The 72,089-nt window shown below is 46.7% G+C and overlaps 2 protein-coding genes across 5 annotated transcripts; one reads left to right on the top strand and one right to left on the bottom strand.

Moving 5' to 3' along the window:
• Positions 1–15,106: 15,106 nt before the first annotated feature.
• On the bottom strand, positions 15,107–36,220 carry TINF2 (TERF1 interacting nuclear factor 2). 2 transcript variants are annotated; one of them, XM_073605885.1, is made up of 7 exons: positions 36,070–36,220; positions 31,594–31,769; positions 28,662–28,760; positions 23,590–23,691; positions 22,371–22,469; positions 20,019–20,094; positions 15,107–16,088 (listed from the first exon to the last, which is right to left on the bottom strand). In XM_073605885.1, the coding sequence occupies exons 1-7, from the start codon at positions 36,074–36,076 to the stop codon at positions 15,289–15,291; spliced, it is 1,359 nt and encodes a 452-aa protein (XP_073461986.1). In that variant the 5' UTR covers positions 36,077–36,220; the 3' UTR covers positions 15,107–15,288. The 2 variants fall into 2 exon arrangements, with proteins under 2 accessions (XP_073461986.1, XP_073461987.1); XM_073605886.1 differs by lacking the exon at positions 23,590–23,691.
• A 7-nt stretch (positions 36,221–36,227) lies between these two features.
• MARVELD3 (MARVEL domain containing 3) lies at positions 36,228–63,946 on the top strand. Of its 3 annotated transcripts, none has more exons than XM_073605888.1 (4): positions 36,228–36,406; positions 44,226–44,820; positions 46,745–46,851; positions 53,075–56,632. In XM_073605888.1, exons 2-4 carry the CDS (start codon positions 44,234–44,236, stop codon positions 53,683–53,685), a joined length of 1,305 nt encoding a protein of 434 aa, XP_073461989.1. In that variant the 5' UTR covers positions 36,228–36,406; positions 44,226–44,233; the 3' UTR covers positions 53,686–56,632. The 3 variants fall into 3 exon arrangements, with proteins under 3 accessions (XP_073461989.1, XP_073461991.1, XP_073461990.1); XM_073605890.1 differs by lacking the exon at positions 53,075–56,632 and adding an exon at positions 61,760–63,946 and having other exon boundaries at positions 36,229–36,406; XM_073605889.1 differs by lacking the exon at positions 36,228–36,406 and adding an exon at positions 43,975–44,065.
• Positions 63,947–72,089: the final 8,143 nt, after the last annotated feature.

Genomic DNA, 72,089 nt, shown 5'->3' with positions numbered 1-72,089 from the left:
AAGAATCCAGCGATCCTCTTTTTGGTCAGCTCCCACCACTCAGCCTTGCTGCTACAAAAGTCTAGGATGGTCACCTGTGCCTGAAAGAATTCCTCAAAGGATTGTCTAACATGTTCTTCCTTGAGTAGAGTCGAATTCAATCTCCAGATGCCCTTGCCCCTCTGAGGGGCGTCTGAAGCATTCAGGACCACAGATAGCATACAGTGATCAGAGAACTCTACTGCCTGCACCACTGGGGGTGAGAAAGCAGAGGTCTCCTTCAAAAAAAACCTATCTATTCTACTCTATTACCTCGATGAAAGGTGAACCCAGTGTCATCCGGGAGGTGCTTAATGTGCACATCCACAAGACCAGCATCCCTAACCATACTATTTAAAAAAACGCTATCATATCCCAGCCTGTCCTTGAAGTCCTTCCTGTCCTTGGGCCTAGTTACTGTATTAAAGTCACCTCCAAAGACCACTTGCCGGGATGTAAAAAGAAATGGCTTGATCCTTGTAAAAAGGCATTTCCTGTCCCACTTTGTGTGCGGTCCATAAACATTAATTAGGCGCAGGTCCTGCCCTCCCACAAGGACGTCTAAGACCATACATCTCCCAATCTCCACCTCAATAACCCGCCGGACAGTTACCATGCCGGTTTTAAACAACACCGCCACACCGCCGTAAGGCTCGGCCGCAAGAGACCAGTAAGATGGACCATACCTCCACTCTCTCTTGGCCATATGAATATCTGCCAAGGAGGTGAGCCTAGTCTCTTGCAAAAATAAAATTTCAGCATCTAATTGGCTGAACAAAAAGAAGGCCATAGAACGAGCTCTTACTGACTTAATGCTGGCGACATTTATTGTCACCACTTTTAACGGAGGGGGAACCGCCATTTGGGTTATTGGGTGGTTTGCTTGTTAGGTCCCCTCTGCTGCTCATCACCAGAAGCCTCTCTCTTTCTTGAGGCCGCCTCAAACTCCATTTCGGAATCAGAACTTCGCTCCGAAGAAGCTCCAGATGAAGAGACATCCCAATTAGAGGACCTATACCGGTTGGAGACAGGCACTGGAGCCTGTTCTGTCCTCACCACCTGCTTCTTCCGCTTCCCAACCTTCCTTCTCTCCTCCAGGTACTGCAGGTCAGCTTCAGAGATGCCCTCATCTCTTACTTTTTTCTGTGAAGTCTTTACAGAAGACTTCTTTACAGAGGAAGAAGCAACCTTTTTAGTACCCACTACCACTGCTGGTGGGGGGGGGTGCTCCCTTTGAATCAGACTTAGGAGGGGTAGACTCCTGGGGGGTAACTGACTCAGGGGGCACAGACTTGGAAGGTTCTGACACAAGAGGAGAGGGTACAGTAGGCTGGGGGGACACAGAGACAGATACAGAAGGAATACTTACAGACACATGAGGGGTGGCCACAGGAACTGGAGAGGGATCCTGAGCAGGACCAGGGGAGTCAGTCACCGCAGAGGAGGATGGTACACCAGGGGCCTCACCCTCCATCCTGTCCAGCCTTGACATGTCATCAATTACCTCCTTCTCCATATTGTGCCAGGCTTCAGGACATCTGCTATAGGGGTGGCCAAGGCGCAGGCACAGGTTGCACCTGATCATTTCGGTGCAGTCCTTAGCCATATGACCCTGACCTCGACACACCGAACATATCAAGGCTGAACAGGAGGAACTCAAATGCCCCTTTTCTCCACAGCGGTGACACAGCTTCGGCTGACCAGGGTAAAAAACAGTCATCCTATCCCTCCCTATAAAAGCTGAGGAGGGCAGGTGACGGACAACATTCCCATCCCTGGCCAACCTGACTGTAACTGACCAACCCCCAGTCCAGATGTTACGCTCATCAAGGATTTTATTGGGCTTGGTCAAAACCTCCCCATAGTTCCTTAACCAAACCTCTAGATCCCGGGCAGGGACACTCTCATTAGTGAGGATAATTGTGATTTTTTTAACTGTAGACCTCTGAGAAACTGCAACTGGGGCCAGACCTTCCCATTCAGGTCTTGACCTGCAACGAGCCTCATATCTCTCCCAGAACAGGTCAAGACCCTCTGGCCTGGTGAAGCTAACTGTATAATCCCGGCTCCCAGCTACATGTATAAAGGCATACAGATCATTTGCCCCAAAACCCATCTCTAAAATCATGTCCACCACTGCACGCCGTGCTGGAGGGATCGCACCACCTTCCCATTTCAGAATAACAACATTACGTCTGGGACCCCCAGCAGAAGCCAGAGACCCAAGACCAGATCCTGGGGTGCTCAAAGTGGTAGCCTGTAGGGGAAAATCCCGCTTGGGGGCAGAGCTACCAGGAGCAGAGCGTACCACCTGAGCAAAGGTAAGTTTTTCAGGGCCAAGGCCCCACACTGAAGTCATAGCAGTCTGTACATTACTATTATTATTCACTGCTTGAACGGAGTTGGTAGGACTGTCCATCACACTGGTACTGGGATGATTTTTATCAGTCACACAAACATTCACATTCCCATCAGGAATAATCACAGTTTCTGCTGCAATATCAGCTGTCTCCTGAAACTGTGCTGTAGAGTCCTCAGCAGCTGTGGGGCAAACAGCTTCAGCCAAAGGGGGGTTAATTGGCTCTGCTGAATCTTGTAGTTCATCTGCAGGAATGTCATTTTTTAAAAGCAAACTTTGCTGTACTGCAGCATCAGCAGGCACAGCATTACTACAGATAGGACTAGCAGCCTGACTCTCACTGGGCACATTGTCTGTATCAGTCACAGTGTTGAATGCCACAAAAATTGTTTTATCCACAATATGGGACTTGACAGGCTTTACCTTGTCAGGCACATTGTCTGTAATGTCCTCATCATTAAATGCCAGCTGATCCCCCCGCATAGGAGACTCCATTACCTGGATGGCCCTGAGCATGCCTCCTGAGTCCTGGGAAGGCATGGGGCTGCTTACCTCTCCCTGAGGGGGCAGGGGGTCAGAACTGGGGGTCTCCTCCTCCACCTTTGTCATCCTCGCAAATCTTTTATCGTTACAAAACTTTTCTTTAAATGGCCCATCTCTGCCTTCCATCATGGCCACAATGGTCTCCTGGTGTTCCACCCGAACCTTGGCCAGTTGGATCTCCGGATCCATGGATCCACGTTTCTGGCTGTGTAAGCCCTCACGCTGCCTTCTCAGGCGCTTCAGCTCCGCTCTGAGCTTGTAGAGCTTGTCTCTTTCCCTATTCAGGACCTTAATCCCGGCCACCACTCGCTCCCGGATGGCCCCGGAACCTTCATCTTCACCAGGGGCAGAGAGATCACCAACCATGGGTTGTATAGGGGCAGGTATGTTACCTGATGGCCCAGGAGATGGCTGTGAGCTTCCAGCAGGAGAGGCCCTGCTGGCCTCCATGGCTTCCCCAGAAAGGGGCCAGGAGAGCTGGGATAGATTTCCTCACCAGTCCCCTCTCACACGGATCTGCAGCAGCTCCAGAGAGACAGCCTCCTCCTGACACACCTGTGCTCCAATGATGGGTGGGGCACTATTCCTCCCACTGACACCAATGATGAGACACTATTCCTCCCACTGATACCAATGATGAGACACTATTCCTCCCACTGATACCAATGATGGGACACTATTCCTCCCACTGACACCAATGATGGGACACTATTCCTCCCACTGACACCAATGATGAGACACTATTCCTCCCACTGACACCAGTGACTGGGCACTATTCCTCCCAATGATGGGACACTATTGATCTTTTATTAAAAGAATCAAGCAACCAATTTTATACAAAAGTAAAAAACAAAACCAAAGTACAAAACTTCAACAGAAATCCAAGGAATACACATTCATGTTCAGAATATATACAATATATACATAATCCACTACCAAAATTATTTACATAAAGCAGCAGAGAGGGCCTAAGAGGCACAACCCATCACCTATGTACGCAGCCATTTATCAAAAATTAATCCAAAAAAATAATAATCTAGGGTGATAAGAGACAGACAGCCACACCCGGGAAAGAGACTCCTGGCAGTCAGGGAGGCTTGAAACCCCTCCACGCCTTCAACCAAGCCCCCTGACTCCGCTTGTCTCTCTCAAGTACCCGAATCTTCTCCACCTCATGCAGAATGTCATACACCACCACCTGAACAGGAAGGATTTTACGCCGAATGCAGACCTGACACCGTGCGTTCCAAGTGAAATAACGGACTACTAGGCTAACTAGAAAAAGTGTATCTAAACAAAAAACCCCACCAGTATTGAATGCTCCGTACACCCACTCAGCATAACCCAGCCTGGAGAGGAAAGGGACACCGAGGGCCCGCCCCACCTGTTTGTACACCTCTATGTTAAAAGGGCAATGAAGCAGAAAATGGTCCATAGTCTCCTCCTCACCTGCACACTCCTCCCGAGGACAGCTACGATCCACCCCACTGCGGAATTTCAAATTGCCCCTAACATAGAGTCTCCCATGGAAGCACAACCAGGCCAGATCCCTGAATTTAGGGGGTACTCTGTCCAAATTAATAAGTCTCAACCCTGCCCTCAAAACTGGGCCTGGGCAATCCCTTAAGGCCAGTGGGTCATGAAAGACTTCGCTCAAGACTCGACTCATAAGGACTTTCCTCGGAACCGATCTGAGATCTTCAGCCGACAATCGCCACTGCCGTAGTAACTTCAGGCACGGAGCGACATAGGCTGGTAGCTGACCACGATGACCCCTGAGATTCTTCACTTGGCCACCTTCTTCCCAAAGTCGTAGAAAAGGCCTAAACCAAGATCTAAATATGCCTGCCCATCCAGGAGGTTCCACTGCAAGCATATTACCAATATTAAACTTGAGAAAAAGCAGTGAAAAGAAAAGAACTGGGTTGACCATACCTAAGCCACCCTCCCTCCTGGATAGATAGGTGACATTCCTCTTGATGGGGTTCAGTCTGTTCCCCCACAACATCTGGAAGAACACACTACTGACCCTAGCATAGAGAGACACTGGCAAGATGCAGACAAAGCTGACATACAAGAAGATCGGAATCAGGTAAGTCTTAATCAGATCAACCCTTTCCCTCATAGATAACTTCCATCTCTTCCAGCTGACCACCTTAGTATTGGCAATTTCCAGTCTGCCTTCCCAGTTTTTGAGGCCATAATCGCCAGGTCCAAATTCAATGCCTAAAATCTTAATTCTTTCCTGGGGCACTGGAAAGGTGTCCGGGAGATCAAACCCCTCACCTTCCTTTCCCATCCAGAAAACTTCACTCTTTTCCTGATTGATCTTGGAGCCTGATGCTTCAGAATACCGTGATGTCAGAGAGACCACCTCCTCTGCTTCATCCGCCCCAGTGACAATCACCGACACATCGTCCGCATAGGCAACAACCCTCAAAGGCGGCTCACCCGGAAGCCCCACTGGCACCCCACACAACATGCCGCTCTCTAGCCTCCTGATGAAGGGGTCGATTGCAAACACATAGAGCAGGGGACTCAGGGGACAACCCTGGCGCACCCCGGAGCCAACCTCAAAGGACTGCCCAACCCAACCATTAACAAGAGGAAAGCTCTCTGCCCCCTCATACAAGACTTTTAACCAATCGACAAAACCACCCGGCAGACCGTACTTACTAAGGAGCAACCACAGGTACTCATGGTTAACACGATCAAAAGCCTTTGCCTGATCCAATGTCAGCAAATACTTTCCCCAGCCTGCAGCCCTGCACCGCTCCAAGGCCTCCCGGACAGCTAAAACTGCTGTGAAGGTGCACCTACCCTGGACCGAACAGTGCTGATGGCGAGAAAGCAAAGACTCTGCTACTGACGATAGGCGCCAGAAAATGATCTTTGCCAGTATCTTTCTATCGACATTAAGAAGGCTGATGGGGCGCCAATTCTCAATCATCGAAGGATCTTTACCCTTTGAAAGAAGAATCACAGCTGAGTGCCTCATGGAAGAGGGAAGTACCCCCTCAGCAAGGCAACTGTTAAAAACCTCTACCAAATGTGGGGCCAGAATAGACTTAAAAGCTTTGTAAAACTCAGCCGTCAAGCCATCCGGTCCAGGTGACTTTTTGATGGCAAGCTGTTCAATTGCCCTTATCACCTCTTCAACTGTGATCTCCTCTGTCAAATTCATCAATGGGACATCTTCATCATTTAGACCTGGAGTAGAGTCCAAAAAGCTTTCCATCTTGTCACGGTCAAGCTCTTTCCTCCCAAGAAGGTCAGCATAAAAGGACCTCACGACCTCCAGAATCCCTGACCTGGACTTTGTCAAGGAACCTGTACTGTCCTTAAGGCCAACGACCGTTTTAACAGCTACACCTTGTTTGCAGTTCTGGTAAGGGTCAGGCGAGTGGTACTTCCCATAGTCCCTCTCCAGAACCAAAGAGGCATGCCGGTCATATTGACACTTCCTGAGAAGGAGTTTCACTTCGGAGATTGCCCCAGGATCTCCTCCTCTCGAGACAAGAATATCCAGCTTCCTCCGTAAACGTTGGTAGGTCATGTATTTATTAAACTGCTTTCTATTGGCTAGGCCCCTGAAGAATCCAGCAATCCTCTTTTTGGTCAGCTCCCACCACTCAGCCTTGCTGCTACAAAAGTCCAGGATGGTCACCTGTGCCTGAAAGAATTCCTCAAAGGATTGTCTAACATGTTCTTCCTTGAGTAGAGTCGAATTCAATCTCCAGATGCCCTTGCCCCTCTGAGGGGCGTCTGAAGCATTCAGGACCACAGATAGCATACAGTGATCAGAGAACTCTACTGCCTGCACCACTGGGGGTGAGAAAGCAGAGGTCTCCTTCAAAAAAAACCTATCTATTCTACTCTGACTATTACCTCGATGAAAGGTGAACCCAGTGTCATCCGGGAGGTGCTTAATGTGCACATCCACAAGACCAGCATCCCTAACCATACTATTTAAAAAAACGCTATCATATCCCAGCCTGTCCTTGAAGTCCTTCCTGTCCTTGGGCCTAGTTACTGTATTAAAGTCACCTCCAAAGACCACTTGCCGGGATGTAAAAAGAAATGGCTTGATCCTTGTAAAAAGGCATTTCCTGTCCCACTTTGTGTGCGGTCCATAAACATTAATTAGGCGCAGGTCCTGCCCTCCCACAAGGACGTCTAAGACCATACATCTCCCAATCTCCACCTCAATAACCCGCCGGACAGTTACCATGCCGGTTTTAAACAACACCGCCACACCGCCGTAAGGCTCGGCCGCAAGAGACCAGTAAGATGGACCATACCTCCACTCTCTCTTGGCCATATGAATATCTGCCAAGGAGGTGAGCCTAGTCTCTTGCAAAAATAAAATTTCAGCATCTAATTGGCTGAACAAAAAGAAGGCCATAGAACGAGCTCTTACTGACTTAATGCTGGCGACATTTATTGTCACCACTTTTAACGGAGGGGGAACCGCCATTTGGGTTATTGGGTGGATTGCTTCTTAGCTCCCCTCTGCTGCTCATCACCAGAAGCCTCTCTCTTTCTTGAGGCCGCCTCAAACTCCATTTCGGAATCAGAACTTCGCTCCGAAGAAGCTCCAGATGAAGAGATATCCCAATTAGAGGACCTATAACGGTTGGAGACAGGCACTGGAGCCTGTTCTGTCCTCACCACCTGCTTCTTCCGCTTCCCAACCTTCCTTCTCTGTTCCAGGTACTGCAGGTCAGCTTCAGAGATGCCCTCATCTCCTGTTTTTTTCTTTGGAGTCTCTACAGAAGACTCCTTTACAGAGGAAGAAGCGACCTTTTTAGTACCCACTACCACTCCTGGTGGGGGGGGGGGTGCTCCCTTTGAGTCAGACTTAGGAGGGGTAGACTCCTGGGGGGGAACTGACTCAGGGGGCACAGACTTGGAAGGTTCTGACACAAGAGGAGGGGATACAGTAGGCTGGGGGGACACAGAGACAGATACAGAAGGAATACTTACAGACACAGGAGGGGTGGCCACAGGAACTGGGGAGGGATCCTGAGCAGGACCAGGGGAGACGGTCACCCCAGAGGAGGATGGTACACCAGGGGCCTCACCCTCCATCCTGTCCAGCCTTGACATGTCATCAATTACCTCCTTCTCCATATTGTGCCAGGCTTCAGGACACCTGCTGTAGGGGTGGCCAAGGCGCAGGCACAGGTTGCACCTGATCATCTCGGTGCAGTCCCTAGCCATATGACCCTGACCCCGACACACTGAACATATCAAGGCTGAACAGGAAGAGCTCAAATGCCCCTTTTCTCCACAGCGGTGACACAGCTTCGGCTGACCAGGGTAGAAAATAGTCATCCTATCCCTCCCTATAAAAGCTGAGGAGGGCAGGTGACGGACAACATTCCCATCCCTGGCCAACCTGACTGTAACCGACCAACCCCCAGTCCAGATGTTACGCTCATCAAGGATTTTGCTGGGCTTAGTCAAAACCTCACCATAGTTCCTTAACCAGACCTCTAGGTCCCGAGCAGGAACACTCTCATTAGTGAGTATGATGGTTATCTTTTTCACCGTTGACCTTTGCGAAACCGCAACTGGGGCCAGACCTTCCCATTCAGGTCTTGACCTGCACCGAGCCTCATATCGCTCCCAGAACAGGTCAAGACCCTCTGGCCTGGTGAAACTAATGGTATAATCCCGTGTCCCAGCTACATGTATTAGAGCATACAGATCATTTGCCCCAAAACCCATCTCTAAAATCAAATCCACCACTGCACGCCGTGCTGGAGGGATCGCACCACCTTCCCATTTGAGAATTACCACATTTCTTCTCGGAGCCCCAGCAGAAGCCAGAGACCCAAGACCAGATCCCGGGGTGCCCAAAGTGGTAGGCTGCAGGGGGAAACCCCGCTTGGGGGCGGAGCTACCAGGAGCAGAGCGTACCACCTGAGCAAACGTGGGTTTATCAGGGCCAAGGCCCCACACTGAAGTTACAGCAGTCTGTACATTACTATTATTATTCACTACTTGAACGGAGTTGGTAGGACTGTCCATCACACTTGTACTGGGACCATTGTTCATCACACTTGTACTGGGATGATTTTTATCAGTCACACAAATATCCACATTCTTATCAGGAATAGTCACAGTTTCTGCTGCAATGCCAGCTGTCTCCTGAAGCTGTGCTGTAGAGTCTTCAGCAGGTTTGGGGCAAACAGCTTCAGATTCAGCTAAATGGGGGTTAATAGGCTCTGCTGAATGTTGCAGTTCATCTGCAGGAATGTCATTTTTTAAATGCAAACTTTGCTGTACTGCAGCATCAGCAGGCACAGCATTGCTACACATAGGACTAGCAGCCTGATTGTCACTGGGCACATTGTCAGTATCAGTCACAAAAACTGTTTTATGCACCACATGGGGCTTGACGGGCTTTACCTTGTCAGGCACATTATCTGTTATGTCCTCCTCATGGAACACCAGCTGATCACCCCGCAAAGGAGACTCCATTGCCTGGATTACCTTGAGCATGCCTCCTGAGTCCTGGGAAGGCATGGGGCTGCTTACCTCTCCCTGAGGGGACAGGGGGTCTGAACTGGGGGTCTCCTCCTCCACCTCCATCTTTGTCATCCTGGCAAACCTTCTGTCATTACAGAATTTTTCTTTGAAGGGCCCATCTCTGCCTTCCATCATGGCCACAATGGTCTCCTGGTGTTCCACCCGGACCTTGGCCAGTTGGATCTCCGGATCCATGGATCCACGTTTCTGGCTATGTAAGCCCTCACGCTGCCTTCTCAAGCGCTTCACCTCGGCTCTGAGCTTGTACAGCTTGTCTCTTTCTCTATTCAGGACTTTAATCCCGGCCACCACTCGCTCCCGGATGGCCTCTGAGCCTTCATCTTCACCAGGGGTAGAGAGATCCCCAGCCATGGCTTGTGCAGGAGCAGGCATGTTACCTGATGGCCCAGGAGATGGCTGGGAGCTTCCAGCAGGAGAGGCCCTGCTGGCCTCCATGGCTTCCCCAGAAAGGGGCCAGGAGAGCTGGGATAGATTTCCTCACCAGTCCCCTCTCACACAGATCAGCAGCAGCTCCAGAGACAGCCTCCTCCTGACACACCTGTGCTCCAATGATGGGTGGGGCACTATTCCTCCCACTGACACCAATGATGGGACACTATTCCTCCCACTGACACCAATGATGGGACACTATTCCTCCCACTGACACCAATGATGGGACACTATTCCTCCCACTGACACCAATGATGGGACACTATTCCTCCCACTGACACCAATGATGGGACACTATTCCTCCCACTCACAACAATGACGGGGCACTATTCCTCCCACTGACACCAATGACGGGGCACTATTCCTCCCACTGACACCAATGACGGGGCACTATTCCTCCCACTCACAACAATGACGGGGCACTATTCCTCCCACTGACATCAATGACGGGGCACTATTCCTCCCACTGACACCAATGATGGGACACTATTCCTCCCACTGACACCAATGATGGGACACTATTCCTCCCACTGACACCAATGATGGGACACTATTCCTCCCACTGATACCAATGATGGGGCACTATTCCTCCCACTGACACCAATGATGGGGCACTATTCTTCCCACTGACACCAATGATGGGGCACTATTCCTCCCACTGACACCAATGACGGGACACTATTCCTCCCACTCACAACAATGACGGGGCACTATTCCTCCCACTGACACCAATGATGGGACACTATTCCTCCCACTGACACCAATGATGGGACACTATTCCTCCCACTGACACCAATGATGGGGCACTATTCCTCCCACTGACACCAATGATGGGACACTATTCCTCCCACTGACACCAATGATGGGACACTATTCCTCCCACTGACACCAATGATGGGGCACTATTCCTCCCACTCACAACAATGACGGGGCACTATTCCTCCCACTGACACCAATGATGGGGCACTATTCCTCCCACTGACACCAAAGATTGGGCACTATTCCTCCCACTGACACCAATGATGGGACACTATTCCTCCTGCTGATACCAATGATGAGACACTATTTTGACCTGAAACGATGAATGGGGGCACACCGGACCCCTGCTGGGAGCCGCTCTGCGCGGCAGTGTGAACCAAACCTAAAACGGACCCTTCATTTGGAAAATTTGGAGACCCCTGTTTTAAATTATCTCACAAAGTTTAATTTCTGCTTGTTGGCCCTGAGAAACTATAAGACACAGCAGAGTAAAAAAAAAAAAATAAAAAAGACATAACTTCCATAGGGGGATGATTTATTAAAGTGGAACTGTACCCATTAACAACGTGATAAAAATAATGTTCTTTAGCAAGGAACGCACATTCCACATTAATAATTATGGGACATGCCCGTTGTGTGTGTGATCCATCATCCAGGTGAGTCTGTATTGATGATGGGGCACAGTAAAGCTGCATTTGATGGGGCATAGTGAGGCTGCATTCACGGGCACAGTGAGGCTGCAATGATGGGCACAGTGAGGCTGCATTCATGGGCACCATAAGGCTGCATTTGATAGGCACAGTGAGGCTGTAATGATGGGCACAGTGAGGCTGCATTGACGGGCACCGTAAAGCTGCATTTGATGGGCACTGATATGCTTTATGTTAATATTGTTAAAGTTGTTGTTAATATTTATTTTTGGTACTTAAGTCTGCTTAAAACATTTAACAGTGTAATTTCATGAGATAATTTACAAGGGCGTGTTTAGGGGCAGACTTATGGGCGGGGCAACTGTTGGCGAGTAACTCTTAAGGCCTGGCTAGTGGCTCAGGACTTGAAATTTTGAGCCCTGGTATTATATTCAACTTTTTAATTAATATCATCAATTTAATAGGACAATAAATTAATTTATTGTCGGCCATTATCAGCACCTTTTGAAGCGGTGTTAAAAATCCTGCTTGCTGCATTTTTTGGTCAGTAAAAAAAAAAAATAACTGCACCAAAACCCACCTCCCCATTAAAATGCATTGAAAACACGGCAAGAAGGCATTAAAAATGTACCAGTGTTGTGTTTGATGCATTTTTTGTGTCACATGACCAATGAAAAACATACCATAAGCAGGGTAAAATCATGGTAAAATTGCGTGCGTGTTTGGCAGCCATTATCTGCACCCCCCCCCCCCCCCCTTTCAGCGCAAAGCTAAAAAAACCTGATTTTCAACCGATAATTTTGGTGCATCACCACCTTTAACCCCTTCAATACTGGGCACTTTCACCCCCTTCCTGCCCAGGCAAAATTTTCAGCTTTCAGCGCTGTCGTACTTTGAATGACAATTGCGCGGTCATGCTACACTGTACTCATATAATATATTTTTTTTTTTTGAGACAGAGCTTTCTTTTGGTGGTATGTAATCACCACTGGGGTTTTTATTTTTTGCTAAACAAAAAAAAGACCAAAAATTTGGAAAAAAAAAAAAAGACCCCCATTTTTTTCTAGTTTCTGTTATAAAATTTAGCAAATAAGTATCCCCCTCCCCCCCCACCGATGAGGCTGCACCGATGATCAGTGTTCAGTCTAAACGTCCCTCCCTTTCACACTTGCCGGTTACTGACTCTCCCCTCCTCACACTGCAACAGCGAGACTGCTGATAACCAGCAAGTCTGTTTACATTGTGATCAGCTGTGATTGGACACAGCTGATCACATGGTAAAGGGCAGCTGTGGTTGGCCCTTTACTGTGATCAGCCGTGTCTGAAAGACAGAGCGATCACAGAGCGCGCCAGAGGTGCGCCCCCAGGGGGGGACGTGGTTCTGGAAGGACGTCCATGGATGCCTTCCCAGAACGAGAGCGCCGCCCTGTTGTCGTCTTTCGGCTACAGCACGGGTCTGAAGTGGTTAAGCACTCTAAAATCCCTAAACTGTTGGTTGAAAACGAATGCTGATAATAGCGGTGTGCACACGTTTATTGCCAAATATAAGCGATATAAACTTTCCCACACAGGAAAAGTTCTCTGTTATTCTTTGCATGGACATGGGCGTGTAATAGGGCAGTTCGCCGCCCCACCCTGATCCTCCCTCTCTTCTGCTTTTATCAGCCACTTAATAATTCTTTCTAAATGTAGCTACCAAATGAGAAGGCAGAACATACTTGCAGGCAACCCGTGGTGATATCTGAATGATGCCTGCAGCTACAGGCATCATGCAGAAATTTTTTTTTTTTCAGCCATCGATTCCCTAGATTGTAAAAGCCATTAAAGCGGCTATTTAGCCGCGTGATTGCTTTTACAGGAGGCGGGAGGGGACGGCTCCACCCTCTGGTCCTTCTCAGGTCTCTCCGGTGCGATCGGGGAGCCGGAGAATGAATCCGGCGGCGGTTTACCATAGAGCTAGCTGTGAACCATAAGGTCCCCGGCCATCTCTATGACCCTCGGAAGATGAAAACGACATCATGACGTCACTTCAGGTGCCGGCAGATGTAGACACTTGGCTTTTTTTTATTTTTGCTGGAAAACCCGAGATCGATTTTTGTTTTTGATCTCAGGCTTTCCAGCATAGGAGGAGAGATCTTGGGACCTCAGATCTCTCTATAAAGAGGACCTGTCATGCCTTAATCCTATTACAAGGGTTTACATTAGGATTAAAAGTGGAATAAATGGTGGAGTTGTAAGTGGAATACAAGTGACCAAAAAATAAAAAATTTAAAAAGGGAAAAGGATAAAAAAAAAAATCAAATTTTTAAAGCGCCTCCATCCCCTCGTGCTCGCACGCAGAAGTGAACGCATACGTAGGTCACGCCTGCATACGTAAACGGCGTTCAAACCACACACGTGAGGTATCGCCACTAACAGAGCGAAAGCAATAATTCTAGTACAAGACTACTTCTGTAACTCTAAAACTGGTAACCTGTAAAACATTTTTAAAGCATAGACCATGGAGATTTTTAGGTAGCGAAGTTTGGCGCCACTCCACGAGCGTGCGCAATTTTAAAGCGTGACATGTTAGGTATCTATTTACACGGCGTAACATCATCTGTCACATCATGCAAAACAATTGTGGCGAATATTCGGTTTTGTTTTTTTTTTACCGCTTGCCGACCAGCCGCCGTCATTATATTGCAACAGGTCGGCACGATCCCGGGAGCCATAGTAATTGTACGTTGGCTCCTTTAAGTGGGATAGCAGGCGCGCACACACGCCTGCTGCACTGCGGGGGTGCCGATGCTTGTGGCACGAGAGGCAGAACAGGCACGTGTGTGTGTGCAAACACACAAATCACTGTTCTGTGAGGAGAGACAGATCGTGAGTTCCTAATAGCTAGGAATCACGATCTTTCACCGACCCTAGGTCAGTCCTCTCCCCCTACAGTTAGAACACACACTAGGGAACACAGTTAACCCCTTGATCGCCCCCTAGTGTTAACCCCTTCCATGCCAGTGACATTTTTACAGTAATCAGTGCATTTTTATAGCATGATCGCTGTATAATTGTCAATGGTCCCAAAAATGTGTCAAAAGTGTCCGATGTGTCCGCCATAATGTCGCAGTCCTGATAAAAATCGCAGATCGCCACCATTACTAGTAGTGGTAAAAAAAAAAAAAAAAAATGAATAAAAATGTTATAAATCTATCCCCTAACTTTTGCGCAAACCAATCAATAAACGCTTATTGCAATTTTTTTTACCAAAAATATGTAGAAGAATACATATCGGCCTAAACTAAGGAAAAATTAGCTTTTTTTAAAAAAAAAAAAAAGGGGATATTTATTATTGCAAAAATTACAAAATATTGTGTCTTTTTCAAAATTGTTGCTGTTTTTTGGTTTATAGCGCAAAAAATAAAAACCGTAGAGGGTGATAAAATACCACCAAAAGAAAGCTCTATTTGTGGGAAAAAAAGGACGTCAATTTGGTTTGGGTGCAACGTCGCACGACCGCGCAATTGTCAGTTAAAGTGATGCAGTTCCGAATCGCAAAAAATGGCCTGGTCATTCAACAGCCAAATCCCCCGAGGCTGAAGTGGTTACACCAAGAAAGTGTTTCTTTTCCCAAAAGAAAAAAAAAAAATCACATCTGAAAAATTGCTGCGCAAATACCGTGTGGCATAAATTAATAAATAAATTATTGCAACGACCGCCATTTTATTCCCTAGGGTCTCTGATAAGAAAAAAAAAAAAAAAAAAAAAAAAAAAAAAAAAAAATAATTATATATATATATATATTTGGGGGTTGTGAGTAATTTTCTAGCAAAAAAATATGATTTTTACATGTAGGAGAAGAATGTCAGTATTGGTTTGGGCTGGCAGGGGTTAGGAAACAGTTTCTCCAGCTGCGCAAAGCAATAATCTTTTAGGTTGGTTAAAATTTTCCCCAGGAAATAAAAACGCCCCTTACTTATATCCAGTGTGTCAAATATCACAGCCTGGAGAATAGTCCGGATCATTACTGTAATCATCAGGGGTAACAGAAGATTCCACCAGAACACTATATGTACACGATGAGTTCTGGCTCAGCCCAGAACACACAGATGAGGGAGTAGAGTCACTATCAGGATGCCGATAAATGTACTTCCTCACCAGATCCAGAGGCAGCGGGCTCAGGTGGACCTTTGGCTGAAACCTCCAAGACGTCAAACCTTGAGGCAAGTGCCCACGCGTTTCGTCCTGTACTCCAGAAACACAAGGCGCAGAGTTCTGCTGCTCATGGGCGGGTGGGGCGTGTCTTTTAGGCGGGGCTCCTCCCCTGCTGCTCCTCTTAGCTAATGACGCCTTGGTCTCGACCCTACCGCGTGCGCCATCTAATTCTAAAGACACATCGCGACCTGTGTCCTCCTGAGATTGTAGGGGGTTTGGAGGAGAAAGAAGCTCAACACGATTTACTTTAGAACTTTCACTGCAGTCAAAGCCAAAAATGTCAAAAACGTGCGCCCGGCCTTTCTCCGCGGCTATGCTTTGATTTGAAGCTGTTCTGCTACAAGTGGGGTCTGATGGAATTGGGGTGAGATTGGTCTCCTGTGAACCCTCAGACTCAATTATGGTTTGGTCAGAGTCGTAGCTGTCTCCCTTGCTGGCAGAATCCGGTTCCGGAAAATTTTGGTGCGCCTTGCCCCAGGCTGGTAAGCCATTGTGGGGCTCCTCTGTCGACGAATCGGTGCGAAAGAGATAACTCCGGTCCTGCTGCATCATCGTCACACTCCTATCTGAATTACCTGAGCAGAAAATAAAAAAGATAACCTAGATGTAAACCCAGCCGCACAAATTTCATCATGATGTCATTGAAAAAATATATATATTTTTTTTTTTTAATTAAAGATTTTTAAATCTGCAGCTTTTATTAAACCACTTCAATACCGGGAACTTTCACCCCCTTCCTGCCCAGGATCATTTTCGGCTTTCAGCGCTCTCACACTTTGAATGACAATTGCGCGGTCATGCAACAGATAGAGCTTTTTAGGTAGTATTTAAGCACTACTGTTTTTTTTTTTTTTTTTTAACTTTTGCTAAATAAAAAAGCTACCAAATTTTTTTTAAAAAAAAGGACGCGTTTTCTTCATTTCTGTTACAAGACTTTGCAAATAAATAATCTTTCTTCACAGATTTAGGCCAAACTGTATTCTGTTCCATTTCTTTGGCGAAAAGAACTCAAATCAGTGTATATTAATTTAGTCTGTAGGAAAGTTATAGAGTCCGCAAACTATGGGATAGATATCTGAGAATCGATCAATCTTGATGTACTGACGATCTGATCTCATTTCTTGAGGCCAGAGAACGCCAGGACTGTACAAATACCCCCCTCCCAAAAAAATGACCCCTTTTTGGAAAGTAGGACAGTCCAAAGTATATATTAAGAGGCATGGTGAGTTCTTAGAAGTTGTAATTTTAATCACAATTTTTGGGGAAAAAGAGAAAGAAAGAAAGAAAGAAAGAAAGAAAGAAAGAAAGAAAGAAAGAAAGAAAGAAAGAAAGAAAGAAAGAAAGAAAGAAAGAAAGAAAGAAAGAAAGAAAGAAAGAAAGAAAGAAAGAAAGAAAGAAAGAAAGAAAGAAAGAAAAGGAAACTTTTTCCCATTACGATCACAATTTTTTATTTTTTTTTTATATACTGTGACCAGTGCAGTACAGCGACATCATATAACTGGTGTGGCGGTGATCAGGGACACCGATTGGTGACAGTGTAATAAAACAAAAAAAAAAAAAAAAAAAAAAAGTTTTTTTCCACTTTTTTATTACATTTCTTTTAACAATTTTTTTTTGTGACCAGAGCAATACCGTGTTACCATAGTAACACTGTACCACTCTGGGGGACTGATCAGAATTTTTTTTTTTTTTACACACACACACACACACACACACACACACACACACACACACACACACACACACGGTTATAGCAGTGAATTTCATTAAAATCAATTCATTCTGTGTTTACTATTGTGGCTAGCTGTGATTGGTCACAGCTAACCACATGGTACAGATGGGCTGCGATTGGCCCTGTCTGTACCATGTGATCACTGTGAGCAATCAGAGATCAACACAACAGTACACAATGGATGGCAAGAAAAAAAAGCCATTCGTTGTGTACAAATGGTCATGTGATCTGCTGTGATTGGACACAGCGATCACATGGTACCGGCAGCAGGCCGGTACACTGATCAGTCATTCCGGTGGACACAGCAGATGACAGACCGTGGCGCAATGTGGCCTGTGGGGCGTATGCGAGGCACGTTTCGGGAGGACGTCATATGACGTCCACCTGGATTGGTGAATGTCCCACCTGGCTATCATTATACTATAGGCTGAGCAGGAACTGGTTAAAATGATAACTGGTGATCCTGCCATCAAGGGGCTGGTTAGGTAACCTCTTGTTATGGTGTGACAACTCGCTCTGTCTTCCAATTTTGTTCATACGGCGTCACCCTGTCACACAGGCTTCCAATGGAGACTGGGGTTCATCACATATGAGAAATGCCATGCAGCCAAGCGATGGAGCGCACGTGAAAAGGAACTGGCTGCAAAGAGGCCACAGGAGACGAGCAGCACTAAGATGTGAGAAAAGGGAGGAGAAACGTTGTGGTGATGAGAGCCATGCATACAGGCTTTGCGTCACAATATACACACTTGGGGGTCTTCGGGGATGCGTGGTTTTATTCCATTTTAATGGCTTTTAAACCACAGAATAAAGTTTATGGTCATAAGTCAGGAGTTGTTTCTATGTAGGTTACTGATCTATTGAGGGTAGAGCCACAAATGATGGGTCTTTCATCGGGTTTACATCTACTTTAAGAAACAAGATTGAAACAAAATGAAAAAACAAGAATATAACTTTTGCTCAACAAAAACTGTCCCGATATTTTGTATTTTCATGTGCAGCCTGCAGGTGGAGCTCTAGGCTCCCATTTCACATCCAAGCATTGCTTATCCTTATGGGCAAAAAAAACCCCAAAACCCTGTGTATAAGGTTCACACACAAACACGTGTAAGTAAGTCACTGCAGACCCCCCCCACTGCTCCATTGGCGGTTCAATCACAGTAAAGTCGCTGCAGGTGCTACACCCGCCCCTCCCCTCCTCCTGTCCAGTCACAGGAACCTTACTAACACATTCACAAAATACAAAGGCTTCTGTGAACGGGCAGAAAGGTGGGTGTGCTCTTCTCCTCTCAGATCCCTCTTCCACAGAGCAATAAACCTGCCAGATCTAAATAATAGAGGAGTCCAGGAGAGGTCATACACCTCGTTGGACTTAACTCATAGTGTGCCTTCACTTTTTTTTTTTTTTTTACAAAATTGCTGAATTGAAAATGTAAAGATTGACATGTTGGGTATCTACTTACTTGGTGCAACAACACCTTTTTTTATTTTACCAAAAAAATAAAATAAAATGACAAAAGGGTTAATATAGTGTACCTCTGTACTGACACAATGTAGTAGGAAGATGGTGGAAAAAGTACAAGATCAATTTTTTTTTTTTTTAACCTGTTCCCATCCGCACTACAGCTGAATGACCCGGCCCCTTACCACGTGATCAGCTGTCAGCCAATGACAGCTGATCACGTGATGTAAACAGAAGATTGGTAATCTTTTTTTTTTTTTTTCTCACACCGACGGCGTGAGGAGAAAAAAAGGGCACATCGGTCCCGAAGAGGAAGAGGCACAGCCACCTCCTCTGTGCCCACCAGTGCCACCTGCCAGTGCCCACCAGTGCAACCAATCAGTGCCCACCAGTGCCACCCATCAATGCCCCCCAGTGACACCTATCAGAGCCCACCAGAGGTGCCCATCAGTGCCACCTAGCAGTTCTGCCTATCAGTGCCCATCACTGCCACCCATCAGTGCCCATCACTGCCAGCTATCAGTGCCACCTATAAGTACCCACCAGTGGTGCCACCTATCAATGCCCACCAGTGGTGCCACCTATCAGTGCCATGTAGCAGTGCTGCCCATCACTGCCACCCATCAGTGCCCTTCAGTGCCACCTCTTAGTGCCCACCAGTGCCACCTCTCAGTGCTGCCTTATCAGTGCACATTAATGAAGGAGAAAAATTACCCGTTTGCAAAATATTATAACAAAATATAAAACGGTTTCGTTTTTTAAACAGTTTCTGCCTTTTATTTTTCTTTTTTTTAACAAAAAATAAAAAACCCCAGGAGGTGATCAAACACCATCAAAAGAAAGCTCTATTTTTGGGGAGGAAAAAATACTAAAAATGTCCTATGTGTACAGTGTTGTATGACCGCGCAATTGTCATTCAAAGTGTGACAGCGCTGAAAGCTAAAAATTGGCCTGGGCAGGAAGGGGGTAAAAGTGCCCGGTAGGCAAGTGGTTAAATAACATTTCTTTGAAGAAAAAATAAAAAAAAATCACAATGTTTTAGAAAACAAGTGACATTTTATTAGAGGGTGAGCCGCACATCATCTCATAGAACACACAAGGAGTGCAGCAGCTGCACAGAACGAATAGACAGTTCTTCCAAAGAACAATAAACAACTCACAAAGTAAGTGAACAGAAATATGCGGCTCCTCGGAGGTGACGGAACACTCGGGGGGCTCCCGGAACACTCGGGGGGCTCCCGGCCGATAACATATTATAACCCGGACATTAGTGGACCGGGTCCCATCTTCACAAGGTGCTTTGTAACTTACTCTGTGAGATGGGAAGTACGGGGGTGCATACGCTGTCTTCTCTGTGCAGGCGAGGCGGCTCTCCGATTCTAGGGACCTTAGGAAAAAAAAAAATAAGGAAAAATATTAAAAAACAAAAACAAAAAAAAAAAAACAAAAAAAAAAACACAGTCATACAAATAATTTAAAGCTGAACTACAGAAATATGAAAAAAAAGACACCTTTTCAGTTGGGCCCCCCTTAAAATGTTCACTTTAAAGCTGAACTGCGGGGAAATGGAAAGTGAATATTTTAAGGGGGGGGGCTCCACTGAAAAGGTGTGTTTTTTTTTCATATTTCTGTAGTTCAGCTTTAAAGTGATTGTAAAGTCCTGTTTTTTTTTTTTTTAAATAAACAACATGTTATACTTACCTCCTCTGTGCAGTTGGATTTGTACAGAGCAGCCCCGATCCTCCTCTCCTGGGGTCCCTCTTCTGTGATCCTGGCCCCTCCCTCCTGTTGAGTGCCCCCACAGTCAGCAGCTTGCTATGGTGGCACTGGAGCCGAGTCAAAGCTCCCCGTGTCCATTCAGACACAAAGCCCTGACCCGGCCACACCCCCTCTCTCCACTGATTGGTTGACAGCTGTGGGAGCCAATGGCACCGCTGCTGTGCCTCAGCTACTAGCAAGGTGTAATTAATAAAGGGGGTCCAACCCGCTACTAGCAAGGTGTAACTAATAAAGGGGGTCCAACCTGCTACTAGCAAGGTGTAACTAATAAAGGGGGTCCAACCTGCTACTAGCAAGGTGTAACTAATAAAGGGGGTCCAACCTGCTACTAGCAAGGTGTAACTAATAAAGGGGGTCCAACCTGCTACTAGCAAGGTGTAACTAATAAAGGGGGTCCAACCTGCTACTAGCAAGGTGTAACTAATAAAGGGGGTCCAACCCGCTACTAGCAGGGTGTACCTAATACAGTGGCCGGTGAGTGTATGTTGACTATACAGTAGTGTAAAAAAAAAAAAAATAGGCCATGGGGGAGTTCCAATATCCCAACGCGTTTCGCAGAGCAGAGGAGAAGGGTGTTCAATGAGAGACACCAAGATGATAAATCCGTAGGGACCACAAGGAACCCAAAAGGCAGTATATCCAGGGTACACGGGGGAGGGGTAAGGGGAGCAAAAACAAGAGTAGGCAAACAGCGCCACAAATGGTGGAAAGCTGCGGGAAGACACAGCCTTCATGGGATGAACCCCAAGTAATTCTTCAAACCCATCCGGATATAACAGAGGTCCTGTGTGTTCCCACCAAGCAGTACATCCAAAACACTTCCTTAGGCAGGTACACTTTGCTTCACAAGGTTCAAAAAAAAAAAAACAATACATTTTAAACAAAAAGGGATCTGCAGGCTGGATTAGATGGGGTGGGAAGTGGTTAATATTTTGTCTGGAGTTGGCCTTTACTGTTGGATTCTAGATCTGCCGGAAAATCCACACTAAATTTACATGTGAATATTATTTGTATTCTAAAAACAAAAAAAAAAACGCGCTATAGAAAATGTTGAAAACAATGATGAGAGTGTAAAGTCCAATACAAAAAAAAAAAAAGTCCAAATAATCATGAGTGACGTGAAAATTCCTCAGTGTTGTACTGTTGAAAGATGATAGTTCAAATATAACATATCTACGTGGTGAAATGCTTACCAGAACGTAAGCCAAAATCAAACGAGTGGCTTAAAACCCGGCCCGGGCCTTTAGAGAGCGATTCCAATGGGACAGGATAGGTCACACTCGTGGTGTAGATTCAGGTCCGCATGGGGTTACCCAAAAAATATATGGCAAAAAACATAGCGTAATACTGATACAATAACAAAACTCAAAAAGAAAAAGAAAAAAAAGGGGTTTTTTTGCCATATATTTTTTGGGTAACCCCATGCGGACCTGAATCTACACCACGAGTGTGACCTATCCTGTCCCATTGGAATCGCTCTCTAAAGGCCCGGGCCGGGTTTTAAGCCACTCGTTTGATTTTGGCTTACGTTCTGGTAAGCATTTCACCACGTAGATATGTTATATTTGAATTATCATCTTTCAACAGTACAACACTGAGGAATTTTCACGTCACTCATGATTATTTGGACTTTTTTTTCGTATTGGACTTTACACTCTCATCATTGTTTTCAACATTTTCTAGCGCGTTTTTTTTTTTGTTTTTATATTTGTACTGGTGTGCCTCACTTATAACCGCAGCTCTTTATTTATTATTATTATCATTATTATTATTTTTATTTTAGTTTCATTCTCACCATTGTATTTAATTTAATTTCTTCCAAGCGCAGTTTTCTATTTTTATTATTTTGTATTCCGTCTCCACACCACCCGTTCCATTTCATACCTCCTGCTGAAGAACCGTCTGAAGCCGATAGAGGAATTCCCAAAGCAGCTTGTCCAGAGCCTCCAGGAACATCTCCCCGTATTCTGCCTGCAGTGTCGTCTGTGGGGGGGGGGGAACAAAAATAAAACATTTTCTAAGCCGGTGACCCAGAATACGTTTACAGATCCTCCAGACAGCCAGGAAATGAGGATTTTAACCGAGGGAGGGGCTGCTGGAAATCGCTGTAGTAGCTGGCGCTACTACGGGATTAGTCGCGGTCTTGCGAGGTCCTGTGCAGGTGGCTTTTGCTTGGCACATGGACCACATCAGGTCACTCCGCGCAGTGCCGCCATTTATAGAACACTCCACCCAATGAATATAAAAGGCGTTCTCTGATTGGACAAGCTTTGTAGTCATTAAAGCTAAACCCTTCCAGGAATTCAGCCGGATTGAGTCCAACAAGGTACACAGTGCATGCCACCTGATGGACCGATCTCTTCCATACCGTGCCAATTCCAGCACTCCTCTCCTACATGGAAAAAATCATCATTTGTTTGCTAGAAAATTACTCAGAACCCCCCAAACATATATATATATTTTAAGCAGACACCCTAGGGAATAAAATGGCGGTCACACAGTATTTGCGCAGTAACTTTTCAAAGGTAAAAAAGTCACCTCAGTTGTTTTAGTCGTATTTTAGTCATCTCAGTTTTAGTCGTATTTTAGTCATCTCAGTTGTTTTAGTTTTAGTCATATTTTGCGCTGCGTAAACTGTCGGCGCTATATAAATCCTGTATAATAATAATAATAATATTTTAGTCGCCTAAATTAACACTGACCGAACGGGATGAGAGAGCAGAGCGACAAGGGCAAGCTCATCAGTTCTCCTTTCATCGTCCAGTCACAGGGTTGGGGGGGGGGGGGTGGAGAAGATACCTGTAAGTGAAAGTGAAACCGCAGCAGAGAATGATCCCCCCCCCCTCTCCTCGCTAGCCAGGTTGGTAACAAACTATGAACCTCAATAAAATGTCTATTGGAGGAGAGCAGGAAAATGAGCTGTTCGAGGTGGTGATAAAAATAAAGCTTTGTGAGATAGAAGAAGAAGAATTCATGGAGTAGAATTCCCGGACCTGAGCCGCACCGAGACGAGAGATAAATAAAAAGTGAAAAGAACCAATCAGCATCCAGCCTTATAGGTCGTTATCTGCAAAGGTGGAAGCATTGACGTTCTCAATCATACCGCCAAGTAATTTTGCCGAAACTTCTCATCGCGGATCATCCGAAGGACCAACTTTCGGAAGTGCGTCTTACTTTGCTTGACTTTGGCTGCATCGCGGGGGGGCTGCAATGTAAAAACAGACAGTGAACGCCACGCACCCAACCTGGAGGCCCAGGGGCTCAAACACGCGTCCAAGTGCACGCAATACATTTTTTTTTTTTTTTTTGTCCGATGGACGCACATTGAATCGCAGTACAAACACACTAAGGCTTCATTTACCACCACTGCGACTCCAAAGTTGCGTGATTTAGAGTGCGCCGCCTTTGATCCGAATTTACGCACTCTGGATCAAAGTCACATCAAAAAGTAGAGCAAGCACCTTTTCAAAGTCGCTGCGACTTTAACCGGTTTCGGGTCCGCCCCACGTATTTTATTTACTGCGGCAGGGCGGCCGCTCTGCGCAGGATCACGTACCTAGCACACGATCCTGCACTCCCAGGTCTCCCGCACACGCGAGTGCCGCCAGTGACCCACTCCTGCTGCGATTGGACACAGCGGGAGCCAATCAGCGGGTCCAGTGGACTCAATGTCCGCCAAGACCCGCCGATTGGGTCAGAAGCAGAACGTCAGACTTCCTATGTGAAGCAAGGCAGGTCGCTGTTCTGTCGGTAGGGAAGGTAGGGATCCTGTGTTTCTGCCTTCCCCTAGTAAAAGCACCTCCCCCACAGTAACCAAGCAACCCCCCCATGGCACACATTTAACCCTTTGATCGCCCTGATGTTAACCCCCTCACAGCCAGTGTCATTAATACAGTGACAGTGCATATGTATAGCACTGATCACTGTATTAGTGTCATTGGTTTCCAAAAAGTGTCACTTAGTGTCCAATTTATCTGCCGTAATCCCGCTACAAGTCGCTGATCGCCACCATTACTAGTAAAATAGATAAAAATTTCATAAATATATCTCATAGTTTGTAGACACGGTAACTTTTGTGCAAACCAATCAATATACACTTATTGGGATTTTTTTTAACCAAAAATATGTAGAGGAATACAAATTGTCCTAAATTAATAAAGAAAGACAGGGGTTTGGTCGGCTAATTATCTGCAGATTGTGCCACATCCTAAATTTAAGAATTTGAACAGAGATAATTCCTCTAGTGGACTTTAAAGGCACATATAAAAGGATATGTAGGAGAGTATATTTAAGTAAACAACAATTTATAATTTATAAATTGTTGTTTACTTAAATATACTCTCCTACATATCCTTTTATTGTTGTTTACTTAAATATACTCTCCTACATATCCTTTTATATGTGCCTTTAAAGTCCACTAGAGGAATTATCTCTGTTCAAATTAATAAAGAAAGTTGATTTTTTTACATTTTTTATCAGATATGTTTTATGTCAGAAAGTAAAAAAAAAAAAATATATTTTTTTTTTCAAAGTTGTCGCTCTTTTTTTCTTTATAGCGCAAAAAATAAAAACCGCAGAGATGATCCAAAGGAAAGCTCTATTTGTGGGGGGAAAAGGGACATATTTTTATTTGTGCACAGCGTCACACGACCGCGCAATTGTGAGTAAGGCTACTTTCACACTGAGGCACTTTGCAGGGACTAAAGTGCTAAAAATAGCGCCTGCAAAGCGCCCTGAAAGAGCCGCTCAATTCTCTCCAATGTGAAAGCCCCGAGGGCTTTCACACTGGGGCGGTGCGCTTGCAGGGCGGTCAAAAAAGTCCTGCAAGCCGCATCTTTGCAGCGCTATAGGAGCGGTGTATTTACCGCTCCTAAAGCGCCCCTTCCCATTGATAACAATGGGGCAGCGCTGCAAACCTGCCGGCAGAGCGGCGCTGCAGCGGGCGGTTTAAACCCTTTTTCGGCCACCAGCGGGGCGGTAGAACTGCTAAAATAAAGGTAAAGCGGCACTAAATATAGCGCCGCTTTATCGCCAGCGCCCGCCTCACTGTGAAAGTAGCCTTAAAGTAACGCAATGCCGTATCACAAAAAATGGCCTGGTCATGAAGGGGGGAGGTTAAATCTTCCGGAGCTCAAGTGGTTTCAAGTTTTAAGTCGCACGGATTTGAACAGGTGCCAGTAAAATCAAAGGGCTCTGACTTGTCATACGACTTTATGGGCTCAAAGTTACATGACAAGTCGCACTGGTGGAACAGGAGCCTTACATGCGTCGCACTGCCATCACCCCGCAGTGTAATGTAATGTATGTCTCTCAGAAACAAGCAACTTACACAGGGTCATATTCAATAACAGGGGCGCCCCCTGCTGGTGAATCTAAAGACTATAAACATCTATTTATCAAGCAGTGGATGCGATTTTTACCAATATTCTCTGGTGGAGAATCAATCATTTAAAACCTACAGACCTGAAAGCTTCTCCTGCAGAGAATGCCAGGTTCAATGCTTTATAAATATGCCCCTTTGCTCCATACCACGTGGCTTTGTATTATGTGCTTTATGTATGGGTGATTGCACCAAATACTGAATTTTTAGTTCTGCTTGGGGAGGGGGTAAATAATTTGCCAGAGACCCCAACCTAAACATGTGAGGTCATAGTATAATTGCCATAGTTGTATTGTAATGCCATAGAAGGATTGTAATGTCATAGTAGTACTGTAGTCATAGTAGTAATGTAATACCATAGTAGAATTGTAATGCCATAGTAGTATAGTGTAATGTCATAGTAGTACTGTAGTCATAGTAGTAATGTAATACCATAGTGGAATTGTAATGCCATAGTAGTATAGTGTACTGCCATAGTAGTACTGTAATGTCATAGTAGTTTTGTAACATCTGTAATACTATAGTAGTAGTATAGTGTAATGCCATAATAGTAGTGTACTGTACTGCCATAGTAGTATTGTGATGCTATAGTAGTACTGTAATGTCATAGTAGTATTGTGATGCTATAGTAGTGTAATGTCATAGTAGTTTTGTAATACCATAGCAATAATATAGTGTAATGTTATAGTAGTAGTGTACTGTAATGCCATAGTAGTATTGGAATGTCATAGTAGTACTGTAGTGTAGTGTAATGTCATAGTAGTATTGTAATGTCGTAGTAGTGTAACGTAATGTAGGTACTCCATAGAGCGGAACTTCACTCTCTCAATCAACATTGATTATTTTTAATCCTTATGCTACTAACATTAGTAAATAGATAGGAAGGTACTGTATATATCCACTTGCTAACCGCATAAATTAGTTACACGGCGGCAGAGCGGCTCTCTTGTACTGGATCATGTACCTAGTATGTGATCCGGCACTTCCAGGTACGGGGGGCACACACTCGCCGCTTTTGCTGTAGTTAGTCACAGCAGAAGCGGATCAGCGTGTGCCGGCCGATTGATGTCCACCGGCACCTGCTGATCGCCGAGGAGAACAGAAGAACACTCTATGTAAATAATGCAGACCTCCGCCCTGTCAGCAGGGATGTGCTGGATTTTGTTTTGCTGAAAAGCACATCCCCAGATGGATTCCAGGAAGTCAGTGCTACAGGATTCATCTGCCCTTACTCAAGATGGACACAGCCAAAGGTTTGCTTTGTATATTAAAAATGAATTAAATCGTATTTTTGGTTTGTGGTGCTCAGATGCAGTGAAGATCCACTTTGTCATCAAATCATTTGTGATCTCAAAATTATTAGTCAATGATCTGATATTGTATTAGGTATTGGGAGGGCACAGAGAGTCTGGGGAGGGCACAGAGTGTATTGGGAGGCCATAGAGAGCCTTGGGAGGGCACAGAGAGCCTTGGGAGGGCACAGAGAGCCTTGGGAGGGCACAGAGAGCCTTGGGAGGGCACAGAGAGCCTTGGGAGGGCACAGAGAGCCTTGGGAGGGCACAGAGAGCCTTGGGAGGGCACAGAGTGTCTTGGGAGGGCACAGAGTGTCTTGGGAGGGCACAGAGTGTCTTGGGAGGGCACAGAGAGCCTTGGGAGGGCACAGAGTGTCTTGGGAGGGCACAGAGAGCCTTGGGAGGGCACAGAGAGCCTTGGGAGGGCACAGAGTGTCTTGGGAGGGCACAGAGAGCCTTGGGAGGGCACAGAGAGTCTTTGGAGGGCACAGAGAGTCTTGGGAGGGCACAGAGTGTCTTGGGAGGGCACAGAGTGTCTTGGGAGGGCACAGAGAGCCTTGGGAGGGCACAGAGAGCCTTGGGAGGGCACAGAGTGTCTTGGGAGGGCACAGAGAGCCTTGGGAGGGCACAGAGAGTCTTTGGAGGGCACAGAGAGTCTTGGGAGGGCACAGAGTGTCTTGGGAGGGCACAGAGTGTCTTGGGAGGGCACAGAGTGTCTTGGGAGGGCACAGAGTGTCTTGGGAGGGCACAGAGTGTATTGGGAGGGCACAGAGAGTGTTGGCAGGGCACAGAGAGTATAGAGATGTGATGATCATGTAAAGTCTGATGTAGATGGACGTTCAGGTCACACACAGCCTCGCAGCATGGCTCAGACGGGTGTGAATGCAAATTGCAGGGTTTGACAAGAAAAGGCTGCAAATGTCCAGCTTTGCCTGCAGTTCAAATGCACCTGAATAGTAAATGCTGCCTCCATATGGAAAGCAGATCAAATGCTGCAAAACTGCACCAGTGTTCCTCAACTAGAGCGCACCAACACCCTGGCATGCCGTCTGGGCCCCCCAGGACTCCACAAGTATGGGAATCAGTATGCCTTGGATTAGCGTCATGATTTGCCATGGTGCCGGGCAGACTTCTGATGTAATGGGGAGACCTCTAATGTGAAGGTGGGGAAAACTCTGAAGTGATGGGGGAGGAACCTCCAACGTGATGGGGGGGGTGTATCTGGGCAGACACCTCCAACATGAGGACGTGAGGGGGAAATCCTCCAACGTGAAGGGGTTGGGGGGGGGGGGGGGGGTGGGCTGAGACCTCTGAAGTCATGGGGGGGGGGGAGGGTCATACTCTGTCATGATTGAGGGGGAGAAACACTGCATTTTAAACACCCTCTTGCACAAGCACTCTGGCTATCTCCACATATTAGAGGACAGGAGAAGTCATACAGTTGTGTATATACAGATGTACGTTCCATATGGAGGAAGACAATACGAGTACATCAGCTCTTACTGCAGTGGAGTCATCTGGACAGACGGGAGGGAAGTGAATGTTCAATGCTTCAAGGATGTCCAGCAGCGGCCTCTTATCTTCAATCATATTGAGAACGATCTGTAGGAAGCAGAGGAGGTGTTACCAGCAGGACACAATCCTATGTCTGCCGCTTTTTACTGAGAACCCCCAAAGATTTACATTGGCTTTAAAGAGGAACTTCACCCCCTGCATTTTTTTCCCAACTCCCTGACTTGTTATGCTGGTTTGTCCTCGATTCACATACTTGCTATTGTCCTGCTGTGATCTGCTGCACCACTGCCACATGCTGGGCCCCGCGCCGCCATCCTATATGACATCAGGAGCCGGCTGTCTTTTCAGCATTCCCGGATGGCACACTCCAGGTCTGCCTACTGGCCTGCTCCTCCCCCCCTTCTTACCCCCCACCCCATTACACCCTCATACAGAGCCTTTTGTTCCAATTAGTGCCCCCTGCACCTCTGTCCTTACCCCTTCACCCCATAACACCCTCATATAGACACTCCTGCCCCCTAGTGTCCCCTGCACCCCTCTCACTGTCCACCCCCTGCCACACTCATACAGAGCCTTTTGCTGCAATTAGTGCCCCCTGCACCCCTGTCCTTACCCCTTCACTCCATAACAACTTCATACAGAGCCTTTTGCTGCAATTAGTGCCCCCTGTCCTTACCCCTTCACTCCATAACAACTTCATACAGAGGCTCCTGACCCCTTGTGTCCCCTGCACCCAACTCCTTACTGTCCACCCCATACCACCCTCATACAAAGCCTTCTGCTCCCCTCTAGTGTTCCTTGCACCCTTCACCCCCTGTCACCCTCATACAGAGCCTTTTGTTCCAATTAGTGCCCCCTGCACCTCTGTCCTTACCCCTTCACTCCATAACACCCTCATACAGAGGCTCCTGACCCCTTGTGCCCCCTGTACCCATCTCCTTACAGTCCACCCCATACCACCCTCATACAAAGCCTTCTGCTCCCTTTCAGTGTCCTTTGCACCCTTCTCCTTACCCTTCACCCCCTGCCACCCTCATACAGAGCCTTTTGTTCCAATTAGTGTCCCCTGCACCTCTGTCCTTACCCCTTCACTCCATAACACCCTCAAACAGACGCTCCTGCCCCCTAGTGTCCCCTGCACCCCTCTCACTATCCACCTCCTGCCACACTCATACAGAGCCTTTTGCTGCAATTAGTGCCCCCTGCACCCCTGTTCTCACCCCTTCACTCCATAACACCCTCATACAGATGCTCCTGCCCCCCTCTCCCTACTGTCCACCCCCTACCAACCTCTTCTGCTCTCCCCAGTGCCCCCTGCACTCCTTTCCTTACCTCTTCACCCCATAGCACCCTCATACAAAGGCTCCTGCCCCCTGGTGCACCCTGCACCCCTCTCCTTACCCTTAACCCCCTGTAGAGCTGCACGATTGTGGATAAAATGAGAATCACAATTTGTTTTGCTTAGAATAAAGATCACGATTCTGATGGCGTAACATCATCTTTCACATTATCCCAAAAAATTGGGCTAGCTTTACTGTTTAGTTTTTTTTTTTTAATTCATTGAAGTGTATTTTTTCCCAAAAAAATGCGCTTGAAAGACCGCTGGGCAAATACAGTGTGACCTAAAATATTGCAACCATTTTATTCTCTAGGGTCTCTGCTAAAAAAAAAATATATACCATGTTTGGGGGTTCCAAGTAATTTTCTAGCAAAAAAATACCGATTTTAACTTGTAAGCAACAAGTGTCAAAAAAAGGTTTAGTCTTTAAGTGGTTAAACATTTACAGACCGAAGTTCATTCCTGTGATCTCTAAAAGAACGAAAAGATACTTTGTATCTCTTCTCTATCTCTCAGCACAGAGGAATGTTGATAAACATTTGTCAGCTTTTTTTAAATTTCTTTTGAAAAGCTCGGCTCTGCACTAGGGATCAAGGAAATGGCTGATCAGAATTGTGGGGGGGGGGTGGGGGAGGGTGAATCAAGACCGCAAGATGTCCCCTGCATCCCTCTCCTTAACCTCCACCCCATAACACTTTCATACAGAGCCTTCTGCCCCATGCAACTCCCTCCTTCCCCTTTACCCCCTGCCCCCCCCCATACAGAGCCTTTTGCTTCCCCTAGTGTGTCCTACACCCCTCACCTTACCCTTCACCCTATACCACCCTCATAAAGAGGCTCCTGTCCCCTAGTGTCCCCTGCATCCCTCTCCTTACCCTTCACCCCCTGCCGCCCCCCATACAGAGCCTTCTGCTGCCCCTAGTGTGCCCTACACCCATCTCCTTCCCCTTCACCCTATACCACCCTCATAAAGAGGCTCCTGTCCCCTGCATCCCTCTCCTTAACCTCCACCCCATAACACTTTCATACAGAGCCTTTAGCCCCATGCAACTCCCTCCTTCCCCTTTACCCCCTGACCCCCCCCCCCCATACAGAGCCTTTTGCTCCCCCTAGTGTCCCCTCCACCCTATACCACCCTCATAAAGAGGCTCCTGTCCCCTAGTGTCCCCTGCATCCCTCTCCTTACCCTTCACCCCATAACACTTTCATACAGAGCCTTCTGCCCCATGCCACTCCCTCCTTACCCTTTACCTCCTGCCCCCCCCTTATACAGAGCCTTCTGCTCCCCCTAGTGTCCCCTGCACCCCCGCTGAGCTCATCTGATCTGACAGAGGAAGGTTTGCACTGTGCATGTGTGGCCCTCGAGAAAAGCACAGGTTCCTTCCTATAGTTCTAGGGGGCGCTCATCCTAACAGCTGCCCTACAATAGTAGTAGGATGGGACGGAGCCCTGTAAAGCAGTGGTAGTTTTCAAGCAGGCTTCTGTTATCACGAACATGTGAACTAGCCCTTTAAATTATTGGTTGGCTTTAAAAAAAAAAAAAAAAAAAAAAAACCACAGCAGAGTATATCCCTCACTCACCTTGCCTCTGAGGCCTGCGCTGAGCCGGGCGCGATGTCTATAGCAGATCAGACCGGGAGCCTGGTCATGTGTCAGCTCCAAAAACTCTACAATCCGATTGAAGTTCTTGAAGTCTCTTCTCTGCATCACCAGCCAGACGGCCTTGGCCACCACCAAAACCTCGTCCCGACATGACCCTAAAAATAAATACAAAATAAAACCTTCACTGCTTCGGGGGGAATGAGCAAATGTCTACAGACCATCCTGAGAAAGGAGGGTCAGCAACCCCCACCCCATGCAACCCTCATACTACTCCCTTTAGTGCCCCTTGTACCCCCTCTCCTTACTCCATCCATTGCCACCCTCATACAGAGCCTTCCACCCCCCCTGCACTCAACACCCCCCCTCCCCCCCCGCATACACTTACAGTGGGGAAAATAAAGATTTGCTCCCCTGCTGATTGTGTAAGTTTGCCCACTTACAAAGAAATGAGGGGTCTAGAATTGTTATTATAGATGTATTTTATATGACAGAGACAGAACATCAACCAAAAATCCTGAAAAACATATGATACAAATGTTATAAATGGAGTTGGAGTTCAGTGAGTAAAATAATGCTGGCCATACACTATACCATACACTCCTGGCCAATCCCCAGACAACGTCCTTTTGCTGACGAAACGCGTAGGGTGGAGACTTGACGGTGACTTTTATCACGTTCGTTCTTTCCAAGACGGTGAATGGGCGCGCGATACGATATAGGAAGTAGAGCAGTGGTTCTCAACTCCTGTCCTCGGGACCCACTAACAGGCCAGGTTTGCAGGATAACTGAAATACATCACAGGTGATATCATTTGCTGCTCAGCGATTACAGTATTCTAGTCTGCATCTCCCCAAGGTAATACTTAAATTCTGGCCTGTTAGTGGGTCCTGAGGACTGGAGTTGAGAACCACTGAAGTAGAGCGAGACTAATGGTGGTACCGCAACTCTGGCAAATTGTATCTACACTGCTTGTTTGCTGATAGACGACCTTTCTCTTGTAAGTGCAAACTTATTTTTTATTAAATCTCATTTATCAACAAACTACACCATGGAAGTCTTTTTTCATTTTTGGTCTTTGAGTACCCCTAGCAACAGCGGGAGTTCTGGATTTCCCAAGAGGGTTGAGGGAGACCTTACTTCCCTAGGCCGGGCGAGACTGCTGCGGCGGTCATCGCTTTCTGGTAAGCAGGTTATTCATACACTTTGGGTGGTGATCTGGATGCACTTCGTTCGCATTGAAGACTTTGTCACGATTTTTTTTTTTTTTTTTGCAAATTTATTCTTGCTCATCTGGATGGACACGGTTTAAGAATTTCATGATTTTTTCTTTGGTGGGACCTTAATTTAGTTTTTCTTTTTTCATTTTTTTTTTTAAATTTTGGTATTTACTTAAAAATGTCTTTTTATGTATATTCATATTCACATATTTATGAGTTTTAATTGCATCTTTTTTTGGACATACACTATACAAAAAAAAAAAAACAAAAAACAAACAAAAAAAAAATAGTCCGAAATTCAGTCACTTGACCAGTTTGTTCATTTTTTGGCCAGTTAATGGGCACAAAAATCGAGAATCGTTGGGACATTTTTGAGCCGAAACAAAAGACAAGTTTGGAAATTTTCTGCTGAACGAACAATAAATTGAAAGGTTAATGTGTTTCCCGCCTGAACTGTTTGCACTAGGTATATATAAAACAAAAACAAAAACAAAAAAAGAGAGAACAAAAAATTGATTAATTTATGTCCACTGAACGATTTATTGGTCATTACATGATGGCACTATCGTTTGGTCTCACGGCCGAATGTCCGTTTTTTTCGAAAATGGGGTCGTCCGATTTTTGGCATAGTGTATGGCCAGCATCAGTATTTGACCCCCTACCAACCAACAATAATTCTGCCCCCCACAGACTGGCTACAGTAGGTCCTCATGTGGTACACAGATCAGTCCTGTCAATGTAAGAAGGTTCTCCTAACAACAACTCGTTATGTGTATAAAAGACACCTGTCCATGGAATCTCTTTCTTCCATTCAAACCTCCCCATCATGGGGAAGATCAAAGATCTGTCAGAGGACATCAGGCTGGAATGGGCTACAAGATCATCAGCAAGAAGCTTGGTGAGAAGGAGACAACTGTTGGAGCGATTATTCACAAATGGAAGAAATCCAAAACAATCATCAATCGCCCTCGGTCTGGAGCTCCATGCGAGATTTCACCTCATGGGGTGAGGATGATGATGAGAAAAGTGAGGGATCAGCCCAGAACTACACGGGAGGAGCTTGTGAAGGATCTCAAGGTAGTTGAGACCACAGTCACCAAACAAACCATTGGTAACACAATACACCACCATGGATTGAAATCCTGCAGCGCCCGCAAGGTCCTCCTCCTCAGGAAGACACATGTAGAGGAACGTCTGAAGTCAGCCAATGAACGTCTAAATGATTCAGAGAAGGATTGGGAGAAAATTCTGTGGTCAGATGAGACCAAAAATTGGCCCTTTGGCATTAAAGGATATGTAAAGTTTTGTTTAAAAAAAAAAAAAAATCCATACTTACCTCCTCTGTGCAGTTGGTTTTGCACAGAGTGGCCCCCGATCCTCCTCTTCTGGGGTACCTCAGTGGCACTCCTGGCTCCTTCTCTTCTCAAGTGCCCCGTTGGAGAGCCGCTCTCCTTTGGGGCACTCCCATGTTCTGCTGCTGCGTCCATTGACACAGACATCAGGACTTGGCCCCCCCCCCCACATAATTGGATTTGATTGACAGCAGTGGAAGCCAATGGCTGTGCTGCCATTAATCTATCCAATCAGGACCTGAGACACCGGCTGGAGCTGGTGTGCTTGTCCCCGTCGCTGGAAAGAACGGGTTCAGGTAAGTAAAAGGGGGGCTCGGGGGAGGGGGCTGCTGCATCACAGGAGGCTTTTCTCCTTCATGCATAGAATGTAGTAAGGTGAAAAACTTTGAGGGTTTACAACTCCTTTAACTCGACTCGCTGTGTTTTTTGTAGGAAGGAAAATGCTGACTACGATCCTAAGAACACCATCCGTACAGTCACACACAGAGGTGGAAACATGATGCTTTGGGGCTGTTTCTCAGGCCGACTTTGCCGCATTGAGGGGCCAATGGACGGGGCCATGTATTGTAAAATCTTGGGTGAGAACCTTCTTCCCTCAACCAGAACACTGAAGATGGGTCATGGTTGGGTCTTCCAGCATGACAATGACCCAAAACATACCGGAAAGCCAATAGAGGAGAGGCTCAAGAAGAAGCACATTAAGGTCATGCAGTAGTCTAGCCAGTCTCCAGACCTTCATCCTATAGAAGATTTATGTAGGGAGCTGAAACTTCGAGATGCCAAGAAACCTTAAGGATTTAGAGAAGATCTGTAAAGAAGAGTGGACCAAAATCCCTCCTGAGACGTGTACAAACCTGGTCACCACCTACAAGAAACGTCTGACCTCTGTGATCACCAACAAGGGTTTCTCCACCAACTACTAAGTCATGTTTTGCTTGGGGATCAAATACTTATTTTACTCACTGAACTGCAATTCAATTTATAACATTTGTATTGTGTGTTTTTTCTGGATTTTTGGTTGATATTCTGTCTCTATCATAAAATACACCTATGATAAAAATGATAGACCCTTCATTTCTATGTAAGTGGGCAAACCTACACAATCTGCAGGGGAGACAATCATTATTTTCCCATTGTAGAGCCTTCTGCACCCCATGACACCCTCATACAGAACCTTCTACCCCCCCCCCCCCCTGCACCCCATAAATAACAGAACCTTCTAACCCCCCCTTTGCACCCCATAAATAACAGAACCTTCTAACACCCCCCCCCCCCTTTGCATCCCATAAATAACAGAACCTTCTACCCCCCCCCTTGCACCCCATAAATAACAGAACCTTCTACCCCCCCCCCTTTGCACCCCATAAATAACAGAACCTTCTAACACCCCCCCCCCTTTGCATCCCATAAATAACAGAACCTTCTACCCCCCCCCCCCCCTTTGCACCCCATAAATAACAGAACCTTCTAACCCCCCCCCCTTTGCATCCCATAAATAACAGAACCTTCTACCCCCCCCCCCTTTGCACCCCATAAATAACAGAACCTTCTAACCCCCCCCCCCCCCCCCTTTGCATCCCATAAATAACAGAACCTTCTACCCCCGCCCCCCCCTTTGCATCCCATAAATAACAGAACCTTCTACCCCCGCCCCCCTCCTCCGAGCCTTCTGCTCCCTCTAGTACCCCCTGCACCCCTCTTCTCACCCCCATTCCACCTTTAAGGGCCTCCTGGTCCCCCCAGAGCACCGCCCACCCCGTACAGAGCCCACCCAACCTCTCACCTTTCATCCTGCACCATATGGACCCCCCACCCCCCTACTCTGCCCCCTTCACCCCTTACACTATTATTATTATTATTCTGGTGATGACGCGCGCAGCTCTCACCGCTCATGTCAGCGCCGCACCAACACACAAGTCCGGGCACAGCGCCTGCGAACCGGCCAATCAGCGCGCCGCACACCGAAGCCCGGGCCAATCCAGTTCCGGGCAAAGCACACACAGACCTCGTCCAATCGGCGTGCCTCTTGCCTGTGAGCGCGCGCCTCGAAGTTCGCACAAGTTCTCGGAGAACTCCGAGGGGGGGCGCGCGCGCGCCGGAGTGAGAGTTTCGACGTCGGGAGCGCGCTCAGGTGTGTAGAGGCGTCGGGGGCGCGCCCCCCCCCTCCCCAGGTAGAGGAGTTTCGGTTCCGGGATGTTTGCTGAGCGGCGGAGGAGATAAGAGGTGAGCGGGGGGGAGATAAGGGGATCAGACCCCTGTGATGGGACAGGAGGAATCCCTCCATACAGACACAGTGTACTGAGAGGTGACATTATGGGGGTTGTTCACAGCAGCCAATCAGATTTCAGCTCTTAATTCACCTGTGCAGAGCTAAAAAGGGAGAGAAGCATTCTGATTGGTTGCTGTGAGCAACAGGGTGTGATCTACCTGAGCGTCTTCTATACAAGCAACAGGTATGACCGGTATTACTGGACGGGCATGACCTCCGCCACCCCCACCTATATATACCCCCTACTATATACCCCCACCTATATATACCCCCTACTATATACACCCCCACCTATATTTCCTACCCCACCTATATACCCCCAAACTATAAATCCCCCCCCCACCTATATACCCCCCCATCTATATTATTATACGGGATTTATATAGTGCCAACAGTTTACGCAGCGCTTTACCCCACCCTATATACCCCCCATCTATATTATTATTATTATTATACGGGATTTATTTAGTGCCAGCAGTTTACGCAGCGCTTTACCCCACCCTATATACCCCCCATCTATATTACCCCACCCTATATACCCCCCATCTATATTACCCCACCCTATATACCCCCCATCTATATTACCCCACCCTATATACCCTCCATCTATATTACCCCACCCTATATACCCTCCATCTATATTACCCCACCCTATATACCCTCCATCTATATTACCCCACCCTATATACCCTCCATCTATATTACCCCACCCTATATACCCTCCATCTATATTACCCCACCCTATATACCCTCCATCTATATTACCCCACCCTATATACCCTCCATCTATATTACCCCACCCTATATACCCTCCATCTATATTACCCCACCCTATATACCCTCCATCTATATTACCCCACCCTATATACCCTCCATCTATATTACCCCACCCTATATACCCTCCATCTATATTACCCCACCCTATATACCCCCCATCTATATTACCCCACCCTATATACCCTCCATCTATATTACCCCACCCTATGTACCCCCCATCTATATTACCCCACCCTATGTACCCCCATCTATATTACCCCACCCTATATACCCTCCATCTATATTACCCCACCCTATATACCCTCCATCTATATTACCCCACCCTATATACCCTCCATCTATATTACCCCACCCTATATACCCCCCATCTATATTACCCCACCCTATATACCCCCCATCTATATTACCCCACCCTATATACCCCCATCTATATTACCCCACCCTATATACCCCCATCTACATTATTATCATACATGATTTATATAGTGCCAACAGTTTACGTAGTGCTTTACCCCATTACCCCACCCTATATAATCTCTCTCTATCTATATATAACATATATATACCCCCATCTATATAACCCCAATATAAAGACCCCCCCACCTATATACCGGGCTGTATACAGGGCTGCAGAAAGAAATCCAAACTTCCACATCCTGCCAGATCCGAAACCTTTCCATCGCTGATCATCCAACCATCCGTCATCGAATGTTCTCTGTCTATATTCTCTGCAGGTTGAATGTTCTTCATCCAGTATACTGTATAATAGGGGCAATAGCACATTATGACCACTAGATGATGCAGAGTATCAGAAGGATGAATGACTGAGCTCCTCATCGCCATGTAGTGACCAGAACGCTGTATTTTCCTAATTTACACCAATTTTATTCTATTTTATAAAAAACAAAAAAGAAAAAAAAGAAGAAAAAACAAAAACAAAGCTTGCTTCTCCCCTTAGTGACCCCACACCTCTTCTCTTCCCCCTTCACCTGATGCTACCCTTACATAGAGCCATCTGCTCCCCCTTCACCCCCTGCCAACCTTCTAGAGAGCCCCCTGCACCCCTCTCCTTGCCCCTACACCTGCTGCCGCATTCCTAGACAGTCTTCTGAACCCCCATTGGCCCCGCACCCCTTTTCTCACCTCTACACCTGATGCTGACCTCCTAGAGATCCTTCTGCAGCCTGAACCGGTGATATCCCATCCCCCACACCATTACACCCCCACCACCAGCCTGAACCGGTGATACCCCATCCCCCACACCATTACACCCCCACCACCAGTCTGAACCGGTGATATCCCATCCCCCACACCATTACACCCCCACCACCAGCCTGAACCGGTGATACCCCATCCCCCACACCATTACACCCCCACCACCAGCCTGAACCGGTGATATCCCATCACCCACACCATTACACCCCCACCACCAGCCTGAACCGGTGATATCCCATCCCCCACATCATTACACCCCCACCACCAGCCTGAACCGGTGATATCCCATCCCCCACACCATTACACCTCCACCACCAGCCTGAACCGGTGATATCCCATCCCCCACACCATTACACCCCCACCACCAGCCTGAACCGGTGATACCCCATCCCCCACACCATTACACCCCCACCACCAGCCTGAACCGGTGATATCCCATCCCCCACACCATTACACCCCCACCACCAGCCTGAACCGGTGATATCCCATCCCCCACACCAATACACCTCCACCACCAGCCTGAACCGGTGATACCCCATCCCCCACACCATTACACCCCCACCACCAGCCTGAACCGGTGATACCCCATCCCCCACACCATTACACCCCCCACCACCAGCCTGACCCGGTGATATCCCCTCCCCCACACCATTACACCCCCACCACCAGCCTGAACCGGTGATACCCCATCCCCCACACCATTACACCCCCACCACCAGCCTGAACCGGTGATACCAGGCAGGATGGATCCATGCGCCAAATTTTTACCCCACCACCTAAATGTTGCAGCTGAAATCCAGACTCATCAGACCAGGCAACATTTTTCCAATCTTCTATTGTCCAATTTTGGTGATCCTGTGCCAATTGCAGCCTCAGGTTTCCTGTTCTTAGCTGACAGGAGTGGCACCCGGTGTGGTCTTCTGCTGCTGTAGCCCATCTGCTTCAAGGTTGGATGTGTTGTAGGTTCACAGATGTTATTCGGCATACCTTGGGTGTAACGAGGGGTTATTTGAGTTACTGTTGTCTTTCTATCAACTGGAACCAGTCTGCCCATTCTCCTCTGATATCTACAAGGCATTTTCCTCCCCACAACTGCCGCTCACTGGATATTTTCTCTTTTTCCCACCATTCTCTGTAAACCGAGAGATGTTTGTGTGTGAAAATCCCAGAAATACTCAGACCGGCCCGTCTGGCATCAACAACCATGCCACGTTCAAAGTCACTTCAATCCCCGTTCTGATGCTCGGTTTTAACTTCAGCAAGTTGTCTTCACCACATCTAGATGCCTAAATGCATCTATGCATAATTTATTAGGGTTGCACCAATACCATTTCTTTTTTTTTTATCGGCGAGTAACGATACTTTCAGTCAAGTAATCGCGATACCGAGTACTGATACTTTGTGGTGCGATTTGCATCCATATAGAATAAATAGGTGTAAATCGCACTGCAAAGAGTCGCATGCGATTTCCCCCACCACTCCTGTGTGTGAACCCAGTAAAGAGAACGAAGCGCCATGTGGTGCAGCAGTAGGCAGTTTATTAAAATGTTAATATAATATGGGACGATCCCCCCCCCCTGGGGGGTTTCTTAGCAGCAAAGTAATTTGTTAAAAATTTTTTGATTTGATTAAAATCTTTTTATTATGCCAAAGTAGAATTCTAATTTATGAATTGGTTTAAAACATGAGCTCTGGTTACAAGCTTAAAAGAAGATATTCCATCATACATGGCAAAAATCATACAGAGGAACAAATCGTTCCATTATAAATCTGCCATCCATATTGATGCTCCCAACGCGTTTCGACCCATATAGTCGTGGTCTTCTTCAGGGGGATTTTTGTTCTAAGAAGATAGAATAAAAAAAAAAAAAAACTCATAATCCTGACATCATAATGTACAAACATCTATATGGTAAAGAATGTGAAGGGCCATCTAGTGCAGCAATGGGCAGTTTATTAAAATGTTATAACAACTCACAAAGTAAATATGTAGTCAAATCCAGTGTCCCCGTCCCACCAATGATAGCAAACCACGGCCACTGGGAGGTGCTAACAGGGCTTAGGGGCGGAGACATCTCCTCCAGCCCTTTGAGCACCTCCCAATGGCCGTGGTTTGCTATCATCGGCGGGACGGGGACACTGGATTTGACTACATATTTACTTTGTGAGTTGTTATAACATTTTAATAAACTGCCTAATGCTGCACCACGTGGCGCTTCTCTTCCCTTACTGGATTAACACACAGGAGAGCGGTGGTGGAAATCACATGCTATTTTTTGCAGTGCAATTTGCGCCCACTTATTTTTGTATTGATGCAAAGTATCAGTTTCGTTATTGGGAGCATTTTCACAAGTACTCGGGAAAATACTCAGTATAGGCTCTGATATCGGTATCAATGCATCTCTCTTCTCTCTTCTCTCTTCTCTCTTCTTCTCTCTTCTCTCTTCTCCTCTCTTCTCTCTTCTCTCTTCTCTCTTCTCTCTTCTCTCTTCTCTCTTCTCTCTTCTCTCTTCTCTCTTCTCTCTTCTCTCTTCTCTCTTCTCTCTTCTCTCTTCTCTCTTCTCTCTTCTCTCTTCTCTCTTCTCTCTCCTCCTCTCCCTCCCTCCCCCTCTCCCCTCCCCCTCCCTCCCCCTCAAAAAAATTAAAGGAATACTTTTTAATACAGAGTATAGCATCAAGTCGAGTAAACTCCTGGGATATTGATCTGGTCAGGTAAGTAGCAGAGGGGGGTTCTTAATTAGTTTCAGCTTCTTTGTGGTTAATAAAATTAACAACAGGTTCACTAGATGGGCAACAATGAGATGACCTTCAAAAGAGGAATGGTTTTACAGGTTGAAGCCACTGACATTTTTTTCCATACTCTTTTCTGACTGTTTTTAATTAGTTTTGGCTTGGGTCAGTGTCACTGCTGGTAGCATGAGGTGATACCTGGACCCTATAGAGGTTGGTGTCACTGCTGGTAGTATGAGGTGATACCTGGACCCTATAGAGGTTGGTGTCAGTGCTGGTAGTATGAGGTGATACCTGGACCCTATAGAGGTTGGTGTCACTACTGGTAGTATGAGGTGATACCTGGACCCTATAGAGGTTGGTGTCACTACTGGTAGTATGAGGTGATACCTGGACCCTATAGAGGTTGGTGTCACTACTGGTAGTATGAGGTGATACCTGGACCCTATAGAGGTTGGTGTTACTACTGGTAGTATGAGGCGATACCTGGACCCTATAGAGGTTGGTGTTACTACTGGTAGTATGAGGTGATACCTGGACCCTATAGAGGTTGGTGTCACTACTGGTAGTATGAGGTGATACCTGGACCCTATAGATGTTGGTGTTACTACTGGTAGCATGAGGCGATACCTGGACCCTATAGAGGTTGGTGTCACTGCTGGTAGCATGAGGCGATACCTGGACCCTATAGAGGTTGGTGTCACTGCTGGTAGCATGAGGCGATACCTGGACCCTATAGAGGTTGCACAGGTAGTTCATCTCCTCCAGGATGGCACATCAATACATGCCAATGCCAGAAGGTTTGCTGTGTCTCCCAGCACAGTCTCAAGAGCATGGAAGAGATTTCAGGGGACGGGCAGTTACTGTAGGAGAGCTGGACAGGGCCATAGAAGGTTCTTAACCTATCAGCAGGACCGGTATCTGCTTCTTTGTGCAAGGAGGAACAGGATGAGCACTGCCAGAGCCCTACAAAATTACCTCCAGCAGGCCACTGGTGTGAATGTCTCTGACCGAAAAATCAGAAACAGACTTCATGAGGGTGGTCTGAGGGCCCGACATCCTCTAGTGGGCCCTGTGCTCACTGCCCGGCACCGTGGAGCTCGATTGGCATTTACCATTGAACACCAGAATTGGAAGGTCCACCACTGGCGCCCTGTGCTTTTCACAGATCAGAGCAGGTTCACTCTGAGCGCATGTGAAAGAGTCTGGAGAAGCCGTGGAGAATGTTATGCTGCCTGTAACATCGTTCAGCATGACTGGTTTGGTTGTGGGTCAGTGATGGTCTGGGGAGGCATATCCATGGAGGGACACACAGACCTCTACAGGCTAGACAATGGCACCCTGACTGCTATTGGGTATCGAGATGACATGCTTGGACCCATTGTCAGACCCTACACTGGTGCAGTGGGTCCTGGGTTCCTCCTGGTGCACGACAATCAATGCCCGGCCTCATGTGGCGAGAGTATGCAGCCAGTTCCTGGAGGATGAAGGAATTGATACCATCCGCCTGACCTAAATCCAATAGGACACCTCGGGGACATTATGTGTCGGTCCATCCAACGCCACCAGGTTGCACCTCAGTCTGTTCAGGAGCTCAGTGATGTCCTGGTCCAGATCTGGGAGGAATTACCCCAGGACACCATCCGTGGTCTCATTAGGAGCATTCCCCGACGTTGTCAGACATGCATACAAGCAGGTGGGAGCCGTACAAAATACTGAGGACCATTCTGAGTTGCTGTAATGACATGTCAGCAAAATGGACTCGCCTGCTCCATCATTTCTTCACTTTGATTTTCGGGGTGTCTTTGAATTCAGCCCTCTGTAGGGTGATAATTCTAATTTCCATCAAACGATGTGGCATCCTTTCCTTCCTAACACATTACCCAGTCCATACCAGTATAGACCCTAACACATTACCCAGTCCATACCAGTATAGATCCTAACGCATTACCCCCAGTCCATACCAGTATAGATCCTAACGCATTACCCCCAGTCCATACCAGTATAGATCCTAACGCATTACCCCCAGTCCATACCAGTATAGATCCTAACGCATTACCCCCAGTCCATACCAGTATAGATCCTAACGCATTACCCCCAGTCCATACCAGTATAGATTAACTCATTACCCAGTCCATACCAGTATAGATCCTAACGCATTACCCCCAGTCCATACCAGTATAGATCCTAACGCATTACCCCTAGGCCATACCAGTATAGATCCTAACGCATTACCCCCAGTCCATACCAGTATAGATCCTAACACATTACCCAGTCCATACCAGTATAGATCCTAACGCATTACCCCCAGGCCATACCAGTATAGATCCTAACACATTACCCCCAGGCCATACCAGTATAGATCCTAACACATTACCCCCAGTCCATATTGGTATTGATATCCAGAATGAGATTGTTTCCTAATGAGATCTGATGTGTTTTTAAAGTGTTCCTTTCATTTTTTGAGCAGTGTATATATAATGTATAACGTGTATTTATGTAATAAGTATATATAAATGTAATATAAATATATATAAAAAAGTACAAAAATAAATAACACAGGGAGCAGACTTGATGGACCACTTGGTCTTTTTTCTGCCGTCTCTCTTCTGTTTCCTCCTTCCAGCATTCTTGTCGGCTTACCAACCCAATTCCAATTATTTTGCTTCTAGATAGGAAAGTCCATGCTGTGGAGTGGGGAGTGTTCCTCCTCCATGTATTGTGAACAGGGATCACCCGCTGGGCTCGGCTCGGGGTGTGTGTGTGTGTGTGTGTGTGTGTGTGTGTGTGTGTGTGTGTGTGTGTGTGTGTGGTTTTTTTTTTTTTTTTTTTTTTTTTTTTAGGAATCTGCCTAAACGAAACAACTTTCTTTCAGAGCAGAAACAAGCCGGGTGCGTCTCTGGGAAACGCAGATTCCCATACAACTGTATCAATTGCAGGGCAGATTACAATGTATCGATTGCAGTGAACATTATATCCACTGCAGTGAAGGGTGAGCCAACTGTCATTTTTCTCCTTCCTCACAACTGTTATTTCTTTTTTTTTTTACAGGTCCGACCATGGTGGATTCTGGGCCCTATCCAAGCGATGGGGAGGGTCGCCCCTCCAGGAAACCCAGGCATGACCAGAGGAGTGGCCGGACGGGTGCACAAAACAGGGAGTCCGAACATCACGATGGACACGGCAGAAACCGGGAGGAGCGGAGTCAGAACAGAGACAGACGCCAGGACGGCGAGGACCGGGGAGCGCGTAGACCCAGAGAAGACGTAGGGCGCGATCAGTACCAGAAGAAGGAGCAACACCGCGAGGAGAGGGGGCAGAGAGACCGGGGACGAGACAGGGAGGACAGAGGGCACAGCCGCAGTCACCCCGAGAAAAGCCGATATAAGGACAGAGAGGACTATCAGTCGGAGAAGAGCTACAACCAGCACCATGGAAGAGATTACCAGTCGGAGAAGAGCTACAACCAGCACCATGGAAGAGATTACCAGTCGGAGAAGAGCTACAACCAGCACCATGGAAGAGAAGACTATCACAAGGAGAGAAGCCAAAACCGATATGAGGAGAGGGAGAGACCGCATGTGCGGTACGCAGACAGTCCAGACCGACGGAGTTATCCAATGGACAGCAAAGTCCCATCAGAGAGGTGAGTGCATGACCCTTGTACGTCGTCAACGTATCTAAACCCAAAAACTAAAATGTAATACAGTACAGTCCTTGGATGCAGTGCCTGCATTCGTTTTCTTTTTCTCAGGGCACATTCTTAGCACATTCTCAACCTAAAGCTGCGTAGAGGGTTCTTTACTGTCAGAGCGGTAAGGATGTGGAATTCTCTTCCACAAGCAGTGGTATCAACAGGGAGAGTCGATCATTTCAAAAAACTATTCGATGGGCATCTTAAAGCGGAGTTCCACATCATATTTTTGTTTATTAAAGTGGCTGTAAACCCTTTTGCCTTACTTTTTATCTATAGGTAAGCCTAGAATGAGGCTTACCTATAGATAGTGTAAATATCTCCCAAACGTGCGCCGTTTAGGCGATCCTTCACTTGTAGTGCGCCGATGTCGTCATTGGCGCATGCGCTGTGAAGAAACGGACCACCGTGCCGTTTCTTCCCCAGCATTTGACGTGACTGACGGCTCCCGCGCGCATACGCGGGAGTGACGTCACTCGGCTCCAGCCAGTCACAAAGCCGGCCCCGGAAGGAAGAGGGGAGAAGATGGACGCGGCCTGCACAGGGGACAGCGCGGGCTTCATTTGCAGGTAAGTGCAACATAATGGGCTAGTAGGAGACCGGAACGGAATTGGGAGCAGGTACCTGTCAAAATCTGGTACCTGCACCCCCCCGCCCCCCCTTCTCCCCCCCCCCCCCCCTTCTCCTCCCCCCCCCCCTTCTCCCCAAAAGCTCTATTTCACAAACGGGAGCCGGAGGAGGAGGCCTTAAAGCCAAAGTTCCACTTTTGGGTGGAACTCCGCTTTAACGATCACAACATACAGGGGATATAGGATTTACTATTGACATAAACACACACCCCTACACAGGTTGAACTGGATGGACCGGTGCCTTTAAAGTACACTCTGAAAAACACACTGTTGTTTCCCTTTCACTGTTTAGCCCCCCTCCCCCCGCTCCTGGCTATACATCTCCTTCAGTTCAAAATAGAAATGAAAGGCAAAACATTTCTGTACAGATATAAAAAAAGACAATATAAATGCCCCCCCCCCCCTTTTTTTAAATTTATTTTAAAAAGTGATCACATTCCCTCTTTAAGGAGCTCAGAGAGCTGGGGGAGGAGAAACAGCAGCACACCGATCTTCCCAGTGATAGGCTGTGCAGGGGGAAAGGCTGTCGGGACAGAACTCTTCATTGGAGGAGAGCAGGCTGAGATCCCAGCACAGCTAGAGAACTGACCGCATTGTGCTCTCATGTCTAGCGTGGTCAGGAAAGCAGGGGGGACTGGCAGGAACACCGGGGATTTCACACAAAGGAAGCAATACAAAGAGAACAGGAGACTTCCTCATTCCAGTACAGGGTACAGCAGACGCATATCAGGAACATGACATGCTGGGTTTACATATTCTTTATTACCGCTCTAAAGCCCCGCCCACCCCTTAGCCACGTTCAAAGGACGTTCGCTGTGTCATGGAATGTGCTGATTGGAAATTTAGTACAAATGTTCATTCGGATTTCTACACCTGTATGGCCGGCTTAAGGCCACACGCCTTACAATCAGATTTCACAATCTCCTGTACGTTGCAGCTATGCAGTGCTAGTGCAGTGATGGTGAACCCCAGATGTTTTGGAACTACATTTCCCGTGATTCTCATGCACTCTGCAGTGTAGTGGAGCATCATGGGAAATGTAGTTCCAAAACATCTGGGGGTGCCGAGGTTCACCATCACTGTGCTAGGGCTTTTCTGATTGGCTGTACATTGGATGGATGGGTTAGGTAGACACTGGTCCAGTTTAGGTAAATCTATGTACAGAGATGGTGCCATCCAGACTAGAACATGTACAAAGTCAATTGTACGATTAACGTTCCTTTTTGTTTTTTCGCCCCCCCCCGTAGATCGTTTCCTCCCAATGGAGCGGAGATGCATGAGCTGGAATATTATGAGGAGTCGGGGGGTGGAATCCTGGACTGCCACAAGTGCAAATACCTGTGTACGGGACGAGGTAAGGAGAGCGACTCCCTTCCATTGTCCTGTGATCAGGAAAGAATGCAGTGCTGGCACAGCCCTACTCCCTCCCTGCAGGTCATAGCCCTCTCCACTTTTGGGGGGGTGTTGTGGTCTATGCTGGGCCTAGCTCCTCTTCCCTTCCCCCTCACCCCCCTATATTACCTTTTTTATGTAGCTACCAGGTGAGATAAATATTCACCTTCTATAAAGCGTCACTTGAGTGACCAGATCGGGGCTGTTGACATCACATCCAAGATGGCGGCCAGCAGTAGTCTCGGGGCTTTTTTTTTTTAGGTCTTCCAGGTAAAACGCATAAAGAAATTCACATATAACCTTATGGGGAGATTTTTGTTTGATCTCGTATTTACACTAAGATGCAATAAAAAAAAAATAAAAATAAATGGCCTGGTGACAGGGTCCCTTTAACCACTTTAAGGACCGAGCCTCTTTTTGACACTTGTTGTTTACAAGTTAAAATAATTTTTTTTTTTTGCTAGAAAATTACTTAGAACCCCCAAACATTGTATTTTTTTTTTTTTTTCCAGACACCCTGGAGAATTAAATGGCGGTCGTTCCAATACTCTATGTAACACCGTATTTTTGCAGCGGTCTTACTAGTGCAGATTTTTTTTTGCGAAAAAATACACTTTTTTTGCCTTTTAAAAAATGAGACCACAGTAAAGTTAGCCCAATTTTTTATTTTTTTTTTTTATATTGCGAAAGATAATGTTGTGTCGAGTAAATTGATACCCAACATGTCACGCTTCAAAATCGCGCCCGCTCGTTGAATGGCGACAAATTTTGACCCTTAAAAATCTCCATAAGCAACGTTTAACATTTTCTACAGGTTACCAGTTTTGAGCTACAGAGGAGGTCTAGCGCTAGAATTACTGCTCTCGCTTTAAGGATCATGGCGATACCTCACATGTGTGGTTTGAACATCGTTTTCTTAAATGCGGGTGCGACTTACGTATACATACACTTCTGCACGGCAGGACGGGGCGCTTAAAATTTTAGTTTAGTTTTTTTCTTATTTATTTAACTTTTTTATTTTTTATTTTGACACTGTCCTTTTTAAAAAAAAAAAAAATTAAACATTTTTGGGTCACTTTTATTCCTATTACAAGGAATGTAAAACATCCCTTGTAATAGAAAAAAAGCATGACAGGTCCTCTTAAATATGAGATCTGGGGGGTCAAAAAGACATCAGATCTCATATTTACACTAAAAAGCAATAAAAAAAAATAAAGAAATGAAATGCGTCGCTTCAGTCATCCAATGGCTCCAGGCCTGTCAGGGGAGAGAATGCGATTGTTCTTTAAGAATTTGGGGGGTGGCGGGGGTCAGATTGTGCAGAAAATGCCCCAGCATCAGTGGGAGTGAACAATTTCTCAAACTTCGTTGTCAGTGGGAGTAAAAAAAATAAAATTTTTGCCCCATCGTTTGTATCCGTTTGAGGAATAGTGCCTCATGATTGGTATCAGTGGGAGGAATAGTGCCCCATCATTGGTGTCAGTGGAAGGAATAGTGTCCCATCATTGGTGTCAGTGGGAGGAATAGTGCCCCATCATTGGTATCAGTGGGAGGAATAGTGCCCCATCATTGGTATCAGTGGGAGGAATAGTGTCCCATCATTGGTGTCAGTGGGAGGAATAGTGCCCCATGATTGGTGTCAGTGGGAGGAATAGTGCCCCATGATTGGTGTCAGTGGGAGGAATAGTGCCCCATGATTGGTGTCAGTGGGAGGAATAGTGCCCCATGATTGATGTCAGTGGGAGGAATAGTGCCCCATGATTGGTGTCAGTGGGAGGAATAGTGCCCCATGATTGGTGTCAGTGGGAGGAATAGTGCCCCATGATTGGTGTCAGTGGGAGGAATAGTGCCCCATGATTGGTGTCAGTGGGAGGAATAGTGCCCGATCATTGGCGTCAGTTGGGGGAATAGTGCCCCATCATTGGCGTCAGTTGGGGGAATAGTGCCCCATCATTGGCGTCAGTTGGGGGAATAGTGCCCCATCATTGGTGTCAGTAGGAGGAATAGTGCCCCATCATTGGCGTCAGTTGGGGTTCTCCATAGTTCTCCAAGGGCCTGATGCAAGCTAAGGGCACAGTTTGGAGACACTTTTACATAAGGGGTAAAGACATTTCCTCCTCACTTTTCACATTGAATGTTCTCTCAGTGTAGTAAATACGATGAAGTTGTGTTTACTTTAACCAACCAATCGTATGGCAGCACATGATCGGGTATTCGGAGTGGGCACAGGTTCACCTTATTTGCCATCATTCACTTTTCTAGGGTGCCAGCGTCCATTCTGTGTGTGATGATCCCATTGGTCACTCTACAGAGGGGCGGAGCTCCACACTCCGAGGATTCTGCACTCTGGATCTGTAGACAGTCGGGAACTTTGCACCCTGAGCCATAAAGTGAGGAGAGTCAGTGCAGCCTCTCCGGTATTTTTATTTGCAAAAAAACATTTCATGTTTACTATAAGGAGGAAAAGATTTGTGTTTTTATCGCCCACTCACATTGCAGGGTTGTTGTTTTTTTTTTTTTTTTTTTTTTTTTTTTTTTGCATTAAAGTGACCCTGTGCCTTGCAAAGTGTAGAGAAGCAAGGGGCGCACTTCACAGGTACAGCCCACCTTTTCTATAGAGAGGAGTAAATGCAGCAACATTGACCTTCTGATCATTGTGCATTGATTATGTACTTGCATAGAAATCTGCAGAGCATTGCACCGGGGACCAGTGGGGTGCGGGGCATCGGGGGGGACCAGTGGGGTGCAGGGCATCGGGGGGGACCAGTGGGGTGCAGGGCACCGGGGGGGACCAGTGGGGTGCAGGGCACCGGGGGGGACCAGTGGGGTGCAGGGCACCGGGGGGGACCAGTGGGGTGCAGGGCACCGGGGGGGACCAGTGGGGTGCAGGGCACCGGGGGGACCAGTGAGGCGCAGTGCACAGGCAATGTTTCCCCCAGCCCCCGCTCTGTACGGACCTTCTGTTATGGGGCTGGAGGAAGTGCGGACAGATTGCCATTATAGTGACATCAATGCAATGCTACCAGTGCTGTGCTGAGTCCCTCTGCCAGGGTGGCAGGTGGAACTTGTAATGGTGTTGGCAGACATTGGATGGCACACTTGTTCTGGCTTCACCTGCAAAGCTGTGCCCCATCATTGGTGTCAGTGGGAGGAATAGTGCCCCATCATTGGTGTCAGTAGGAGAAATAATGCCCCATCATTGGTATCAGTGGGGGGGGATAGTGCTCCATCATTGGTGTCAGTGGGAAAAATAGTGCCCCATCATTGGTATCAGTGGGAAAAATAGTGCCCCATCATTGGTATTAGTGGGGGGGAATAGTGCCCCATCATTGGTGTCAGTGGGAAAAATAGTGCCCCATCATTGGTATTAGTGGGGGGGAATAGTGCCCCATCATTGGTGTCAGTAGGAGAAATAGTGCCCCATGATTGGTATCAGTGGGAAAAATAGTGCCCCATCATTTGTATCAGTGGGGGGAATAGTGCCCCATCATTGGTGTCAGTAGGAGAAATAGTGCCCCATCATTGGTATCAGTGGGAGGAATAGTGCCCCATCATTGGTGTCAGTGGGAGGAATAGTGCCCCATCATTGGTGTCAGTGGGAGGAATAGTGCCCCATCATTGGTGTCAGTGGGAGGAATAGTGCCCCATCATTGGTGTCAGTAGGAGAAATAGTGCCCCATCATTGGTGTCAGTAGGAGAAATAGTGCCCCATCATTGGTGTCAGTGGGAGAAATAGTGCCCCATCATTGGTGTCAGTAGGAGAAATAGTGCCCCATCATTGGTGTCAGTGGGAGGAATAGTGCCCCATCATTGGTGTCAGTGGGAGGAATAGTGCCCCATCATTGGTGTCAGTAGGAGAAATAGTGCCCCATCATTGGTGTCAGTAGGAGAAATAGTGCCCCATCATTGGTGTCAGTAGGAGAAATAGTGCCCTATCATTGGTGTCAGTGGGAGGAATTCCCCCATCATTGGTGTCAGTAGGAGAAATGGTGCCCCATCATTGGTGTCAGTGGGAGGAATAGTGCCCCATCATTGGTATCAGTGGGAGGAATAGTGCCCCATCATTGGGGTCAGTAGGAAGACGTCCCAGTGATGGGGTGGCAGATGGCACTTGTAGTAATGTTGGTAGATATTGGATGGCGCACCTTTTCTGGCTTCACCTGCACAGCTGTACAATAAGTGGGGTTCTCCGGTATGTCTGACAGATACCCCATTGTGAGTTTAGACCTAAAGCCCTTCTTCACATTTTACAAGCTTTGCTCTGATTTTACAATATGTTAAAATAAAAAAAAATGTATTTCAATGGTTGGAAGATGTTATAATAAAAGTCCATCATCTCATTGGTAGAATTACCTTTAAAGAGGACCTGTCACTTTGCAGTGAAAAAAATGCTGCAGAGGAGGAGAGAGGACACTTTTTTGGGTCTTTTTGTTGGGAAGGCTTAAGAAGATAATTTGTGAATTCTGGAGTTTAAATTCCCGTCCTGTTTGCTAGGAGGTTAGGTGGTGGGAGAATTGGGGGTGATGGTTGAAGGTGTTCTGAAGATCTTGGTGGAGCTACAAATAGAAACTTGGTTGGGAGACTCGTCATTCGTGTCCACTTTCCACCAGATTTCTGTCTGGTTCCATCATTTCCCTGCTGCTTCACACGTGGCTGATCTCCTTAACCCAACCTCCTAAAACAGCCTTGGGTAACGTGTATACATGAAGGGTAGAAACTTAAAGACCCTCTCAGGCCAAACTGATGTAATCACAGAGGTCATTGAGGTCTTTACCGTGTCAGAGGTGAGATCCAAGGGGGCACCTCACTTCATTTCCTCCAGATCTAGGTTGCCCTATTGGATTATACTATATTACCAAAAGTATTGGGACGCCTGCCTTTACACGCACATGAACTTAAATGACATCCCAGTCTTTGTCCGTAGGGTTTAATATTGAGTTGGCCTGCCCTTTGCAGCTATAACAGCTTCAACTCTTCTGGGAAGGCCGTCCACAAGGTTTAGAAGTGTGTCTATGGGAATGTTTGACCATTCTTCTAGAAGAGCATTTGTGAGGTGAGGCACTGATGTTGGATGAGAAGGCCTGGCTCGCAGTCTCTGCTCTAATTCATTCCAAAGGTGTTCTATGGGGTTGAGGTGCAAGCCAGTCAAGTTCTTCCACCCCAAACTCGCTCATCCATGTCTTTATGGACCTTGGTTTGTGCACTGGTTGGAACAGGAAGGGGCCATCCCAAAACATTTCCCACAAAGTTAAGAGCATAAAATTGTCCAAACTGTCTTGGTATGCTGACACCTTAAGAGTTCCCTTCACTGGAACTAAGGGGCCAAGCCCAACCCCTGAAAAACAACCCCACACCATAATCCCCCCCCCCCCCTCCACCAAATGGTTTGGACCAGTGCACAAAGCAAGGTCCATAAAGACATGGTAGAGCGAGTTTGGGGTGGAGGAACTTGACTGGCCTGCACCTCAACCCCATAGAGCACCTTTGGAATGAATTAGAGTGGAGACTGCGAGCCAGGCCTTCTCGTACAACATCAGTGCCTGACCTCACAAATGCTCTTCTGGAAGAATGGTCAAACATTCCCATAGACACACTCCTAAACCTTGTGGACGGCCTTCCTAGAAGAGTTGAAGCTGTTATAGCTGCAAAGGGCGGAGCCAACTCAATATTGAACCCTACGGACTAAGACTGGGATGCCATTAAAGTTCATGTGCGTGTAAAGGCAGGTGTCCCAATACTTTTGGTAATATAATGTATGGCCAGCTCTGATTTGGAAGTGAGGGGGAGGGGTTGTCAGTGGTGACAATGTGGATAACCCTCAGTGTGATGATTCAACCCTGTGTGGCTGCTAAGACAACTCTGCAGTGTTGTCACCCCTTTTGGAGGAATAGGGAGCCACAGGTGAGATCACTAGGTGTTTATTCATGTTATTCTAATTGAATTTTTATTTTGAAAAGTGCTTTTATTCTAAAGTCTTTGCATTACTATTATTAACTTTAAGAAGAATGGGATCTTTTCAATGGTAAAAACCCTTTTAATAACAGGGGAAAAATTTTTAGCTACAAACCTTCATTTCCACCACCCCACCTAGCAGGCTTTTCTTCTACTTCAAAGTGACAGGTTCTCTTTACAACCCTTAATTTGACACTGATCTAAACGCTGTCCTCCCTTCTTACTCTTTCCAGCATGCTGTCAGCTTGTGGAGGTTCTCCTGAACATGCTCATCCTGATCTGCTGCGCCATATCCTACAACTCCACGGGGGGGTACACCGGCATAAGTAGCCTGGGAGGAATCTACTATTACCAGTTTGGGGGGGCTTATAATGGCTTTAGCGGTGCAGACGGAGAGAAGGCCCAGGTGTTGGACGTTGAGTTTTACAACTTGAAGCTGCCTTCTGTCAGAGCTTCCATGGCCTTTGGGGGAGCCCTCATGGCCTTCTGCTGCTTACTTGTCCTGCTTGGGGTGCTGCGGGTTCCTTGGCGGTGGCCGGTATGGCTCTTGGTAGAATGTGTCGTGAATATCGCCATTGCTATAGGCTACATCCCCGCTCTTTATTTCTACTTCCAACATCTACAGGAAGCTTATAATTCCCAAGTGTGCAAAGACCGTGAGGCTCTCTATAGCAGTAAAGGGTACAAAGGCTTCACCTGTGGTTTCCATGCTGGTGACATTGGTGCTGCTCTCTTCGCTTGCATGGCCATCATTGTCTTCTCCATGAGTGCTGTCCTCGCCATTAAGGGCTTCCGGACTGTCCGCCGGATGAAAAAGAAGCCAGTCAACACACTTGAGTTTTAGCCGAAATAATCTGCATGCTGTAAATTAGGGCTGGACAAATCTACATGGAACTTAGGAGGCAGCTGGGCCAACCTAAGAGTCATTGATCAGGCTTATATCACACCCGTAACTTTTATAGTTGAATAATCATGTCCGCTCCTTGGAGGTTAGGTCATAGTAGAGTTAGGTGTTGGAATGAGGTTATGAGAAGTTAATTTGTAGTTAGAAGACTAGAGAGAAAAACCAAGTCACATCTCTTTTTCTCTCCACCTTTCTACTGCATCATCTCACGTCCCGATGCATCTAACTTTCCCATGACATCCTCCAAGAACTGGAAATGTTGTACTCTGGAGAAACCTTTGAAATGTTCAGGCCTCGGGGGAACTCCTAAAAATTATGATCTCTACAAGCTCATGGAACCTTGGCCACACCACAATGATGGCCAGTGAGTAAAAGCCCTATAAACTGGTGGTCAGTGGGAAGAATGCTCATTACAGTGGTAGTCAGTGTAGTGCCCCCAGTACAATGGGGGTCAGTGGGAGGAATGCTCATTACAATGGTGGCTAGTGTAGTGCCCCCCGGTACAATGGGGGTCAATTTAAAGAATGCTCATTGCAATGGTTGCCAGTGTAGTGCCCCCCCGGTACAATGGGAGTCAGTGGGAAGAATGCTTATTACAAAGTGGCCAGTGTAGTGCCCCTGGTACCATGAGGGTCAAATAGAAGAATGCTCATTACAGTGGTGGCCAGTGTAGTGCCCCTGGTACAATGTAGGTCAGCGTGAAGAGTACTCTTTTTAATATGGTGGGCAGTATAGTGCCCCCCACCCCATAACTTGGGGTCAGTGGGAAGAAAGCTCATTACAATAGTGGCCAGTGTAGTCTCCCCCCCCCCCCCGGCACAATGGGGGTCAGTGGGAACAATGCTCATTTGGACAGTGTAGTGCCCCTGGTACAATGGGGGGGAGGAACAATGCTCATTACAATGGTGACCAGTCAATTTGAAGGAAGCTCACTACAATGGTGGCCAGTGTAGTGCACCCTGTTACAATGGGGGGTCAGTTTGAAGAAAGCCCATTACAATGGTGGCCAGTGTAGTGCCCCCAGTACAATGGGGGTCAGTGGGAGGAATGCTCATTACAATGGTGGCTAGTATAGTGCCCCCCGGTACAATGGGGGTCAATTTAAAGAATGCTCATTACAATGGTTGCCAGTGTAGTGCCCCCCGGTACAATGGGAGTCAGTGGGAAGAATGCTTATTACAATAGTGGCCAGTGTAGTGCCCCTGGTACCATGGGGGTCAAATAGAAGAGTGCTCATTACAGTGGTGGCCAGTGTAGTGCCCCCAGTACAATGGGGGGTCAGTTTAAAGAAAGCTCATTACAATGTGGCCAGTGTAGTGCCCCCAATACAATGGGGGTCAATTTGAAGAATGCCTATTACAGTGGTGGCCAGTGTAGTGCCCCTGGTACAATGGAGGTCAGCGTGAAGAGTATTCTTTTTAATATGGTGGGCAGTATTGTGCCCCCACCCAGTAACTTGCGGTCAGTGGGAAGAAAGCTCATTACAATAGTGGCCAGTGTAGTAGTCCCCCCCCCCCCCCCCGGTACAATGGGGGTCAGTGGGAACAATGCTCATTTGGACAGTGTAGTGCCCCTGGTACAATGGGGGGGGGGAAAGGGGAACAATGCTCATTACAATGGTGACCAGTGTAGTGCCCCGGTACTTAGGGGGTCAATTTGAAGAAAGCTCATTACAATGGTGGCCAGTGTAGTGCCCCCAGTACAGTGGGGGTCAATTTGAAGAAAGCCCATTACAATGGTGGCCAGTGTAGTGCCCCCAGTACAGTTGGGGTCAATTTGAAGAAAGCTCACTACAATGGTGGCCAGTGTAATGCCCCCGGTACAATGGGGGGTCAGTTTGAAGAAAGCTGACTACAATGGTGGCCATTGTAGTGCCCCCGTTACAATGGGGGGGTCAGTTTGAAGAAAGCCCATTACAATGGTGTCTAGTGTAGTGCCCCCAGTACAATGGGGGTCAGTTTAAAGTAAGCTCATTACAATGGTGGCCAGTGTATTGCCCCCAGTACAGTTTGAAGAAAGCCCATTACAATGGTGGCCGGTGTAGTGCCCCCCCATACAAGGGGGGGGGGGTCAGTGGGAACAATGCTCATTACGATGTTGGCCAGTGTAGTGCCCCCCGGTACAATGGTGGCCAGTGGGAACAATGCTTATTACGATAGTGGCCAGTCTAGTGCCTCTGGTACAATGGGGGTCCGGTTGAAGAACACTTATTACAATGATGGCCAGTGTAGTGCTCCCAGTACAATGGGGGCTCCCCTCCAAGCAATCTTCCCACAATGCTTTGGTGACTCACATCAGTACAGGGTGCCGATGCGAAGAGAAACCCTTTGAGCTCAGTGCACACACTGGGAGGAAGAAGAAGATGGGATGCCGCACTCCAAGGCAACAGATCGGGTGTTGGGAAATGAAAGTAGTTTTTAGCCTGACTCATCCCAGACCACACCCTTTGAGCTTCGCTCCAACCTGTGTGAGGTGAAATGCGTCAGTAGGTGTGGCCTGGGTGGGGGAGTCAGGCTAAAGTCGCTTTCATTTTCCCAACATCTGGGCTGTTTCTTTGCAGTGCGGCGCCCCATCTCATTGACAAAAATGTACTTGTAAACACATTTTTGTGTGGAACAAAGCACAACTTGTATGTCCCCTGGCCTTTTCTTTCGTAGTATTACTGATGTGCTTTACAGAGCTGCGCGCTTTCACTGACCGCAACAACAACAAAAAAAAAGTCTAAAAGTCAGCTGCTTCCAGCAAATTGCTCAATATTGGATATTTTGGTTCCTGAGATTTGTCCAGCCCCATTGTAAATAAATGTAAATGATATGCTGGAGATCACAGCCCTGTTTTTTTAGCATTTGTATTAAAGCAATAAAGATGTTGTATACAAAACGGAAAACTTGTTCACTACTTTATTCATCATAGAAAGTATATAATGCTTTAATCATCAATGAGGAGCACAGGTTAGAATTCATTAGAATATATGTATGTACAGGTGAATCTCATAAAATTTAGAATATCATCAAAAAGTTAATTTATTTCAGTAATTCAACTCAAAAAGTGATATCGATATCATTACACACAGAGTGATAGATTTCAAGCATTTCTTTCTTTTACTTTTGATGATTATGGCTTACAGCGAGTGACAACCCCAAAAAATTCAGGATCTCAGAAAATTTGAATATAACATAAGACCAACAAAAAAATAAATAAAATAAAGGATTTTTAATACAGAAATGTTGTCTTAGTGAGAAGTCTGTCCATGTACAGTATAGTATACACTCAATACTTGGTTGGGGCTCCTTTTGCATGAATTAAGGCATCAATGCGGCGTGGCATGGAGGAGATCAGCCTGTGGCACTGCTGAGGTGTTATGGAAATCCAGGTTGCTTTGATAGCGTCCTTCAGCTCATCTGCATTGTTGGGTCTGGTGTCTCCCATCTTCCTCTTGACAATCCCCAACAGATTCTCTATGGGGTTTAGGTCAGGCGAGTTTGCTGGCCAATCAAGCACAGTGATCCCATGATCATGTGACCAGGTATTGGTACTTTTGGCAGTGTGGGAGGTACCAAGTCCTGCTGGAAAATGAAATTCAGCATCTCCATGAAGGTGGTCAGCAGAGGGAAGAATGAAGTGCTCTAGAATTTCCTGGTAGAGGGCTGAGCTGACTTTGGACTTGATAAAACACAGAGGACCAACACCAGCAGGTGACACAGCTCCCCAAATCATCACTGACTGTGGAAACTTCACACTGGACTTCATGCAACTTGGATTCTGTGCCTCTCCGCTCTTCCTCCAGACTCTGGGGCCTTTATTTCTAAATGAAATGCAAACTTTTCCACAGTCCGTGATGATTTGGGGAGCCGTGTTATCTGCTGGTGTTGGTCCACTGTGTTTGATCAGGTCCAAAGTCAGCGCAGCCCTCTACCAGGAAATTCTAGAGCACTTCATGCTTCCCTCTGCTGACCACCTTCATGGAGATGCTGAATTTCATTTTCCAGCAGGACTTGGTACCTCCCACACTGCCAAAAGTACCAATACCTGGTCACATGATCATGGGATCACTGTGCTTGATTGGCCAGCAAACTCGCCTGACCTGAACCCCATAGAGAATCTGTGGGGTATTGTCAAGAGGAGGATGAGAGACACCAGACCCAACAATGCAGATGAGCTGAAGGCCGCTATCGAAGCAACCTGGGCTTCCATAACACCTCAGCAGTGCCACAGGCTGATCGCCTCCATACCACGCTGCAATAATTCATGCAAAAGGAGCCCCGACCAAGTATTGAGTACATACTATACTGTACATGGACATACTTTTCAGTAAGCCAACATTTCTGTATTAAAAATCCTTTATTTCATAACCAATAAAAAAAAAAAATCAAATTTTCTGAGATCATGAATTTTGGGTTGTCACTCGCTGTAAGCCATAATCGCCAACATTTAAAAGAAAGAAATGCTTGAAATACATCACTCTGTGTGTAATGAATCTATAAAATATGAGTCTTTCACTTTTTTAATTGAATTACTAAGATAAATTAACTTTTTGATATTTAAATTTTTTTTGAGATGCACCTGTAGTTGCAATGTCATTTTTTTTCCCGCCTGAATATTGGCGTAACACCTAGTTTTGACTCTTTATGTAGGAAAATCAAGCAAATTTGCAAATATAATCTCTCACTTTATTTCCTTGCTCTCGCTGTCCTTTTGAAAGCTGTACTAGACTCATCAGAAGTCTCGCTAGACCGAATTTAATTCTGTTCATTGATAAGGTTGTCCCAGTGAAATTAACAGGATCCGTTTTCGATGTGCAAGCTTCCCAGCAGGGAAGAACTGAACCGACAGCATTTGGTCTTGGGGAGGGGGGCAAACTTGACCTGCTAACCCCTTTCATCGTAGGGCTAAAGAAAGTGTACCAGGGTGCTGTGGTGATTGGTGGGCATTAAAGGGAATCTGTAGTGGAAGCCTTCCCTCTGCCGGATGCTCTAGGAAGGGGAAACGGGGGGAGGGGGGACTGGGGTCCTAAATGTCCTGTATGTATCACTGACTCCAGATCCCCCCCTGATCAGTGTCTTAAAGCTGAATTCCAGGTATGGATATTTTTATATATATTTACTATGCTTCAGCTTTGACCAATGTAAGGATGTATGCGCCATATCTGTGGGATCCCTCTAGATCAGGGCTCATCAACCAGAGTTCCGGTGTAATCTACTTGTCAGTCTCAGGTAGCTGATGGGTACATCACAATCCCCATTGCTGACACATATAGAGTGATGCAGGGAAGCGGTTGTGATAGTGCTGGTTGTGGCACACTGTTCCCTGCCGGCCCCTCCTCCTCATCCCAAGTGGCTGTTCTGTGACATGGGATGGACAAGGAAGGAGGGGCCTGTGGGGAACAGCATGCCACAAGAGAATTTCTCACAGCCGCTTCCCTGCGTTGCTCTGCATATGAAGGAAACCGCTACCATAATGTGACCCCCCCCCCTGTACACTGCTTATCTTAAAGAGGAAGTAAAGTTCCTCTGCAGACTTTTACTTTTAGGTAAGCCTACAATAAGGCTTACCTATAGGTAGGGAAAATATCTCCTAAACCTGTACAGTTTAGGAGATATTTCCAGTGCAAGCAGCCAGTGAAATCACTGGCGCAGGCGCTCTGAAGCAATGGCCCACGGGTGCTGTTCCTTCTGAGCTGGTGCCGTGAATGGCGGCTCCGGCTCGCATGTGCGGGACGTCGTTGCGCCTCCGGTCAATCACAGTGCCGGAATCCCGGAAGAAGCTCTGGGAAAGATGTTGGCCGTGACAGCGGTGCGCCGGGACCGCTGCAACAGCTTCGTTCTAAGGTAAGTATTTCAGAATGAGCTAGTATATGATGCATACTAGCTCATTATGCCTTTTGTCTTGCAGGATCTTTTTTGGGGTTTTTTTGCAGAGGTTTACAACCTCCTTAAGTTTGACCCAGAATTGCACATCTGTGCAGAAAAATTCCAGCACAAGTTTAGCAGTAAGTACCGTATATACTCGAGTATAGGCCGACCCGAATATAAGTAGAGGCACCTAATTTTACCACAAAAAACTGGGAAACCTTATTGACTTCAATATAAGCCTAGGGTGGGAAATGCAGCAGCTACTGGGTAAACAATGCCCATCTGCAGCCTCTCTGTGCCCATCTGCAGCCTCACTGTGCCCATCTGCAGCCTCACTGTGCCCATCTGCAGCCTCGCTGTGCCCATCTGCAGCCTCACTGTGCCCATCTGCAGCCTCACTGTGCCCATCTGCAACCTCATTGTGCCCATATGCAGCTGTACCTCCTAAATATAATTTAATATTGATTTTATTATTTAATGCTGTTTCTAAAAATAATTGTTGTGATATCTAAAGCTCTCTGTAAGCTGTAGATCATTATTTCCAGGCTTTCCCTGAGATTTCAAACTTTTTGTGCCAAGGCTTCCTCCAAGGAAATGAGAGGTTGAGGAACCTTGCCCTACAAGCTGAAAATCACTCTAGTAGATACCACTACTCCAGCGATCTCCACTAGCTTCCCGGGTCCTGTGCTGAACCCGGGAAGCTCAATGAAGGCAAAGTGTTCTCCGATTTGAATGAGGCGGAGAGGCAGGGCAGTGATGTCACACTCTCCACCTCTTCAAATCGGAGAATGCTTTGCTTTCATTGAGAAAATGCAAAGCATTCCCAGAAAGCACAGGACCCGAACTTTAGTGGAGATCATTGGAGTAGCGGTGCCTAATACATCGCTTTCCAGCTTCTAGAAGGATCCCACAGGTATGTCACATACATACTTACATTAGTCCCAAGCTGGACCAGTGTAAAACATATGATACCTGTAATTCTTCTTTTAATGGTAAAGTATCCAGCCACCAACCCAACATTCTTCATTGGTACTGTCCTGATGGGGCCCTCAACAGCCAGGTCATCTCCTGGTTTCTCAGGTTAGCTCACAAGATTCCCTTTTGTGAATTGTGGGGTTTGTAAATTCTCACCTCTCCCTCCTTAATTTTGTTGGTGAAAATCTTTCATTACATAGGTCACATTACAGTACCGGTTTCCTTCATATGCAGAGCATGGCAGGGACGCGGATGTGATCAGTCCTCTTGTGGCGCGATGTTCCTGACGGCCCCTCCTTCCCTTTTTGTCCATCCCAGGTGATGTCACATGCAAGCACCTCGGATGGACAGGAAGGGAGGAGGGGCCAGTGGGAAACCACTTGTCACAGCTAGCACAGCCGCTTCCCTGCCTAGCTCTGCATGTGTCCGCATTCTCCCCGTCTGCAGCCTATGACTGATGTGTAGATCGCAGCAGAACCCCGGTTGAGAAACCCTTGACTAACTAAACTCATGTCCAAACTGTCCTACTTCTCCTGCTGCCCTATAAGTTTAGATAACGGGCAAAATTTTACTCTGGTTTCATTCTAGTTTGACATTGGTCATGTGGTCTTTGCCAAAGGGGTCCAAAGAAGTTGAGTATGTAGGCAAAGCAACCAATTGTCCATCTTTGGCTGAAGGTCATAAGCCTTTTACTCTGGTCTCCCTCTAGTTTGACATTGGGCCCATTTGGAAAAACCACATGACCAATGTCAAACTACAGGGAGAACAGAGTAAAAGGTGTATGACCTTCAGCCGGAGATGGCCAATTGGTTACTTTGCTAGATACTCAACATCTTTGGACCCCTTTGGCAATGACCACATGACCAAAGAAGTTGAGTATGTAGGCAAAGCAACCAATTGGCCATCTTTGGCTGAAGTGACCCAGTCTTCAAAAAATACATGGTGAGGTTCTTTGGAAAGGTTACAGTAGGTTAGGATGTGAATTTTTGGCTGTATGGCCTCTGGTAATGCTTTGTTGTCAAATTTAGCTGAAAATCCAACCTAATATTTTTTTCCTTCTGTATACTTTCTTGGGCTCTTCATAGCGAGCGTCCAGCAAGCAGTTTTGCGCACACCCTAGATTAATATGTGTCATGCTGCAGGACTTGGAAAGCGGGTTCTTAGCCTTTTTCTTTCTGTCCTCTCAGGTGTTCTGCAGATGTTGGAGGTGGTCCTCAACGCTCTGGTACTGATTTGCATAATCTCCTCCTATTTCGTCCTTTCTGGGTTCAGCTCCAGCATGGCAAGTGGCGGCTTTGGAGGAGGCTATTACCCATTTGAGGGCCAGGAGCTCCAGGAGGTGCGTCAACTGGACCAGGAATTCTCGCTGCGGCGGGCCCCCTTGCTCTACGGTGGCCTGACGGTGGCGCTTCTGATGGGGACTCTGACACTTGCCATCCTGGCCGCAGGATCCAAACATCTGCTCCGCCTCTCTGGCAGGTGGCTCGTGATCGAGACTGTTTTCAGTGTGGTGGCCTCTCTCGGTTACGTTGCTGCGGTGGGGGTGTTTTTACACTTCGCCCTCCAGATCAACGCCACGGACGTGTGCAAGAAGCGAGAGAGACTGTACGCCAGAAACGGCCTGACCTGGATGAACTGCGATCTGGCGGGCACTGATGGAGGCGCGGCAACGTTCGCCATCTTGCTGGTTATATTATATGGTGTCAGTGCCGTGTTGGCCATCCGGGCCTACAGAGAGAGGCAAACTCTACAGCAATAACCTTCTAGGCCGATAAGGATGGTAACTGCCGAACTGGTTTATGCCACAAAGATGATCTGAACATATGTTTATTATGGTTTTTATGTTCTAATATTGAGGCACATAATACTAGGACATATTTGATAACTTTGACATTTCATACATCTGGGCAACGTAAACCAAGCTTCGGGAATTCTATTACATTGGCCTGGTGTGGCTCAATCTACTTCTCCGGTAGGCCGCTGGGGATCCTGAAAATCACTGTAGAAGCCCCCTCTGCAATGAGAGCCCTCCATCTTCCTTCTGCAAACTGATACAGGGGGGTCATTTGCTTGGCACCTCCACCATTCATAGAAAGCCTTGTATATATATTTTTTTAAATAGATACATTCTGTGATTGGATGAGGAGGGGCACTGACATCACAATCTCCACCTCATCCAAGTAGAGACTTGAGCATTAAAGGCTCCTTTCACACAGCACTTTCTAAAACCGTACTGACCCCATGCAAGGCACAGTGTATGCATTGGAGTTGATTTACTAAAGGAGCAGAGCATTTTCACTTTGCAAGGGAATTTTCACTTCGCTTGGTGAAGGCGGTGAAAAATGACCCCACCCAATCGCATGCAGGGAAACAGAATTTTTCTCAGAAGAGCCTCATCTCCTTTACCCCAAGCTAAGTGAAAATTCCCTTGCAAAGTGAAAATTCCCTTCTGCTAAATGAACAGCCTACTACTTGCTTTTAGTAAATCAACACCATTGGATTCTATAATTTGTGTTCTGAACCATATGGCTGTGGTTGGGGGGAGGGGGGGTACAGCAGCGGTCCAACACTACCTGCAGTGACTGGGGCCACGGCTTCCTTTTGGTCTATATCAGGGGGTAGGCAACCTGGGGCCCTCCAGCTGTTGCAGAACTACAAGTGCCATCATGCCTCTGGGAGTAATTGTAGCTGCCAGCCTTGCAATGACCTCATGGGAAATGTAGTTCCGCAAACAGCTGGAGGGCCCTAGGTTGCCAACCCCTGGTCTATATCATGGGCGCTCAACCTGTGACCCTCCAGCTGTTGCAGAACTAGAAGTCCCAGGAGGCATTGCAAGGATGACCATTACAAGCATGACCCCCAAAGGCAGAGGAATGTTGGTAGTTCCGCAACAGTTGGAGGGCCACAGGTTGAGCACCTTATGGTCTATATGGACCGCAGCCAATGGAGTCCCAGGCCCAGATCCTCTAACAATGTGATGGCCTCCGTCATATGACTGATTCCTAAAAAAAAAAAAATAGATGGACTGTTCTCATACATATTTACCACGTTTCTAAGTGCAGTGATTATGTACTCCATACAAGCCAGCAAAGCCTGGCTTTTCAGCCAAGCTACTGTTGTCCCAAGTGAGTTCTCTATTTCTAAGGAGGATTTATCACGGACCTGTGCCATGCGCCTTCTAGTGGAGAACAGCGGTATAGACCCGGAGGAATCTCTTTTGATAGTTACTGTAAAGCTGCTTTTGATTATCTGTTTTTATCCCTTAGATTTAGGTTAATAATTAACTTTTCTGTTTAAAGTAACATTTCTTAAAGTCCTTATAACATTTCATGCTTATTGTTTAAAAATTGGAGAATAAATGGCGTATAATGCTACTACTATTTTATATATTTTTTGAGCTATAAACAAAAAAGCGGCAATTTCGAAAAAAAAAATGAATTTTTTTTTTTTACTTTTTTTGCTATAAAACATTCCCTATAAAAAAATGTAAAAAAAAAATCAAATTTCTTCATCAATTTAGGCCAATATGTATTCTGGTACATATTTTTGGTAAAAAAATAAGTGTATATTGATTGGTTTGCGCAAAAGTTATAACGTCTACAAAATAGGGGATATTTTTGTGGATTTTTTTTTTTTTTTACTGGTAATGGCGGCGATCAGTGGGCTAAATGTGCTCCTAGGGGAGTGCTTTCTAACTGTGTGGGGGTTGCTGTGACTGGAGGAAGGCAGAGATCGGTGTTCTTGCTTAGCAGAAACACAAGATCTTCATCTTCTTCCCTGTCAGAACAGCAATCTGCCTTGTTTACATAAGCAGATCGGCATTCTTTCCCCTCTGGGGAACGATCGCGGGTGGCTGGCAACATACCTGATTGGCTGCTAGTCCTGCCCCTTCCTTTCCCAGTCTGAGCACTGTTATACAAAGGGATCACTATAGACCGATAACAAATAACAGTTAGGTATTTGAAGGGTTAGTCCACCTTTCTAGAAAAAAAAAAGGTGAACAACCTTCAACCCCCCCCCCCCCCCACCAACCCAACCTACCCCTTCCCCCCCCCCACCAACCCAACCTACCCCTTCCCCCCCACCTCACCCCACCCATCCTTGTCAACCACCCTACCCCCCCCATCTAAACCCAACCTTAATCACCCACCTCACCAACCAACCCAACACTAACCCCCCCAATATCCCCAACCCTTTCCCCCATCTACACCCAACCTTAATCACCCACCTCACCAACCAACCCAACATTAACCCCCCCCCCCAACATCCCCACCCTACCCCCAGACTAACCTTAATCATCCACCTCACCAACCAACCCAACACTAACACCCCCCCCCAACCCTACCCCCAACCCAACCTTAATCACCCAGCTCACCAACCAACCCAACCCTACCCCCCCATCTACCCCCAACCCAACCTTAATCACCCACCTCACCAACCAACCCAACACTAACTCTCCCTCCAACATCCCTAACCCAACCTTAACCATCCACCTCCCCAACCAACCCAACACTAACAACCCCCCAACCCTACCCCCAACCCAACCTTAATCATCCACCTCACCAACCAACCCAACATTAACCCCCCCCCAACATCCCCAACCCAACCTTAATCACCCACCTCACCAACCAACCCAACACTAACACCGCCCCCCCAACATCCCCAACCCTACCCCCAACCCAACCTTAATCACCCACCTCACCAACCAACCCAACACTAACCCCCCGCAACATCCCCAACCCAACCTTAACCATCCACCTCACCAACCAACCCAACACTAACACCTCCCCAACCCTACCCCCAACCCAACCTTAATCATCCACCTCACTAGCCAACCCAACATTAACACCCCCCCCAACCCTACCCCCAACCTTAATCACCCACCTCACCAACCAACCCAACACTAACACCGCCCCCCCAACATCCCCAACCCAACCTTAATCACCCAGCTCACCAACCAACCCAACCCTACCCCCCATCTACCCCCAACCCAACCTTAATCACCCACCTCACCAACCAACCCAACACTAACTCCCCCTCCAACATCCCCAACCCAACCTTAATCATCCACCTCACCAACCAACCCAACATTAACCTCCCCCCCAACATCACCAACCCTACCCCCAACTCAACCTTAATTATCCACCTCACCAACCAACCCAACATCCCCAACCCTACCGCCAACCCAACCTTAATCACCCCCTCACCAACCAACCCAAAACTAACACCCCACCCCCAACATCCCCAAACCTGTGCAGTGCCCATGCAGCCAGTGCAGTGGTCTGAGGATTTCATATACTGTATCCACTTCTTCTTTCTGCAGCACTTCCAGAACGGATCAGAGAGATGCTCTGTGCCAGCGCTGACCAATCAGAATCACTCTGATCTGTCCTGGAAGCCCTAAGGCATGGGTGCTCAACTTGTGCCCCCCCCCCCCCAGCTGTTGCGAATTTCCAACTCCCATCATGCCTCTGCCTTTGGGAGTCTAGCTTGTACTTGTCAGCCTTAAAATGCCTCATGGGACTTGTAGTTCCACAACAGCTGGGGGGGGGGGGCACAGGTTAAGCACCCATGCCGGAGAAGAGCAGGGATTTCAAATTTCTGGACCACACTACACCAACTGCATGGAACAGCTACGGCATTGCACCAACTAAGGGGGGCAGTGACAGCTCATCACCCACCGAGGTCAGTACAGCGGGGACCCCAGGGTGGGATTCGGGGGGGGGGGGGGGTTGTGAATAGCTGAACTAACCCTTTAAATGCAACTAGTTATAAACAGAAAATTTTATTCTTATCGTAATTTTCCTTTCCTGGTGCCAATTCATGGCAGCGCACTGAACTACCACATGTACTGCTGCCAGGGAAAGAGAAAATTGTATCAACTTTTCCTCTCTTGGCACCAATCCATGTGGTTATTGGCTTCCATGCTGGTGCCAGGAAAGTTATTTATATCAACTGGATTGTACTAATTATTAAAGAACCACAATCAATGAAAGAAGATTTCTGATTGGTTGATATGGGTTACTGCAGTTTACTTGATCTCAGTAAATAAAACTTTAAAAATAAAATAAAAAAAACAATAAAAATAACGAGCAATAAAAATTTAAAAGGAACACAACGTGCATCAGGTTCAGTTTTAATTTAAACATAAATTAGGAAATTTCAGAACGGAATAATCAGCATGGGTTTCTAGGAAGGGCAGCAGGGTAATAACAATTCAGGGAACCTCAGGGGTGGGGTTTTGTTTTTTTTGTTTGTTTTTTTTTTTCTAGACCAGCAAAGCCTATAAATCAAAAACTTGTACATATATACACATTTATTGCTTTTGCTAAAATAAAATGTACAAATAATGGCTTTAGAGGCTCTCACTTCTTTGGCTTCCCCCCATATGGGGCAGTGTCACAGCTGCTATGATTGGGTTCATGGGCATGGTACAAGCACCGCCCCCGCGGTGCAAGCTCCTTTTTTTTTTTTGTTTTTGTTTAGAGAACCATACACCATTTTTCCTTTTTATGAGCAACCCATCATTTTGAATGTTCATTGTTCATAGATTCAGCAGGGATCTGGATGCTTCATAGCACATAACACAAAAAAAGAAAAAAGAAACATACATTGACACACGCTGCAGTGCATTGGTAAATTCAAGATTCAGTGCTACAAAGGAAACATTGTGTTATACACAGTCCAACTTTCACACAACGTACGGTAATCTGCTTCATTGTTACATGCAATATGAAACCTCTTGCTGCATGTCCATTCTGGAACGTGGCCACAAAACTCCCCCCTCCCCCCCCCAAAAAAAATGTGCTCACCGGTTTAAAGAGGACCTGTTCCCTTTGAAATACCTCTCCATTTGAAAGAGGTCGTGAAAAAGAAGCTGTAGCATACATTTTTGGAAAGTTTTTTTTTTTTTTTTTTTTAACACATGGCAGGCCTATAGTAAAGTGGCTCCGCCCATTCATTTTTAAAAAAGAGAATCAGTCAAGTTGGAGATATGGGAGATGCAGTTGCTGTTTAAAGTGCACACTTCTTGCTTGGGAGGTATAAAGCAAAGCTGCCTGGGAATCGCATGCATGTTAGAAGTAAGACCAGAGCTATGCAGGCAGTCTTGCCACTGAGAGATCGCCACCGCTGGTCTACATAACCCCCCCCCCAATCTCTATACCATACGAGGGAGGTGTTCTGTAGTCCAACTGATTGGAATGATTGAGTGCTCAGCTGAGGCTGAATTTTTAGTTCATTTTCGGAGCTCACTGGATTTCTGACAAGGCCCGCCACGTATTTTTTTTCTGTACAGGCAGCGCTTTTAAAGAGCCGAAACATGGGGAACTGTGCATATATTGCCAAGACATGCACTTCGACTATTTGCAGGAAGGTACTTCAATAGGCTAGAGCTACGCAGAAGATATTTAGATGTTCAGATCACTAGATCATTTCTAGAAGTACTAACTGACTGCTAAAACAAATGCAACAATTGGCTGCCTATGAAAAAAAAGCTAAACAAGTAGCATGCAATAGCATCTTTGACCATTGAACCCTAGTGCGGCCCTGTGAAATAAATCTAGATGTTACTGCACTCTATTTGTATAGTTAGCTCCATAGGAAGCCCTTTGATCCATCTGTTTGTTGATTATCTGCCACTGATAATGGTTCACTGCTTGTTATTTCAGTAGCATTAGTCAAGCTGCTATTTGTCCCTTTTTTGGCTCTCGCCTATTGGGGTGGTTTAGGTCTCATGCACACAGGCGTATGGAAATGTTGGCAGTATGCATGTAAGCATTTCTGTAATGTTTGCATGCATACAAGTGTACAGCCCAACCGTGCACTCTTGGTTGCAGGACACTAGGTGGCTTGAGCTGCCTGCATCCCAGCAATGAAGGATGCAAGTTGGTTAGAGCCGTCTGCATCCTGGCAATGAAAGATGCTAGTTGGTGAGAGCCGTCAGCACCCTAGCAACAAAAGATGCTAGTTGGTTAGAGCCGTCTACATCCTAGCAACCAAGAATGCTAGTTGGTTAAAGCTACTAGCAACCAAGGATGCTAGTTGGTTAAAGCCGCCTGCATCCTAGCAACAAAGGATGCCAGTTGGTGAGAGCCACCTGCATCCTAGCAACAAAGGATGCCAGTTGCTAAAAGCCACCTGCATCCTAGCAACCAAGGATGCTAGTTGGTCAGAGCCGCCTGCATCCTAGCAACAAAGGATGCCAGTTGGTTAGAGCCACGTGCATCCTAGCCACAAAGGATGCCAGTTGCTAAAAGTCACCTGCATCCTAACAACGAAGGATGATAGTTGGTTAGAGCCGCCTGCATCCTAGCAACAAAGGATGCCAGTTGGTGAGAGCCACCTCCATCCTAGCAACCAAGGATGCTAGTTGGTTAGAACCGCCTGCATCCTAGCAACAAAGAATGCTAGTTGGTTAGAGCAAGCTGCATCCTAGCAACAAAGGATGCCAGTTGGTTAAAACCACCTGCATCCTAGCAACAAAGGATACCAGTTTGCTGGAGCCACGCGCATCCTAGCAATGAAGGACACTAGGCAGCTCAAGCAACCTGCCTCCTAGCTCCCACTGCCTAGTGTTATTCTTTGCAAGAAAGCTGCCTAGTGACTTCTGTTGCTAGGATGCAGGCAGCTATTGCCACATAATGGGCTCTGTTCTTACGATGCAGGCAGATATTGCAGCCTAGCATCCTCTTGCCAAAATACAGGCAGTTTTTTTTTTTTCTTTCCAACATGGAACATTTGTATGCATGTAAGTGTTAGAACAAGCATTTAGATGCATACAGGAGAAAACACTGATATGTTGCTCCATGGGTTTCGTGCTTTTTTAACACCCTTGAATGCAGCTCTCAAATAGAGATGTAAATGCCAGAATGTACATGGGCACTATGGCTATCATATAACTGTGTTCAGAGAAGTGTGTCCGATATAAAAAGGGCCATTGCTCTGCAAGAGAGATCAATGGAAAAGGGGGATGGGACAGGTGAATACAAAGCCTCTTCTGTTGTAGGTCTTTTAATCAAGTGATAGAGTGGCAGGTAGCAATTGCATTCAAGTTTAACGTCTCCATACTGGATTTTTTTGTTTTCTTCATCGGGCCTCAACAAAGCCGCTCAAAGCTTGCCGAAAGTTGTGCCACAGTTAGCTGTACATACTGCTCTTAAGCAAGCTGAAACCTGTGTGTACAAAACCTAAAGGTCTCCAACAGGAGACCAAAAGTCTGGGTATATGAAATATTTGCCAATTAAAGTATGAGCATAAAAAATATCTCATCCCTTCCATCAAACTGGTCACGTAAAAGATATGTTAAGTCAGAAAACCTTAAAAAAGAAAACTACCCTGAGCTACTGGATGCACCAAGAACACAGCATTGGAGGTACGCTACATGGCCAAAGGTTTGTAAACACCTGACATCATACCTATGTGAGCTTGTTGGACTTTTCATTACAGAGTTGAACAGGAGGGCCAAGATCTACACAGAATTTCAGGGAGGATAACCAAGCTTGAGTTGAACAGGAGGGCCAAAATCTACACAGAACGTTAGGAGGGGAACCAAGCTTGCGCTGAACAGGAGGGCCAGGAGCCACACACAACTCCAGGGGGGAGGGGGGTAATCAAGCTTGAGTTGAACAGGAGGGCCAAGATCCACACAGAACTCCAAGGAGGGATCAAGCTTGAGTTGAACAAGAGGTCCAAGATCCACACAACTTTGGGGGTGGGGGGGAATCAAGCTTGAACAGAAGGGCCAAGATCCACACAGAACTTTAGGAAGGGAACCAAGTTTGAGTTGAAAAGGAGGATCAAGATCCACACAGAAATTCAGGGAGGATCAAGCTTGAGTTCAACAAGAGGGCCAAGATCCACACAGAACTTCAAGAGGGGATCAATCTTGAGTTGAACAAGAGGGCCAAGATCCACGGAACTCCGGGGGGAGAATAAATCTTGAGTTAAACAGGAGGGCTAAGATCCACGCAAGTTCAGGGGGGAACAGAAGGGCCAAGATCCACACAGAACTTCAGGAGGGGAACCAAGCTTGAGTTGAAAAGGAGGATCAAGATCTACACAGAACTTTAGGAAGGAAACCAAGTGTGTGTTGAACAGAAGGGCCAAGATCTACAGCAAACTTCAGGATGGGAACTAAGCTTGAGTTGAACAGAATGATCAAGATCTACACAGAACTTTAGGAGGGGAACCAAACTTGAGTTGAACAGGAGGGCCAAGATCCACACAACTTTGGGGGGGGGGGGGACCAAGCTTGAGTGGAACAGAAGGGCCAAGATCTAAACAGAACTTCAGGAGGGGAACCAAGCTTGAGTTGAAAAGGAGGATCAAGATCTACACAGAACTTTAGGAAGGGAACCAAGCATGTGTTGAACAGAAGGGCCAAGATCTACAGCAAACTTCAGGAGGGGAAATAAGCTTGAGTTGAACAGAATGGTCTAGATCTACACAGATTTTAGGAGAGGAACCAAGCTTGAGTTGAACAGGAGGGCCAAAATCTACAGAACTTCGGCGGGGACCAAGCTTGAGTAGAACAGAAGGGCCAAGATCCACACAGTACTTCAGGAGGGGAACCAAGCTTGAGTTGAAAAGGAGGATCAAGATCTACACAGAACTTTAGGAAGGGAACCAAGCATGTGTTGAACAGAAGGGCCAAGATCTACAGCGAACTTCAGGATGGGAACCAAGCTTGAGTTGAACAGAATGATCAAGATCCACACAGAACTTCAGGAGGGGAACCAAGCTTGAGTTGAATAGGAGGGCCAAGATCTACACAGAACTTCAGGAGGGGAACCAAGCTTGAGTTTAACACAGAACTTCAGGAGGGGAACCAAGCTTGAGTTTAACCGTAGGGGCATCAACAGTTTTTTTTATGCGATTTTGATGAAGGGGACGTCTGCTGATGTATTTTGTCATATGCTCAGCTTTAATTGCCCAAGATAAAGTCAGATTTACATTTTCAAAGCCCAGCCATGGTGCTGACTTTCCATGCCTAGTTTGTAAGAGTTGTTTTCATTCCATTGACCGGTCAACTGACAACACACTATACCTAAACCTGCTATGTTAGTCCACCCCACTACGCACACAGACCAACAGTCCACTCATTGTATAACATTCACTCTCCCATCAAGTATCTGTGCAATAAGCTGAAATTTTACATGAAAATAAAAGCCGATTATAGTCTAAGTGATCAGCAGTGACAGACAGCCATACATATCAAGCGTTTAGTGCAGCTTGGACAAATTTGTAGCAATATCGCCAACAGAGAAGGCCCTGTCCATGGCAAAGGTTTCCACCTACATTATCTGACTCTTTGCCGTCTTCGGGCAGGGACAGGAAAAAGTGCATCTAGAGCTAAAAAGACCTTGTTACCTTTTCTTCTGATGTGTTCTCGGTCAGTGGTTAACGGAAAAAAAATAATCAAGGAAGGGGTTGACCTCTTCCTTCACAAATAAAGTAGAATTCTTTTTGATAACTTAGCTTTCATCAAGTTTGTGACCCCCCACCTCCCGAAATAAC

The sequence above is a fragment of the Aquarana catesbeiana genome, linkage group LG11 (genome assembly GCF_042186555.1).
Source record: "Aquarana catesbeiana isolate 2022-GZ linkage group LG11, ASM4218655v1, whole genome shotgun sequence".
In the NCBI taxonomy this organism is placed as follows: Eukaryota; Metazoa; Chordata; class Amphibia; order Anura; family Ranidae; genus Aquarana; species Aquarana catesbeiana.
Note: the sequence above shows the minus strand (reverse complement) of the source record. Positions and strands in the feature narration are given on the sequence as shown.

Excerpts from the sequence above, each read along its gene's own strand:
- MARVELD3 (XM_073605888.1), top strand. The coding sequence starts at position 44,234 with ATGGTGGATTCTGGGCCCTATCCAAGCGATGGGGAGGGTCGCCCCTCC. Across the intron at positions 44,821-46,744 it reads AGCAAAGTCCCATCAGAGAG|ATCGTTTCCTCCCAATGGAG; the intron begins GTGAGTGCATGA and ends CCCCCCCCGTAG. Across the intron at positions 46,852-53,074 it reads ATACCTGTGTACGGGACGAG|CATGCTGTCAGCTTGTGGAG; the intron begins GTAAGGAGAGCG and ends TACTCTTTCCAG.
- TINF2 (XM_073605885.1), bottom strand. Across the intron at positions 23,692-28,661 it reads GTCCAGATGACTCCACTGCA|CCCCCCCGCGATGCAGCCAA; the intron begins GTAAGAGCTGAT and ends TTTACATTGCAG. Across the intron at positions 22,470-23,589 it reads TTCGGCAAAATTACTTGGCG|ACGACACTGCAGGCAGAATA; the intron begins GTATGATTGAGA and ends CCCCCCCCACAG.